Here is a 72,089-nt window from a genome sequence, read left to right as displayed (position 1 = left end):
GGTCTGAGCCGCGCACGTTTATCGAAAGCTATTAAACTCCGTATACAACTGCGTTGCGCGCAGCGATATCGATACATTCGCAGCTACAACGGTCGCCGTACTTTCTAATGGGAGTTTATTAACTCGTTACGCTAACCGACTGAACTGTTTAACGCGATGCTGGCAAGCGATAACACGCCGCTATTGGCGAAGCGTCTCTCTCTTTTCACGATTCGCTATCGTCGCCATTTCTCGCGAACTACACACACCGCGCACGATACTATCTCTCCGATTAATTACCTCTCTCTCTCTTTCTCTCTCTCTCTCTCTCTCTCTCTTGCACCGTCGGAGGTATTATTAGCACAATTATTATTATCATAATTAGCGGCGATCGCGCGTCGATAGTCGGTTCAAACTCGCATGCATAATTTGCGGGCTGGATGATGACTTTTCGGGGCCTCGAGAGAGTTAATAATTCTCTCTCCCCCTTCTCCCATTAAATGCAAGCGAAAAGGTGTCAAAGATGTGCATACCATATATATGTATACATATATATTTTTTCCGCGTATAAAATTTATATAAATCTCACATAACAGACACATATTGCTCGAAGCGTTAATTAGTTAACATTTAAAAGTCAAAGTTTATCTCTCCTTAGGTATAAATTTGAATTATATATTCTAAAGCGAAACAATTGAGGGTCGGATTGAATTAGTTTTCGTACAAGAGGGTCCGCGAATATTCTGATAAAATGGCCGATATAGAGAAAGCGTATCGCCAGAGGAATGGAGGAAAAGGGCTCGGATCTACTCGTATAGCGCGGGAGATGGCAAGACGATGGTGAAGCTCGTGCTGGGAAGGTGAGGGGAGAGAGGAAGGAGCCCTCGCGCCCGGTGAAGGGAGACGGGCGAGGCAGAAGACGGTAGAGAAGTGACTCCCACCAGGCGCGGGTAGGCGCAACATCAAAGGGAACCGACTTCTCGTTCGCGAGGTGAAGAACCGGCCATCTCCGGGCCACACACGAATTGCTTTTATATACTTACTTTACGTTCTGTACCACCGAAGTGTAATACCTTTTCGACGCGCCGCGTGGCGTGGCGGTGAAAACGCGCACGCGGGATATTTGCGCGCGGAATCCCGCCCGTCATCAGCGCAAGTTCGCGCGATCCGAATATGTGATTTGTAATTTTTTTTTTTTTTTTTTTTGACTGAAAGTTTGCAGTCTTTATATCGGGATGATAATTTTTATATCGTCCGATTGCGATAGAATTCTTCTCAATTCGCGATGACCGGGAGAGTGGTGTGTCCCTCTCTCCCGCATCTCACACGTTAACTTTGTTCATCAACTATAAAAATGGCAGATCATCTTCCGCCAGTCTTCTGGACGTGATCATCTCACTATAAAAAGCGACAAGCGCGTACAAAGCGGCGCGATGCGGCGCCACGGACTCGTCGTTCCGGCTTCCATCGTTCGCATGCCGAGTATCAAGTCATCAGCGACTATTCAGACACGTCCGACGACGAATCGCGCTCTACGGGCGTGACGAATCCGCGAGGGTCCTTCGTTCCTCTCACTCTCTCTCTCTCTTCGGTCGAGTTTTAAGAGGTCTCCCGTATACGCTTCACACGTACACACGCAAGTCGGACACACGGTGTGTCCCGAGTGTGTCACTATATACATGTGCGTATACGATCGGCGAACAGCCCGAGATCCCGAGGTGTGTCAAATCGTACGAAACGGGGCGATGTAGGCGCGAGCGGGAACGGAAAATTGATGGAACCGTAACAGTCGCTCTTCAAAGAGATCATTTTTATACGCGCGCTTTTATACACACACATTGTATATATATATATATGTAATATACATACGCGCTCGCGCGTGTGCACCAGTCAAAAGCGTTTCACGAAAATCCACAATATGTCGCCTGGCTGTTGAATGCTCGAGGCAACCCTCGAGTTTTTCCCCTTCGAGCCGAGATTGGGGGAAGATGGTTAGTGAAACTGATTCGAGTTAAATGGAGCCTAAATGGCATTCGAATTGACTGCTAGAGTATCCGCCGCACTTTTGTGCGGCGCGACATCGAGCGATGTTTTGTAACCCACCTTCGATCAGTCATCAAGGAAGAGAGCGCGACCGGGTCTCTCTCTTTCAAGGTGAAAGTTTCGACTTGGGAAAATCCCAGGAGGACCGGAAAAACTTCTGATCGAGAGCAGAATGTTATTTAATTTATTTGCATATACGCGTGTTTGCTTCTTCTCGCGCAAATTAAATTAAGTAACATTGCACGTTTCTTTTGTGCGCACGTACGTACGTGTGTGTGTGCGCGCGCGAGAACAAAAGACCAAACTGAAACTTTTGAATCGTCAACGCTTTTTATCGCTTTTTAGTCAGCGGGGAAACAAAGTGCAGCGCAATTAAATTCAAGTTCGAAGGTCGAGGACCGTTCTGAGCGTGCGTGCGAGACGCTATCGAGGTTAGTGTTTTCGACATGCACGGCAATGACAATAGGCAATTCGAATAGGCTGTAATAAAACCCTTCTTCCTACGGCTCTCGGCATTATGCTGAGCAAAAATAGACTCGCGAAGCGCGCTTGGAAGCAGCTTTAAAAGTTTCTTATCGGTTGACCCCACAAAGTGCAGACACGATGGCAATTTGTTCGATTCTGCGCGCGACGTTATCGCCGTATGACTTCAAATAACATAAATATGACCGCGTTTAACGCGGTCATTACGCAAAGCTGTCACCAACGTTATTGACTCGCTCGAAAAATTGCGTTTATGAAATATATTTAAACGTTAAACAAACAAAAAAGAAAAATAAAAGAGTTATGATTGTACGAAACTTTTCTTGACGAATTTCAACAGATTTTTTATCAAAACTTGTTCTATTATCGGTCACATTGATATTATAATTAATATTATAATTATCTTGACGAAACGAGATAGATTAAAAAATTATTCGAGCAACAAACGCGCACATAAAAAGACGCGATAGTTATCTTTTATATTTCACAAAGTGAAATGTATGCCGAGAGGCGCATATACGATGTAGCGTTCTATTGTCGAAGGGATTGCCAGTCAAGAATATAGATCCGGGAGTGCTATTCTTTTCTCATATATTATGGAAAATATGTCAAGTCGCGGGGAAGCTAAGCTTACCTGATGCTTGGAATGGTGCAGCAAAAGCGCTTTTCGATAGCCAACCGCGGTTCACCGCGCGTTCGATGCACGGTTGCCATACGACGTCATAAATTCCTTATGTATTTCCTGTCGCGGTTACCGCGGCGCATTTTCAGGCGAGGCCATTGAAACCGAGCCAACGCGCGTGTGGTGATCTCGCTAATCGATCCCGAGACGCATAGGATATGCGAAATTACCCTTTCAACGGAGGATGCTCGTAAAGACAAGCGATAAAGATGTTTTTTTGTTCGGAGTACCAGCTGCGAGAGTCTCTCTTTATATTGAAAACTTGCGTCGCGAGGTAACGACCGCAGCGCTACTTTATTCCGCCGCAACATTTAATTAATCTCGCTCGTATCAACGGATTACACAATTCGGGCCGAACCAGTGCGACAAAATCAACTTTACAAGTGGAGTTTCTTTCGAGCTTTAGATGTCGGGCTAGAAAATTGCGTGTGGTTGCACACGTGTTTCGCATAAATTTTCATCGAGTTGAATCTTCTGAAGAAGAATTGAACGAAACGTTACAGACATTTTTCGAACAGAGTTTTTTTTAGATTTAATCGATCGACAATATAAATCTATTTTCTCGCAGACAATTTTACAGAAGTAAGTAACTTCCGTTCTCATGCAGATCGAGAACAGTTTTTCGACGAGGAAGAACCACACTCCACGAGAGTTAACCCCGCACTCCCACCTAAAACTCTCCTTCCTGAAACAACTTACCGGCCTGCGGAGATCTGTCGTGCGGTCGTATGGATGTGATAAATAAATTATTGCCTCTGTGGTTTGTGTTGAGCCTCTCCCCTTCTCTCTCGACACGAACGGAATAAGATATTCTATCATGATGATGAGTTACATAAATCTTCTCATTGAATGGGCCTAATTACTGCCAGAGGGTCGCTTAGATCCGGGTTGAGAGGGGAAGCGGATCGCTCGCTCTCTTCCGGGGACTTATTGTCAGTCTAGTTTAGGGCAGGTCCGATCTTGAAGGGCGTGTATATATATATATATATACCCTTCAGGCCTCTCTCCTCTCTCGTTCTCCGATGCTCATCGTAACGACGCGCGTTCCTTCGGCAATGACCGTTCGGAAAGAGAATCGAGGTAGCTCTCTCGCGCACGCCCCTAATCGAGAACATTATCATGCTAATACGTCGCTGCGAGCGTCCTTGCGTAACGCGTAATGGCTTTTCGTATACGGAGTTCTTTTTTTTTATTTTCATCGACGCACGTCGTCGCCGCGTTGACACTGAGAGAACAAAGCCGCGCAAACAATTTTCTTCATTCGTCCCAATTTATATTCATCGTACAATTATTAAATTTATACACTCGTGATAAAAATATAATTTAGTACGATACGTCGCGTGTCTCGATTTTCAATAAAACAAACACGAAAATGATTGAAGATTCGCTGATGATTCGATAATGCACTTGTGATGACGAGGACTAAATCGTAAACGCGATTGTATCGCAACAAGATCGCGACAAGATGGCAACGCTCCGAGTGCGAAATCGCCTACATCACGGGCGTCTCGGGATTCGTGAAAGAATATAAGAAACTCCTTGTCGCTCGGAGTATCGCGAATCGATCGGACTCAGAGTTACGCTCGCAAATAAACGTCTCTCGAGGGCCGAAAGAAGCCCTCGTCGCCGCCAAGGTGGGCAATATCGAACACGCTCGTTCCGTTCTCTCTCTCTCTCGTCTGCGCTTCCCGTCGAGCCCACCCATAGATATCGCCCGAAGTAGGCAAGCGTGTCCAACGTCCATCGAGTCTATAACAGACGAAGCGGGGCGTATAGGATACTTATGGGATTTTCGATTCGAGAGATTTACACACGAGCGATTTGTCGCGCACAAGCAGAGAACGCGCCCGTGTGAGTTTTCGAAAACCGGGGAAAATCGTTCATAGAAAAGTTCTTTGTGTGACGTTTGATGGACTTCGGTGATGTGAAATAACGCTGATTGCCGTGCGAACGACCAGATTGTGATGACTATGTACGTATCTATATTAGCGTCCCTTTGTAACGTGTGCGCGCGATCATAAAATTTACGATATTTTAATTTGCATTAATTTATGTAGGGCGAGACACACACACACACACCCACAATGATTGGCACTTTGAGAAAGGCCAGACAACTTTTTTTTTTCAAGAGCACCAGTTGGTAACTAGAAAAAACTTCAACGTTTCCATCAAAAATTCAAATCAATTCTTCTAAAATGTCAAGTAAAAAAATAAACCGTGGACAAAATATTGTTAACACAACTGGAAAAAAATTAATAAGTGCCGATCATTAAAGGATCATGGCTATAGATCAATTACCTTATATTTAATCGTTTCGGCACAAAAATAAGCTTTAATCTGAACAGAGAATTTAAAGAGATTTTAAATCAGAGAATTTAAAGAGATTTGACTTTGGCGGCGTGTGACATTATTTTTGAAAAGTTTATGTCGTATTTCAAGATTAAACTCGTAAACGGAGAGAGAAAGTATCGATCCTGCGTTGCCGGCAGATAGAATTTTGCACTGTATATCCTGTGACGAAGAGCGGCGACATTCAATTTGTCACCTCCCTAGGCGTTCTTCCATCAAACGCTCTATATCGAATCACTTCCGGACAATAAAGCACGACATGTCCACCGTCTCTCTTCTCAAAGAACCAAGTAATTCGCAGGAGCTAAAGGGTTTCGGTTCACTTTTTGACATTAGATCTCTCTTATTAATTTAGATTGAAAAAGTTGTGCGAGTTATACATTACGCGGTGCCGGTTGACCGCACCAGGCAAATGTATTTTTACTTTCGAGCTTTTATCAACATTACACGGAAAAGAAAAGTTTTGCTATTATATGGTTAGCAAGAAAAATGGTTGACTCTACGAAATTTTTTGTTTCATCAACAAAATGTTTTGTTGGCGAAACAAAAATTTTAATAAACTTAACAAATGTTTTTTTGCTGGCCATGTAGTAACTTAATTTCTTGCTATTCTAGCAGATCTTTTTTTTTTCGTGTAGCAACAAAAGACTTTGAAATTTATTTACACGCGTATTTTTTCTCACTGTCGCTTATTCTTATTATCACACAAATACGTAATGTTTTTCGTAATTACTAGATAAAACTGCTCGTGAAATTGTCAGTAATAAGTAAAGAGCCTACACACGAGCCAATATACGGAATGTACGAAGATATAATTTTAATATAAAATACGATCAGACGTTTCTTGAATTTCTTCTTTAGCGAATAACTGAGTGTAAAAAAATTCTTTTGTAAATGTAAACGTTTTGTTTGAAACATTTTTTGAATTATCTGAAATTAAAGAGAACAACAGTATGAAACTCCAGACGCATATCGATAACATGTAAAATCTCATATATTACAGCAAGTAATTTTTCAGTATGAAATATCACCTTCTTCTTCTCTAACAAATTTGCCTTTGCTCTGGCTACTAAGAAAAAAGGGTATAGTTATAAAATTCGACAGTTTTATGGCTGACTCTTTATGACACTCTCAAGGCAAGCTATTCATTCGTTCGAGTCGTTCGCTCTTCATTTTGACCATAACATTTTCTTCAAGGAATTAATTTTTTTTGAATCAGATATTTACACGAGAGACATTACTGGCGCATTTTGACCCATTCCTCACAGTGGCGCCATATTTCTATAAACGTTTCGTTAGAATAGTAAATATATTACAGTCTTTGAATAAGAAATATTTTCTAACTTTGATGATATAATTCATAATATGAACAACACGTTGATTTATTTTTATTAAAAGCGTTGAATATTAATTTGTTGTAAACAAAATGTAAATAAGAGTTTTCGTAATCAATTTTTCTCCACATTTGTTATATTCGAAAGCTATCGTTGGGAGACGCTTATTCACGTTCTGACAAACGTATTTGCCAAACTTGAAATCAGTTTCGCACACACCAGGTGTTCCGAACTGTATAGGGATTAAAAAATAACGGGTTATTATATACTTGTTCATAATTCACACAAAGTATATTCTTTCGTCGGAAATAAATCTTTTGTACGAGAGTGCCGATCGGAAATCGTCAAGAATATTGTTTTTCTATTCGATTTACAGCCGTGTCGCGGCCATCTTTCGTTTCTACGAGGATCGCGTGCCTATTAAGTGATGCTTTGGAGGCTCCGTCACCTTCGCGAAGGTTAACAAAGCCGAGTCGTTTGTTCGATTAGTCGCGGCCACTCACCCGTATTGTTCGGCCGTTTCAAAGACCGCTGGTCATCTGCAGGTATTTACCTCGACGAACCAGAAAACTGTCATCGCGCGTACAACTCAGTTTCTGCTTAATTTGAGTTTTCTCTGCAGGCGGTCTTCGGTCATTCAGTGAAAAAAAAAAAAAAGGAAACTGTTTTTAAATCTACGAAGTTTACGCCAATAATCTCAAATTACGAAACAATATAAATGTACCTCTATAAAATTTCAAGTTTAATTTTAATGGTAATTGTCGACATATAAATTTTTGCCCTCATTTCGCTGTCATTACAGCGAAGTATTTTTTATATTTTTAAAAGAGAAACGCGCGGCTGTAACAAAACTATAAATTCGGAAAAATTCTTTCTTAAAAAAAAAAAATTAAATATATGAAACATTTATGTTTCGCACACTAAAACAAAATAAATGACGAAGTATGAAAGCAATGACGTTTTCTTTCGCTCGATGAAAAGCTCAAGCTTGGAACACCTTACGCAACGAGAGCGTGAAAATTTTGGTGCTTTTATCGCATCGCCGGCGCGGCCGTTCGCTCGCGCAAAGGTGGCGACGTGAGGAGAGAAGGAGCAAAAATCCCTCACGATATAAATCGATTCGCGGGGCAAGCGTCAAAGGACCGCTCGACCAATCGGCTGGCAGACGAGGCGGTGCTTAAGCACAACGAGCTCTCGTAGCGGGAGTGAAGATACCAGATCGCGTGAGGACGCGACAAGGAGGGCAGATGTCACGGACTGGTTCGAGTGGGGCGAGCGTGGCGGGTATGGGCGAACGATGGGCTGCACCGGTGGGGACTCGTGGGACTGCAACGGGGTTGCACACACGCGTTGTGCATGTGCATCGGGCGCGAAGAGTGGGGAAGCCGCCCATGCGCCGCGCCGCGCGTTCCGCGCCTTCGTGACCTGTCCCGAACTCTCGTCAATTACGACTAAATACACGTATCGCGTCTAATATGGACGACACTGCGACAAGAACGGGTACCGATAACGGTAGAGACTTTAGGCGTCTGTGAGAGGGAGCGATCGAATGCGAACTGGAAATAGTGCGTTGCACCGATTGTTAGACTAACATTTCTTAAATGATATTTAATTGTTGTTACGATACCATATGTAATCTATTTTTCATATAATATAGAATTAAAAAAATTGAAAGAAAAAAGGAATTACGATGATTTAAATTGACGACAAGTGCGCGTTGTTATCTCGATACGAAAAGAAAAACTATACTACTTGTTATAATTTTTCAAAAATTTATATCCACATGTCGTTACAGACTTTAAAGTTTACTTTGAAAATAGATAGGCATAAATATCTAGACAAACACGCAACTTCAGGTAGCTCTAGGCAAGTTAGCGGTGTATTTATATAGGACACGTGTTTATACCTCTTTTCTTAATGACGCATTTGATGTTAAGTGTGCCTATTTAAATATTACTCTTTCTTTCTCTCTCTCTCTCTTTCTTTCTTACAAACATATATCTCAAAACTCAACACATGTACCTAATAAGGAAATGGTCCAAAACAACATGTGAAATCTTAAAACACGTTTTTTTTAGATTCAAAATCTATTTTGAAGTCGGAACAACGAAAAAAAAGATTGCGATTAAAAGGAATTATGATACAAACAGACAAGTGATAGACAAAACATAAGCTCTGTTATTTATATATTTGATATTTGTCCAACATTGTATCAATACATCCGTGTAAGCGAGAGAATTAGTCTGAAAAGGATGGTAGATTCACATCCTGATTTCAATAATGTGTGCGATGGCCTTTTGACATTCTGACAAATGTCACACATCTTTACGGAGAAAGTGAAGTCGTTTTACAAAGGGGGAGTTTTGCGATCATGTACGCATTTGATGCGACACTCGATGCGATTAACACGTTGTAAGTGTTGTATTTATACGCAATTTGAGAAATTTTTTTCGCACAACTATTATAAATGAGAAATAATATAAAATGAATTAGTTATAAGAGATATAACACGTGACATAAACAAAGTTCTATTATGTGTGTGCAAAAAAAAGAAGTAAACACACAAATTTTTACAACTTTCGCGCGACTTAATTTCTAAAAACCGAAAATAAAAAAAAGACAAGGAAAGAATCTTACACGATCATCTCGTTACCGTGTAAAAGGCAGCCGATTTTTTATCGCTTCAAGCACATCCCCACAGGGGAATGCAGCGCGAGGAGAAAAAAAGAATTATCAATCAAAGACCTAGTCTTTCTTACTTCGTAAAAAATGTCTTAATGTAATCCGCGTTCGCGTGTGGCCCCGAGAATGAACGATGAAACTGGTGGCCATTGGAGGCGATCAAGCGAGACGGAGAAAAGAAACGAGAACGCGGACAGAATGAGAAGCAGACAGAGACAGGCGAAAAATTTTTTGAACAAAAATCCTCATTGATGGATAGTTTATCGCGTCCCTGTTCCACCAACTGATTCCTTCTCCCCTAAATTCTTCCCCTCTCGTTCCCTCTCTCGTCTATAGACGCGCACGCACGCACACACACATACACACACACACACACGCGTGAATCTCTCCTCTTCTACCGCACGACGGTGTCCCCTTCCAAGCTCTGCCGGACAACAGAGCCTACCTAAATATCGGGGGATCATGCTAAACGGCGGCAGATCAAAGGGACCGACAGAATCCGGTGGCGAGCTATCATAATAATTAGGCTCGCTCGCGCCTCTTTGTATCGGGATAGAAAAGCCGACGTGGAGAGAAGGTCGGGAAGAGAAGAAGCGAAGACGCGCAGAAGAAGAGGAAGAAAAAGGGCCACGAACGGACGGACGATTCGGTTGGCCGGGAAGAACGGTCGGCATCGCTCCAGCCCGCTAAATTGAACCTAAAGGGGGACTCTAAAAAGATTTTACTGATTTCGGTGAATGAAAGACGCGAGCTTCAGTCGCGCGCTTCTCGCAATCAACCGACTCTCGCTGCCGCGCGTTTTACATCGCCGCTAGATTGATTCAATAAATGTTTATCCACGCGATTCTCTCTCTCTCTCTCTCTCTCTTTAATTGCCAAAGCGAAATTTTATCGCGCGTGTGTGTGACGTCCGTATACATTGCACGTTAAATACAGGGTAGTCGTGAAACAAATGGGCAGTTTGAACGCTCTTTGATCTCGCTCGGAGTCTAGTCTTCTTTAGCGGCGAAGTGTCAGGGATATGTGTCGGTTGTTTTCGCGCCATGAGTGATTGACAACCCGCCTGTCCGCGAGGAGTAAAATCTTATTCTTCGCGCACCTTCCAGGTGCTCCCACTGTAAAAAAAACTTTTCAAGTTGAATCGTCAAATATCTAGTATCAAAGCGTCTGTGAAAGGTGTCCAATCAAATATAGCCGATGAAGTAAATCATCTCATGAAAAGAACACTATCATCAACTATCTGTCTCAAAAGCGCGGAGAGCGAGAGAAATAGAAGGAGAGAGAGAGAGAGAGAAGAAGAAAGAAAGCGAATTACACGTTTGCTTATTTTACATTGTAATTTGATGTATTATGCAATTTTTTGCATATTACACGAAAAGCAACTCGTCTCGCAGAGATTGGAATTCATTTTTCGTCGCTCCGCCGCGACGAAATGTTAATTTGCGAATTTCAAAAACGGCGTTACGAGATAGTCGCATCGATTCCTTTATACACAATATATGCATCGGGACAATTGTTCCTCATATATACATCGCGTTTACGCGGCATGTATTTTTCAGTTATGCTACTTACGCGAAATAACAACTATTAATCCACGGCAATCTAGATAGGCAGGATGTCGGTAGGATTAGATTACACGTTGCATGCAATCGCGCACAATTTAGTATCGTCGTGTACGCTAAGCGCGGTAAATTGGTTAGCGCGATTTATTACAATTATCGGTGTTCGCATTACAGGCTCGTGAAATCCGCTTCTGTGAAATTTCGAAGGCACGAAAGCGACGAGTCGCGCGGTGAAAGCAAATTGTTTGTCGCTCGCTGTTATATAAAATCACATTTGCATCACAAATCGGCGAGTAATATCGATTCAACGTTATAAAGAAAATAACAAAAGTATATATATATATATATATGCGGTGTAATATGTAAACTACGTGCATAAAAAACACGTGACTCGAATTTTCACGTTACAACTTTTGTTACATTTTTGTTGTTGCGTACTAACGACAAACAATCTTTCTTTAATTTCTTACACATATCCGCTGGTGATATACATATAGGTAATAAGTAAAGTTTTATTTATAACGTTTTCTATATATATAAATTAAATAGAAAATTAATTTCGTAGTGCGATGTTTCATTGTTATGACAACTGAAAAGAAATCATAATCGATTGTGCGAGTATTACCGCACAAAAAACAGTCCGTCGGATACGTCCGGTGTGCAGTGCCATTGGCTTAAAAGCCACGTGAAAAAAGAAGAAAAATGATACATATCACAGGATTCAACAGTCTCTTTTCGAGCCTATTTCTTTTAAATTGATTCTTAAATACATATATGTGCTATTTTTTTTTAGTTATTAATTTATACATTAATTCAAAAATAAGTATCGTCACGACAATAAATAACAGTCTGATTTGATGAGAATTTTGGCCACAAACAGCGTATATATGTGATTCCAATTAAAACTTTAAATTATGCTTTCTTAAAATCGTCCGGTTAATTTAAGAAAATAATTGTAGAAGATAAATCAGTGTTTTAGATCGGAATAGAGCTAAAAGAAATGTTTGTTTGTGTGTGTGTGTGTGTGACGAGAGAATCTTGATTTTATATATGCAAGACTAAACTCTATGTAAATGTATTTACATAATTCGAAATCAAGTAAAGACGACAATTAAAATAAAAAAAAAAAAAAAAAAACGTGAAATTTATACTTGCTCCTTTCGCGTGTGAAAGTTCTTTAAATCAAGCAATTTAAAGATGTCGGAAGAGTAAAATCGAGCGATGTCAAGACACTGACTGCTAGTTGTCGACAAGATTGCCGCAATTACATGGCTAAATCGACTCTCAAATCGGACTGTAGATAATGATCTGTATGTAATAGTATCGCGATACTCTCTTCTAATGTTGCCGTTATACTGGGAGGGGGCTGCCAATATCCCCGCGACATTATATCGGAAGCGATTGTCATCCTCTTTCATGTTTCTTTGACATTCGAACTGTTCTCTTGAGCGATCGTTGATACGCTCAAGATTTTGCTCGTTTCGAATTGACTTGATTCCAATAAATTGGCGATCCTTTTGAAGAGAGTAAATGTCTTTATTACAAAGTAATTTTATCTTCTTTTATGATTTAATAGAATATAAAGTAACAGTATTCTCTTCATTGAGTTGTCAGACGCACAACAGTATATAAGAAATATAAAATATATATATGTGTACGTACATAAATATATACATGAACGTATATCAGTCAAATAATATGAAGAAGTTGCAACTTTGACACAGAAAGGCTACGGCACGCAGGTCAACACACAGGAAGTTCCTTACAATACAAATAGACATTAAAATTGTTTAATTTATGAACACATAAAGATGTAAATTAATCGGATACGTATTTTATTATAGTTTAAAATAATAATTATGAGCTAGAGAGAAAGAAGATTTTCGTGTTCTGCAAATGGCAAATATAATTTACCCGTTGATACTGCTGTTATATCAATATTTCCGCACGATCACGAAATATATAAAACAAATCGTGATAATAAAAGTGATAATTTGTTTACAGTTTATTTTATATGTTTATTTTTTTATATTTAGAGACTTTATTATGTTTAAAGAACTGCGACAACAGACACTGTACGAAGCAAAAATACCGTGAGAATAATCGTAAAGGAAGTAAGTGACAAACGCTAATTATAGAGACATTGTGTGTAATATTGTACTCTGCAGAAGACACGTTCTCAGTTTTTTTTGTGGAGGATATAACGCTATCGGACGTCTGTTTAGCTAGCCGCGCCGCAAAGTCGTTCATTCCGGTATCAGAGGGGTATATACGCGGCCGTTAACTTTCCGTCCGATAATCCGTTCCCAAGCTCCGCTCGCGGCGGAGGCCGAAATCCACGCTCCGGGTGGGACGAAATCACGGTGGGCCCTCGTTAGTCGCCTTCTGCGTCGTGGAGGGTCAGTCCCACGTCATTGGAGAGTGAGAGGGCACGATTTGCGGCAGTACGCGAGAGAGGAGCTACTCTTTGGGGAGAATAGAGAGAAAGAAAGAGAGAGAGAGAGAGAAGGAGAGGAGGAGAGAGTAGGGCGAAAGGAAGAAAGGACGATGGTCGCGACGCTGTGGGACGTTAAGTACGTCTCGTAAAAATTCCATCCTGTAGCAGCGGCGGCGGCGGCGGCGACGGCAACGGCGTCATTTTGCTAGGTTAGGTATCATAGGCGGGTCCTGATCTGGCCCAGCCTCCGGATCCGCCAAAGGGGCGCGGCTTTGCGACGGAGGTGGTACCCAGTGCCGGTGGCAGCGACCCAGCAGTATACTCGAGCGGTTCCACCACTCGTTCACGCGTGCGCCAAGGCGGCCGTGAGGAAAGCGCCTGCCCAACACCAGCGCCGGGGTATCCCCGTACCATTTCGCGTCACCGGCTTCGACTGGGCTGAGAGGAGGCACCCGGTTGCCTTCTTAGCTCCGAACTCGTTAAACGCCGACGTATTGACGTTTCGCGTGCGTATCTCGCTCGCACAGCAGCATATCTCAGCGAACGCTCGGCGTGCGGACGCGTCGCTGTGTTCTTTCTTGGTGTTAAGTGAGAATAGCGAAAGGCCGATCGATCGAGAAAGAGGACTGACGAGAGGTCCGAGGCGTTCGAGCGCATCTGTGCAGTTCAGAAACAGGTTGTCGCGAACACTCGAGAACGAGCTCGCTCACGGAAATTCGCTCGCAATGAAGTTTCCGTGCGATATCTTGGTGTTTAAAACGAACAGTGACAGTGCATTGGAGTGAAAGAGAGAAATTACATTTACACATCGCGATTGTTCGCCAGCTGACGTTTGACGGAAGTTTTAAAAAAACTCGAGAAAAAATGTTTCACCAATAGAAACAAGAGACGCACGCAAGAGCCAATGATGTGACAGATGTGTTAATCTAAGCGCGATGACGGAGAATCCGAGCGCGTCAAAAAAACGGATCATCGATAGCAACAGTGTGACAAGTTTGGTGATCGTGTTCGAAATAAAAGGCTCGGACATGTTAGGTCAGTGATCGAGACTCGATACGACTGTGTGGCGAGCTGGCAAAACAATTTTGAAACGTAGAAGTGAGATTTTTCCTCAAAAGAATGCACAGTATTTAAAGAGTTGATTCAGTCGCGACCTCGACTGGCTGCCAAGAGTCACCAGACGAGTGTCCTGAGTAATTTTGCATTTTAGATTATCTCTTTTTCCTTCCCGTCCACGATATGTGCACCACGGAGATGACAGAGTCATACTCGATGTCGCCGTCGACGACAGTATCTTCCAGCGCCGCGACGCCCGGTTGCATGAGCAGCTCGCCGGCGCACCGACGGACGTCGTGCAGAAGCTCGCCGGGTCGGGGAGACGTTCAGGATGACGAGGACGAAATCTCCGTGGGTTGTCCCAGTCCGTTACCTCTGGTGGTTGTTACGCCCAACACGGAGGACGAGTCCAGGGAGGATTACACCGATCGTCTGAGTCCTAGGAGAACTTATCAACGGGACTCGATGACGGAGGATGAGGAAAGAGACTATTCCCGCAACGGAGACTACAGAATGAATGGTAGAGTCAGCAAGAGGACTCGCGATAGCGGTGATTCGGTTACGACGTTCAGAGACGACGAAGACGACGATGAGGAAGAGGAGGAGGTAAACAGCAGGACCAGTAGCAACGGAGCAACAAACGCTGCCACCACTGACGATTATTTCAAACCGCTCAAGCGTCTGAAAATGGTGCAGATGCAGCACTCGGATGAAGAGGACGAAAGGGAGCGAGAGTCAAACGAACGCGGAGTCACGTCCTTCAGCATTCTCGATATCCTGTCACACCGGCCGAAGGCGAAGATAGTCCGTCCGTGGGACACAGTGGACTCCAGTCTAAGCCACCAGCACCGTCATCACCTGCAGCAGCAGCAACAGCATCATCAACATCATCAGCATCCTTTGCACCATCTTCATCACCATAGTAGTCACCCGGCTCACGCAACCGGGCCGCGGGATCTCTCGCTGATGGGTATGTCACTCGCGTCCATGTCCGGCTCAATCAGCGAACCGCCCCTCAGTAGCTCCTCGTCGTCCGGAAGGAGTTCCGTGTCAGATTCCGGTAGCCCGGATCCGCTTACCCATCATCATCATCATCATCATCATCACACGGCGCTCCATCATCACGCGGGCATTCATTCCGGCTTGCATCATCCGGCGCTGCAGCAGTCGCAACAACAGCAGCAGCAGTTCAAGAGAAAAACGCCGCAGCAGCACGGTTCACACACGGGCCAGAACGGCAAGAGGACCACCGGACAGGGCAGTCCCTTGGACGCTTTATTCCAGATGACCAGCAAGACGTTCGACGCGGGCGAGCATAGTCAGGGTAAGCTCAATCTTAATATTAGAGATTCTCATTTATGTTCTTGTGAAAATCTATATACTCTCTTCGATTTGTTTCTCTCGTCTGTTTCGTGCGTTTTGAAAATGCATCTGATGTTACGCCGATAAATATTGGAGTGACAATATTGAAAAGTTTGCTGTGTTCACATTTTACATCAGATATATTATTACTACATAGTAACTATATATAATAATGATTTCTGTAACGCATTATGCAAAACGATACGAACCTACAATAGACGACAATGATGTTACCTACTCTATCTACCTAATTAGTATAAAACAGTTTTATACGAAATGCAATTAACGTATTTATCTTCCATATACTGTGATGTTTTTATCGCGATCGATTATGAATTCAACAGCGATTGGTATAAAAGTCAATTTTTTAAAAATAATTAACATCAGCGTAAAATAATATATATAATTAATATTAATCTTAATAATATTTAACCGCGTAAGAAAGAGAGAGAGAGAGAGGGAGAGAGAAAGATGCAAATTTAAAGTGTGGTTTTGTAATGTGCTTTAAATATTAGACTGTGAGACTTGAGATTGCTCAGGATTTCTCATCGTTTGCATTCTAACGAACAGGATGGAAGAAGAACGCGCGCGAGGAACGTGCGTTCGCTTCTAATTGGCGAGCTTAAATATCGACGATGAATACAGGCTTTAATTTTGATTGATGTTCCCCGCGAGCGCGTTAGGAAGCGCTTGCCGCGGCGCGCAATCCTTTCCTTCGAAAAGCCGCGCGCTTTTATTTTACTCTTTTCGAGACGCGCGCGGAACGTTTCAAATTTCGTGGCGCGTTAGGTGTGGCAGGTGCCAAAACCTACGAGTCAGCAAATACTAATCTGAGTTCACGCGGATGTTTTGGATTCTGCGATCTTTTTTCGGTCGGTGTGTGTTACCTCTTACGGAAATAAACGCGGCGGACTAATCGCGATGTAATATCAATCTTTCAACATGGTGTGTGAGTCAAATAATCAATAAATATTAATACAACTTTACGCGCAAAATGGGCAGTAAAACGGTGATGAATATATGTGACTGCGTCGTCGAAAAAAAAATTTATAAAAACGCGACTTCTGGTATTAAAAGCAATTTAACATGATTATGCGCGTAAATTATTTGTCATAAGTTGCTTTTGGTATTATATGGTTTTTTTTTTGTTTTGTTATATATCGCCTTATTTTGCGTGTGTGTATATTTGCATACAGGGTGTCCCAGAAACTGGTTAAACAAACCGGAATCAATGTTTCAATTTTTTTTTTAAATCGACTTTCTCTCGCGCGAAATAATTTTGTTTATTTTCTTGCTTGCTTTTTGCATAAAGAATATCACTCCTTTCCGATTGTATCGCCACTTCTGTCGTATTCTGTTATATAATAACATTGTATCGCGCGCTAAGTTGCTCTGACGTTACAATTAACACTTGACATTATTTTAATCACACGTGATCCGACATTAATTGTAAAATGAAATTAGTCTTTCTGTCGTCGCTTTAAATTGACATCAAATTATCGGTTTCAATCACTTTTCTCAAGTCCTTGAATTTTGAACGCGACTTTCGCGGCGTAATGTAAATTATATTACTTGACCGTACAAATTGCTTGTTTATCTAACAGAAAGACATGTAATTAATTATCGTTAATGCATAATGCATGTTGATTTAGCGTGCCGATTGCAATGTTACATTCGCGGGTCAGGAGGCGTGCGTAATACTATTCGTTAACCGTAAGTGATAAATTCCTCATTTGTCCGTTATCCGTGAAATGGTTCCAATGATAGTGACAGGCGTCATGCGCACGTATAAGATATGGAAAGGAATATTTTTCTTTCACCGTTTCTCTCCTTCGAGTTTTCGCATGACAGAAATGTCGAGCAATAAGTGTCAGTCGAGATCACGGCTAAAGACCTGGATCCACGTGTGTGTGTGTATGTGTGTATTATGACGATCTTTAACTTTCTATTGATTCCTCGCTCCCGGGATCACGCGTCCCGCGATATCCCGAAGCGACACATGAAAGATTGCCACGGCGAACAGCCAGCCAGTTTGTTCCAATCTGCTCTTTGAGGACTTTGTGACGCATGACACGCTTTTGTGTGCGTCGATGATAATCATCGACAATCGGAGAGAGATAATCGGAAATATATCTTATTATTATTAACCGCGTTTCTGTGTTTCAGACAGACTCCGCCGAGTAAAAAAAAAACATATAATGTATCGTTGACATTTTGTTATATTAAAAAAGATTTGCGTTTATTACATTTCGCACACACAGACACACACGCGCACATTATTTGCGGCAATAATAATATGTTAAATTTTAGAATGTTGGACGAAACTTTTTAACATTGCCCAGCTATGTTTCATCAAGAGAGAATCTATTAGTGAATCTTATTAGTAATAAAGAAATAAAAATATTATCTCATCTCATTTATTTCTCGACGCGGAGATATTATATTTTTGTCTTTCTTTTTTTTTTTTACATAAAAAAGCAATGAAATTATTATACGATTCAAGGCGACGCGAAACCGGACATAACAAACGAGTGGCGTGCATTGTGTTAATCGCTTTTCAGAAACATGTTTCTACGAACGGTCCTAATATTAGCGGCGGCCTCGCTACGAGCACTACGCGCTCTAGATGCTCGGTAATTAAATGACGAGACTTTTTTTCTTATTTTCGCCCCGCGCGTTCGATCCCAAATGTTTCGAAATATTTATTATCAGATTCGCGTTTTCTCGACGTTAATATTGAGAAATATTAGCTTCAAAGAAAGGTGTCACAAGTTTGTACCTCGACGATTGATGCGACGTACAGTAGACACAATTACGCGACCGGCTTAATAGATAAATTTATTGGCCAGTCAAGAGCGTTGTGCATTTATCATTACGCAGATAGCGATCGACATTTATTCGATTTTGTATCGAATATTTTATCGAAAAAATACCATCATCTCACGATATTAAGTGACGAAGTCGCATTATTTGATAGGTACGAAGTGTGATGTTGTTTAATTTGATGGTTGATTGGGTAAAGTACGGTGGTTTTTAATTTATATTATGTTTTCTCTCTCTTTCTCTCTCTTTTTTTCTCTCTCGCTTGATTTTATGTTTAGTAAAACCAATAAACAATAAATTACTACATTGACTAAAACTTCACTGATATTGAAATTTATTGAAATTGCTCTAAGCTAAGCAATGTGCGTATAGAGTTTTGAAACTTTCACGATTATAAAACCTGTTACGTCCCCTCTTAGAAAAACTCACACATCCTTAACGTATATGTGAGTTTTTAATGTGCGCGTCAGTTTTTCTCTTAACCTTCCGACAAAAAGGAAAGACATTTTGTCGGCAGGTTTGCGGAAGAGTGTTATAAAACAATTTATGGAAACTATAGTAAACATCGAAAAGGATTACAAGGATAGTTCTCTTTGAAAGGATTTTTTTGCCGCCTTTGGACCTGACCGATATTATAACAGAGACGTGTATCGTCTTGCTTTGCGCCTGTCCACTCACACAGACCGTTTTAATTTTACGATGATTATTGCAAAATTTATCTCTGTGATATTAATGCCGTAAGTTATGGCAACTTTTGAATGTGTGCGCGCGAGGGTTTTTATATTTCAAAAAAACCCTATTTTTTTACGGGAAACGAAGTTTTACGCAAATCTTTTTACAGAAAACTGCCGACGCGCCGTCTCGTCGCGTTTATTTTCATTTTACGAGCATAAAAATATAAAAACAGACTTCTATTCTGTAAAGATCTTTGTGTTCGAATTTTCCTTTTCAACGTTCAGGTAAATGGATTAAAAGAAACACACGTTTTTCAGAAACCCATAGAAAAGTTGATTGATGTTTGTACACGTTTGCGCGGAGATACTTCTAATTATCACCAACAAATCCAATCTCTCTTTCTTGAGAGAGAGAGAGAGAGAGAGAGAGAAAGAAAGAAAGAGAGGGAAGGGAGAATAAAAGAAAAAGAAAGAAAAGGTTCGCATTGACCGTTCACCTCGCACTTCAATAAACGTGTTTGCAACGCAGTCGCATGTTGCCAAGTCGGAAGCCGAAGGGAAAAAAATACGATAAACATTTTTTGTTGTTGCTTCAAAAAACCGCATATACAATTAGACATTTATTTCAAATGTCTTTTGTTATAATTTTTGGTTTTACTTAAAATTCACGTTATCTTGCAAAAGCGCTCGTTGTTCTTGACAGTGTCTCTTTGTTTTTTGTCACAGAAATATTTTACATTATTTTTACCGAAATCGTCAGATAATAAATCGTGGTAGAAAAAATTTATCCGACCGCGTGCCGCGGCGTTTCTTTGTTTTTTTTTTTTTTTAGTCTATCGTAATTCCGAGAGAACAAGGACGTGCGCACACGACAATCGGTCGGTTCTCTCTCTCTCTCTCTGGAAACAGGCGCAACAGACGAAAGGACAGTTTGCCATCGGCCCGCGTTTCCGTCTGAAAACCACCACATCTCGGAAGACGAGCGAGAGAGACACGCCAGATCGACGATACAAGCAATGCACACGCCCCCGACACACGTTACATGCGGAAACCGTACCGCACGCATGGGGCAAGGGATACGTAATTTTAGGCCCACCTATATATGAGTAACTTATTACGTGTGCTCGGCGAGAGCACATGTCTCATTTGCATGTAGCGTGATATAGAAAACGAAACGGATCCGATTTCCGACGGCGCGAGCAATATGCGAAAAATTTCAACAAAATCGAGCCCCTACCTGTGCCGCCGAGTCGCTTCTTCTTTTCTGCTTTCTTCCCCCGTGACCTTGTTCCTTTTTATCTCTGTCGCGTTCTTCGAAAAGAAAAGAGAGAGGAAGACACTCCTCTCGGGCGATCGACAGTTTTGCACGAAGCACCTTGCGAAGGGGAATACGTTCCGATATTTATCTTATTTCTGAAAATTTGAATTGTCATAGAGGTTTGCGGAACAGCTACATTGGTTTTGCCAAAGTCACTTTAGTTGTATACAAAAATTGCAAAAACGTTATAAAAATCGTGAGTTTTATATCATAAATATAATATAATCCAACAAGCGTGAGACATTGCTTTCTCTCGAGATGCAACACGCGTTGATTTTGCGGGAAAACACGTTTATTTTAAAATTTATGTTAATACAATCTTGAAAAAAAAAAGTAAATTCGTATAATTGTCCGCATTTTTTTTTCCGTTCGACAATGAGACAGAAAAAATAAATGTGCGCGAAACACAAAAACTGCAATATATCATCGTTCAATTTCCTCTAATTTAGCATTGTCAGTTAACAAGAGGTATTAGTAAATAATCGTGGATAGAGTGAACGCGCGTGTATAATTTATCTCATTTTCTAATGGCAGACTATACACACAGCTGTTGGAATTATGCTCCCAATTATGGAGATTGTTTTTTTTTTTTTTTCTTTCACTCGCGTCTCGTCGTCGAAAGCGTTACGAGCGCGAACTGACCGTTAACACATGAAGTTAAGAAAACCGCGTGAGATCGTCGAGGTTCTCTAGAAATTAACTCGGCGACACTGATTGCTACATTTCGATGTGACTGGTTAACTGATTAGCTAACTGTGACTGCAAGCATAGGCTGCGAAAGCTGACACACACGCAAACGAGTGTGACAAAAAAGATAATGTTCTGTTTGCTTCAGAAACATGTACTTCTTTCGACATAATCATTTTTTATCACACAACATCTAGTCCATACGTATACATACGGAGAAACTTTTTTTTATACTCTGTTGAGTAAAACTATGTTCGTGAAAAGAAATGGATATAATTGTATAAATTTACTTTACTTTTTTTTTCACGAGAGTATATTTATAAACTAAAATAAACGTCAAACTGGAGAAGAAAAATAAATTGCGTTTATATCTTGCAAAACATTTTTTTTTACAGCGGAAGTGCAAAAGTCAAACGCAATATATCGAAGCGCTTTGTTTTGTATTTTATCGGAGACACGTTTGCGCGCTCCCGCGCGCGCAAAGGGTAGCCACATTTTTTATTTTTGCATCTTCGATGATTTTCACGTGATCTCTGAAATTTTCTCCAGAAAACGGCCGCAGGATCTTTCATCTCCGCGCGCACCGATCACGCTCCAACGCGAGGTCTCCCAAAGTCTCTCGCCGAGAGAGACGTCCATTCTCTCACCTTCTTGCGTGTCTTTCTCGCGGTATATTTCGTCCGAGAGAAACGCGCGATATAAAATGAGTTGTTCACACGACGCGACTCCGGCCTCCTCCGTGGACCCGCCGCGGTCTCCCGGCTTCGGAATTACAAATGATATCGAATCGAATCGCTTGTAATATTATTCGATACGTGTTCCATTACCTGACCGAAGCCTCGAGATTCAAATTAGATTACCGGTAGGTTAGGCGCTCGTGTGGTTCGTGTACACGAACACACGCACGCGCGCGCGCGGCGAGTTTTACTCGAAGGGGACGTTATACGAAGGGAACGATGGGGCCCCCTCTCCTTATGGCGGGTACGACGGAGGCCGCGGATATATCTCGGGATCCCTACAATACGGTAGCCTCACGTATTCGCAATTTACTTCTGATTATTATGCTCTCTATACTTACGCGGCATTCTTATCTTTCTCCCTTCTTCTATCTCTCACTCTCTTTCTCCCTTCGTCTCCCGCGTTCCGTACAACTCTCGGTCTGACGATACCTCGAACCGCGGCGCATCATCGATTTACGGGGGGGGTTCGATCGTTACGATCCTGACAATCCAACCAGACCCATCGGTCAGTTCTGCGTGCGACTTGATTTTTTGATATTTGAATACAATATTTATTACAGCTATGTGTACTTTGTCATTTTCACACTGTGAGAGAACGTGAAGAGAAGCGTCTGCTTCCAGAAATAGACGATCTCTCTTCCTTTCTCATTTGCGTAATTTAATCGTCAAAATTCTGACGCTAAGTTCTCTTGATGACCCCTTCCCGAGGCGATTACCGTTTCGCGAATGTAATTTCACGCTTAAACGTTATTTTATTTCACCTTCGTACGCGAAACATTTGTTATTTTACAATATTGCCGCAAATCGCGCGAACGAATAAAAGTTTTGTGTTACGCGCGTATATATATATATATATAAAGTTTTTATTTCCCATCGCGCGCACATTCAGAGCAGACACACAAGGTGATTCTCTTCTAGAGATAGTTCCTATCTTCCGAGAATTGACATTATTTCCTCGCGTGACACGTTTCGAGACTTTATTGTGCCTTGTATATAAGACGGCAATAAAAATAGTATATATAAATTGATACACGCCGCCACAATGTGAATAGCCCCGGCCATAGCAACAAGAAGATGGAGTGATATAGAACAACTTATGTTGCGGTCTCTTCTTTGATTTCTTACACTGACCGTGATATCAATCCAATAGAAACGTGATCAAAGACAATCGATCTATTGAACGATCTCTAAATCGTGTGCGGAGTCGAGATATATGAAAAAGTGACTACAAGAGCAGCAAATCTCGCTTATATCTCTGTGTTTTGAGAGATTTTCTTACTTTAAATCTTGGATTTTTAATATCCAAGCGTATATATATATATATATATATATATATACAATGCAGTTGCAAAAACTTTTCCGTAGTTGCAAGAACATGCAATAGCATAAGCACGGACGTAACACGGACAAATATTTTTCAATGCAATCTATTCGAGTCAGAGTAAGCTTTTATCTACTTGTCCGAGTTTACCGCACAACTTAGGTAGGTGCTTACTGCGAATAATATCTATGTAAGTCGTAGAGAGAGAAAAATAGAGGAGAAAAAAAGAACTACAAAGTTGAGCGCGCCGACTACCGCGCGCATCGTAAACAGCTAGCCCCGCTCGGCGCCGCTCGTTTCTGTGTTGTTAATACGCGCCCCAGGAACGAGATTGCGAGAAAAATCGAACCGATGCGCGCCGAGAAACCAGACGAGCACACACACACACACACACACTCGTCGATCGTCGCTGATTTTTCACCGAGAGCCTGTTGGAGATTACCCGAGCTCCTTTTGCTTACCGACATGTATTTTTTGCTCCGATTCCGACGACCAGACACACCTTTCCTTAGTAGTAAAAAAAAAAAACTCAGGTGATCTGAAATTCGAGCAGTTTGCAGAAAAAATGACAGGCTGTGTGTGTAATTTATTGAAAAAAAAAAAACTTAAACAAGTACAGCATAGTTCTGGTGATTTAATTCGGTATTCAATTAATCTTGTGTTACAAGCATCTGAAGAGGCGTGTGTCTATGTGCGATATTAAAAGCGATTTGTTTTCAGTTTTTGTACCGCGATATATATTTTTCTTCTTTTTTTTTTTTTTTTAATGGGACTTTCTCAATTCGAAGTTTCTAACAAGTTTAAAACAAGATAAATACGGAATTTAAAACAAGATAAACTTTTGTGAAGACGAGATCGGATAGCAAACTGTTATAAAAACACAAATAGTTATTTTAATATTTTAAACGGCACAGTTTTGAGAAAGATTAATGACTTCGGCAATATTGGCTGTTTCCGGAGAGTCGTCTTCGTATTTTTTTTCCGAACGAAACATTAATCACATTCGAATTCACGACGACACGAGTCGGCGCAGCGAGATTCGAGTTTCCAGCTCTCGAGAAAACGAGACGCGACGATATGGCCCGGAGAGAGGGTGGGTTCTGTTGCTCCGAGAGTTGTTGTGACAGTTTACCGAACAAACAAAACACGAGCTCTACATCCCCTCCTTGATTTCCTCCGACTTCGGATAACGGGAGGAGGTTTTTCCTTTTTTTTTTTTTTTTACTCAAACGGAAAGAGGAAAGACATCCCGCTGCGCTAAGTGACCATTCGGTCACCGTTTCGGATAAGTGCGTTTTTTTTTTTCCCCCAAAACACTCGAAGTGTCTAACGAGGAGTGGCAGAACGGTGCCCTCGACGATTTTCTCTGTTTCCAGACCGAACAAGAGTCCAATTACGTCGCGCTCATTTTCACAGAGCTGCCACTTCGTAAAACCGTGATATTTATGTAATGGTTGTCTCGTGTTGCTACTCTCACTTTCTCTCTCTCTCTCTTTTCAAGCGCACGAAATAAATAATTGTCCATATTTCGCAGTAAACTGTTGAAAACTTGGAAATGAAATGTTTCATTCAAACGTCAATTGTAATTGGAGTGCGAGTTTAATATCGCGCGAGATATTAAACGCGAGAGAGAATATAAAACAATTTATTTGCGTACGACGTGTGCGCGAAAAAGCGTGCGCGAAAAAGCGTGCGCGAGAATAGACCGGCGGGAAAATAAAAAACGACGACTGACGCGCGCGTTTAAGTAGCTTTCCTTTGATATAAATTACCATTTCATTCCAGTCTAAGGCGCGTCACGCGCAATACTTCCCTCGTGAATTGAATCGAAGCGCGTCGGTTTCAATTGGGTTTCCTTCCCTCCCTCCCTCCCCTTTCCGCTTTCGCGTAACTCGCGGGAAAATTAGCCGGGGATAGCTGGCTTCGTGTGTACGTGGCGGGATCCGCGCATTTGCTCTCTCTATCGCGGGGAAATAATTCTCAATTAGCCGCTGGAGATCGCGCGCGGCCTGCTAAGTCGTATTTATGTACGCCGGTGGCGTCGACGCGCTTTTGCCTTCGGATTTATATTGGACCGAGGCCGGAGATTTATGCGACCGATCCGTCTCAGTTTGTCCCGTAGATCTCTCCCGCGTCGTCCTTGGGCGTCAATTCTCCGACGACCCTCCACCTCAATTTTCCACCCTTACGCTGCGAACGCGCACCGCGTCTTTTCCGCTCCTCGGTTTTTCGCTCGCTTGCGTGCGTGCGGTTTGCGCGGCGTGCGAAATTCGCGTGAAAATTTGGCGTTTGTAAATTTACACGTCCGCTACGCGAAAAGAGACTCCCTCGAACCTCTCGGAGTTGAAGGACAACACTCACGGTATATATTATTTTTAACATAATAATACAATATATTTCAATTCATATTTGTTGCATCTCAACTTTATCGTTAAATCTATCAAGATCGAAATTTTCGATGAGACAAAAGATTTTCTTAATTCGTCGCTCAAACGAGCGCAAAGTAATAAGACATGAGCGAGATCACTCCCTTGTGGGACGTTGAAAAGATTTTTCACTACCGTGGGCGAATCATCGCCGACCCTCGAGACCAAATAGAAATAAATTCGAGGCAGATTACACGCTCGAGGAACGGTGGTGCAAGTCGGGGGACGCGCGACGACAAGCACGTGTGCCCTACGCGTAAATCTCCCTGGTCTTTATTGACACATTCGGCATTAATGTTCCTTTCGAGACTTCGAACCGGCGTTACGCGCGATAAGACGATGAAGATACATTAATTAAATTCGAAACTGCTACAAACGAATCTCTTAATTAAACAACAATCCACGTGTTATATCGCACACGGAAGAAAAAAAGCGCGATTGTTTCTCTTTCTCTTTACAACATTCTACGAAGTAATAATAAAAATTAAAAAAATGAAAAAAAATATTAATACGCGACTCTTGTGACGAAACGAGAAGGTGTGACGCGTCGTTATATGCAGCGCGAATTTCTACGAAACGGTTTCAGTCGGTTTTTGTGTTCTGACAAACAACGGGGGATGCGCGACGTCGTTGTTCGTCGTTTTAGAAATCGACGAGAGCGAGTTCGTCATTGGCGTAGTAATTTCGTTTCGAAGGACCGTCCGGTCGCATTGCCGAAAAGCCGCAAATCGTCGCATAAAACATCGTTTAACACCCAATCCGCAGCCACAGGAAATTCGCACGCTCGACAGAATTGCATATACAGCGAGCGCGCGCTGTGCCCTCTCGAAGTCGTCCTCTCGCGCGGCTCAAGAAGAAAGGACGATGTCCGTCTCTCTTTCTCTCTCTCTCTCTCTCTCTTTCGGACTCTGTCTCGCAATGCGGCACCGATACAATGGCTTTTACGGCTAACCCCGTCCGAGCCAACCGCCGTTGAAATTGATTTTCGCGTGTCACGTATTTTTCGGCAGCCCCGTCTGATTGTGAGAGATGCCCGCGGGAGCGGCATCCTTTTTGCCGGATCTCGCCGACTGGACACACCGACGCACCGACACAATCGGCGAGAATCCGACACGAAGATGCAACGGGTGAGAAAAGGGAGAGAGAGAGAGAGAGAGGAAAGTAAGCGGCGCGAACGAAGAAGCACGAGAGAGAGAGAGTCGCGCGGAAAAAAAAAAATACCGAGCGGAAAGAAAAAGAACAGGAGGAAGAGGAGAAAGAGCCATCTGTGTTATTATCCTTCATCATTTGATCTCGGCGATTGCTTCGCATGACAATATTTTTGCTCCTAATTTTATTTTCGCGATTATTATTCCATAGGGTTACATACACGTGTGTGTAAATAATATACGTTGTTGTTTGTCAGCAAAAACTCGATCCGTTTTCTCAGTTTCTTTTTTTCCACGCCGTGTCTTTTCAACTTATACATTTAAATCACGCAATTGGAATAAGCGTTGTTTGTCATAGTCTCTTACCTCGTGTTGTTAACATTTGTATATAAATTATGGTCGAAGTTGCGAACAACTTTGACTCAGCGCATAGAGCACCACATTTCGCGGAACAAATAAGCAAGTCCAAGTCTAGAACTACGTCGTGTTATAATAAAAAAAAAAAAAAGAAAAAAAGGGTCAGGGATTTGCTGGAAGAGTTTTCCGCTAGAGAAAAATAATCGCTTTATAATCAATTTCGTCAAATGAGCATAATCACGTGTACGTTTGTTTTATACTTTCTTTCCGAGTCCTCAGATATAGAAATGCATGTGTGCGTGTGATAAAAACTAACTTTCTACACTGTTATCATACCTAAATATTATTCGGAGTCACCTGTGCTGACATTTTTTTTTTACGATTATACAAAGATCGAGTTAGTTTTTTTTTTTTTTTTTTTTTATCGAGTTCTTTTTTTTTCTGTGTAACACATTCCTAGTTAACTTCACATTTTATGAAGCGACGATTAGCATCTACACGTACGTTATCGAGCGTGAATAGAGCGTTTCGTCAGGTGCGAAATTCGCCTTTATAATTCTTTAAGCGGAAAGTCAAGGAAGCAAGCCAGGAAGTCGCCGTAGATGACGACGAGCGATACGAAACGAACGGGAAGAAAAATCGGTCGTTTCTTTCTCGATCTCTGAAGTGACCTTTTGCGATTCAACTCGGACCTTTTGTTTCACTTAGCACCTCTCTCTCTCTCTCTCTCTCTCGTCCGCACCCCAAACTAATTAGCGGCGTAATAAAGCTTCGCGCGGAGGCGCGCGATGCTATCAAGCGAAAAGATGGCTACCCGCCGAATTGATTTACATACGAAAGCGAACGAAGATCGCGGTGTTCGTATCGAGTTTTCGTGTGTTAATGCGTGTTGGCAGATTAATTTCAATTCAAAAAGATTTCACTCTGCATCCGCATGTTTGCCGTTTCCTTCTTCAGATGTGCTCAGGAATACATTAGTGAAGTGTTAATATTTTTCTTTTTTTTTTCCGTGTAAAAGAACGTATTCCAAGCAAAATTACATCTTTTTTTTTTTTTTGTAGAACAAAAAGCAAGATTTCGAAAAGCGCGCGTGCATCTCATCATCGATGTGTATAGCGGAATTTAAAATATTTTTATTGTACGCCTCTCTCTCTCTGTGCCGCTTTCGAGGCGAGACCCCAAGTGGCGTAAAATAGGATACACGCCAGGATGTCATTATTTTATTATGCTGATGCGTGCGATGCATCGTAAAAAGGTAAAACAAAAAAAAAAAAAACAAAAAAACAAGAGGAAGCGAGATGGACGAACTAATTTACGCCAGCGGCGTCGGGGCAATTTATCTCATAATAAAGACAAAAATTTTTGTTTTCAAATAGCCCACAAATTTCCCCGAAGCATCGGCCATTCAAGTCTCGACAGCCGTTTATAAGTGCGCGCGGCGGCGGCGCGCGGTGTGTCTTTCTCTCCACGTCTCTCCCGCGAGCATCCATCGTTCGCACTCGCGTGTATCTTCTTCAGTTAATAGGCGGGGATCTGGTCGGAGGTGCCCCGACCGAACGGAAGTCTCGAATTCGAAACAATGAGCCTCGCGAGCCGCGCGGTCTGACGCGAGCAGTAAAACCTTTATGGCTCTATTCCGCGCCTCCGTTTCTCTTTTCATTCGTATTGGCGACTCTTCTTTACCCTTTTTTCTTCTTCTCCATACACATGTGCATCTCTTCGTACACATGCGCATCTCTCATTCCTCTTCATCGCCGCGCTTCTCGGGGTCTGCGCGCGTCTCGGGTTTCCTCTTCCCCACAAAGTATCGCAATTATTCCACGCGATGTGTCACGATAGCGTTAATTCCAGGAGAGATGCATTAACGCGGTTCGTTGAAATTAATATTTGCATGACGGTGTGATATGTATGTAAAAAAAAAAAAAAAAAAAATGCGAATCTTCGCAAAACACGCGAGTTTGTTTCGAGAAGTGTTCGAATATTCCCATGTAGGAATTGCCGACAGACTTCCAGTAATACTACTAGGCCAACAATGGCCCAACCTTTATAGCCGATACTCGATATTGACAATTGGTCCAGTATTGTCCCATTTTTATATTTTATAACAGCCCAATATTGGCCCGTTTGTTCACCAGTGTTCGGCATTCATATTGGGCCAGTATTGGCAAGAAGACAGGACCAATATTGGCCCGTTTGTTCACCAGTGTTCGGCATTTATATTGGGCCAGTATTGGCAAGAAGACAGGACCAATATTGAAACTGTTGTCTTGCCAAGAGTCGTTCATGTACCGGCGAAACGACTGGCCCGATATTGGCACCACGGATGAGCCAATGTTCAAACTTTAATTTTATCGAAAATCATTCCTGCGATCAACATATTGGCGCCACAATGTTGGCGTCATATAAGTTACTGATCTTAGGCCTATCTGACCACTAAGAATATTTAGCCAGTGTTGGCTAAGATTGTCTTGTTAGTATAAAATTGCAACATTGTGCCAATACTTGAAATCCATATCTGACCAATCTCGGAAGTAAGTATCGTGCCGAGCTTAAGAGCCAGCGTTGGCTCGATCTAATCATTAAGCATATTCGCCCAGTACTGGCTACTACTGTCGTACCAATATCGAGCCTCGTTTGCCGATATTGACCCAATACTGGGCCGTTCGTCAATTCCTACAAGGGTTGTTAAACCGCGTTTGAAAAAAAAAAAAAAAAATTACACAACTCGCGGAGACATAAGTAATGAAATAATGTTGCTTCGGAAGTCGCGCGAAATAATTTTCCGTAAATAAAGCTGATGATGATGCTAATGAATTTTCTCGGGCGGCGACTTGCGCGCGCGGTAGCCCCGCTATAAAGACCGGCTGTATAAAAGCGAAGAGTTAGTACCGGAAAGGACTCCCGACGACATACGTAGCGCAACCTGGCAATCTGGCAATATTCGTAATTGATAGACATTAATTACATCCGCCGTTCCCTGTGATTGTGAAAAAAAAAGAGAGAGACACTTAACGTCACTCGCGCGGCTTGTGTGTGTGTGTGTGTACGTTGACTCGACAACAGATGTCCGTTTGAAAATCATCTCGTTTGATATTACCCGCAAGCATTTTATAATGACTAATATTACGCGCGACCTTAAACTCCGGCAACATGTGCTGTTAATGTTATTGATAGTTACGCTCGCGCGCGCGCACACAGTCACACATTGAAATCATATATATACGCTGAGAATTCGAATCTATCTTGCATTCCCGCATGCGCGAATTCGCAATTACACATTTGAATCTCACCGACAATAATTTTTGCAACGAAGTTCTTACTCTCTTGATTGCCGAAAATTATATTTAATAAACCGATTGCGAGTCCAATTTTGTCAGGACTCGGTCATCACTCTCTCTCTCTCTCTTTCTCGTTCTTCGCCGCGCCGAACTTTTGAGACTCGCTGTGTCGAAAAAAGCAACGGGAGGGAGATCCGAGAGATTAACGCACTTCGCGTCCGTCGGCACGGTGTGTGACTTGCGGCGAACTTCCTGACCTGTCTAATTAAAGAATGTGAAACGTGCGCGGTTCATGTCCGTAAGACATTAATCTAGCGCAAACATGGCCGTTCTTTGGCCACGCCGCGCGTATCGAGCAAGCGCCTATCGTGTCCGATGTGCTAATGACTCGTCGGATCGATTTATATTCCTACGCTTTCCTCCGTTCCATCTGTTTGTTCTATTGTATATCTGTAAAAGATTGTGACGCACACAAAAGTGACTATAATGTTTGAGAGAGTGTATTATAGCACCTTTAAATAATATAAGTGACAGAGTGAGTATATAGGAATCGCGCCCGGCGATCACATGTCAAAGTAGGAGCTTCACAGGCGCGGTAGAAACGTGCGAAAGACTTCACTTGAGATTTTCACGTCTCTGCGAGTGAGTTCTTTGAAACTTTTCTCATTTTAAAAACATTTATTTATCGCAGATTGAATTTTTAATTCAGCGGAAAACTTTTTTTTTCTCAGATCAAGAAAAAAAATGTCGTTGTCAATATTTCGCAACAGGTGCGCGACGAAATCGCGGATAAACAAATCAATGCTACAATTTCGCATCTTTGTGAAAAATTCACTTTTTTTTTCTTTTTTTTTTTTACAGGCTTGTACGTCTTTATAGTCTCGTGACTGTATAAGTTCGCGCTTAACGTTAACTAGTCCACTTACTGGTTGCGTATGTTTAATTCAGAAATCGAGCGAAACCTTCCCTTCCCCACTCTCTCTCTCGACCGCTCGGAGTGGTATGAAATAAATAAAACCTTGCTTCGTGCAAGTTACGTGTGTGTTATGCAACTATGAATATACTTTATCCTAGTTATATCATATAGTTATATCAGATATGTCGTATGAAGTGCGACGGTTCTAGTCGAGGGGTGTGCGTGTTAGTTTCGAATATAACACACTGTGTCAAGAAATTGAGAATTTTCTCGGAAAAGTTGTCGATGTAATTTATACCGATTAATCGTTTCGCATTTTTCACGGTTTTTTTCATTTTCAAACAAAGTGACCACAGACGCGTTTGAGACGCGGTTCGTGAACGTCATTCGACGTTGCTTTTGTCACACATTCAAGAAAGAGAGAGAGAGAGAGAGAGAGAGAGAGACGTGACACAATGTCACTTCGGTCTATTTATTTTTACACACACTCTCTCGCTCTTTTTCTTCTTTCAAGAGAGACGAGACAAGGTAGTGAAATAAATAATGCATAATTCGAGAGACGTATATATGCAACCGCAATATGCGCATACGTAGCTTGCGCTCACTCTAGCTCTTGGTAGCTTCATCATCGCGTCGGCTGACGATATAGCCGGCAAAAGAAACGATTTATGATGTTGCAGTTTAGTGTGACGCGTCTTAAGGAGCGACGTCGTACAAAATTCAATTCATAATTTGACATGATTTATGGGTTATATTTATGGTAGCGAAGAAGCGTCGCGCGCGAGAGAGTTTCCCCCGTAATTAAAATAGCTTATGTACATTTGAATGTCTATTAAGCTATAATGTTCACGTAATGTGTGAAAATGCGACTGTGAACGTTCGTTTCGCGAACTTGTACGTGGTACAAGCGCGCGCTTAATCTCACGTTTTAACGTTTTGCTTTTTTGAATGCGAGAAACATCACGAGAATTTTTAGCTTGCAGCTTCACGGTGTTAAAAAAACACAACAAAAATATGAGTAAGACGGAACGCGGTCCGGGTTCGATCGTCTCTCTCGCAATAAATTGTTTAAATTTCATAGACGGATCTCTTGGACGAATTTTCGAATTGAAAAATCAATGTCCAAATTGATTAATTTACACGTATAAAAAATATATCCGGCATATTGTTAACTCGTGTTAACTTTGAACTATCTGCTAATTAAAAAAAAGAACAATGTCACGAGGGTAAATATGTATATTGATGAAGGGGTGGAACGTAAGAAACAAATTATTTCATTTAGCTGTACAGATGTGTTACAAAAAAAAAACACACGATGTGTTACAAATACTCTTCTCAGTTGAGAGATTGCACGCGAACGCATCTTTAAATCATCGGATACAATAATTAAATGCTAAAGAGAAACAATATATCGCGTGCATCCTTGTAACGCGATTCGAATTGCGAAGTACGAAAACAGCAACGAACGAAAACTCGTCGGTTAACTCGGAGAGTTGGGGATACTGTTACCGGCGCGAACTAGAGTTCTCCCCCGTAAAGGTTAACGAGCGTTAGCCACATTATAATAACGAGGTATCGAACGAGCGGCGAGATATCGCGTTTCACCCTTAAAGAGCAAAATGTTTCAAGATATTACCGAAGAGTATTGAAAGGGAGGGAGGGAGGGAGGGAAGAAGAAAAGGGTGGCGACTGAAGAAAAACATTCCGCCGGGACATTCGAGTATCTAACCTCCATAAAGGGCACACGCGATCCTCATTATGCGAGTAGCGCGTCACGATCGTTATCAGAGAGCCTCTTCCGGGATATTATATCATCATGCCGGATAATAGCCCCGCGTTCATTATACGTTTTGTTGAGCAAAATCCGAGAGTTTCGAGACCATTCCACGCACGTAACAGAACATGATGTACAGCGCGCGAGATTTTGTTATTTTTCGATGTGTCAAAACAAATATTAATCAGCGTCGGACGTATCAAATATATGTCGGCTCTTAACGCCGACGATCAAATGTATAAAAAAGTAGTTAATATAATTTAAAAAACAATATATATATATATATATATAATATAAATACGTCTGGATAATTTTTTCTTTTCTATAATTTTTATACTCAATCAGATTTATGTTGACGAAACTTCTTCTTCATTCAGATTTCCCCAGATTTTCTTTTTCGTTACGTTGACAAAAAAACGGTTCTTCACGGGTCTATACACCCTCTTTACTCGTCGATAGACTCGGTATCGATTTCCCGCCCGGTATACGATGACAATGGCGTTGGCGCGGAAAACAAACGAGCGTCCAGGCGCGCCGGTGCTAACAGCGAAAATGAGCTTTTCCCCAATAGCGTCGCCTGCGAACGTCGACAACGCCTCTCCCACCACAAAGTAACGTCTGGGGTATCTTCAACGGATAACGCGCGGGTGGTTTCACACACCACCGCGTGCACGCTGGTAATCGTCGGAGAGACCGCTTAGGGCTGTTGTCGCGCGCGCGCGCGCGCGCGAGAGGTGTGCTTTTATTTGTGCAGATCGCTATCTTTTCAAAACGCTAATGATACTTCACGATTAAGAAAAGAGATCCCCAATTAAAAACATTCCAACTAAATTAAACGAGAAAATAACGAGGAAACGCAGAAAATCTTATTTGCAAAATTTTTGTACAAATACTTTTTTATGTCAAATTTCTTTTTCTCTGTAAGTTCGAATGTATTTTAACTTTGCGCGATAACAAAGTTTTACATTTACTTCGTTTTTTTTTCGAATTATAATTCGGATTTTGCGTCTGCTAACAACGACGTCGGAGTACAGCTTGCTGGTGCTCGCTTCTCGCTGCGGCAACGATACGTTGATACGGCGTAGTAGTCACCACCTTCCTTGTTCTTCCTCGCCGCGATGCGACGAGGGTAGGAAGCGGACGATGTAGGAAGGAGGACTTCACACAGAGGGGGGATATCACTGTCGTTGCCGGGAAATCGGGCGGAAAATGGGAAATCCAGCGGCCTGGTGACAAATGGTTGATCACCGCGGGAGAGAGAGAGAGCTGCTCTGCTCGCTCCGCCCGCTCCGGCATTACGAGGGCGACGACAAGGGATGGGGCGAATACGCCGCGGTCATTGGGCAGGAACGCGAGACTATATGGATGCGAAACTTGGGACGGTGATGTACGTCTCGGGGGTGCGGAATCGCGCGCTGCGATCTCTCGCTAACTTCGCAATTGCGTTCGACAATGTGCGCTGTGCAAACTAAAATTTCCTTTTTTTTTTTTTGTTTTTGTTTTACAAAAGAGCTAACGCGCGTGCGATTCGCTTCGAATTCGTTGTCGAAACAAAAATTCGCACACACGGCGGGACGAGTTTTTTATTTTACAAATATGACACAAAGAGAAAGCTTTTTTAAATAATAACAAAAAAGATCTTTCGATCAATTTTGACGTTTTAATAAAATTGTCTTCCTGTTTATAAATACAATTTTTTTCTGGACAAGGAACACGATTCCTGAACGGAACACGATCCCTGTCACGTCGCACATATTTCATAGCGTAAATTAAATATTGCGCGAAGACGTCCATTGAAATTTTATTTGGCTCAAGACTTCTGCCGCGCGTGGCTCGTAAATCGGTCCATTTATTTTACGCGGCCGAGGGAAGTTCTTTTGTCACCTCTGATGGGAAAACGTTTTTTTTTTCTTTACGGCGAATGGGGCGACGCGCGGGTACTCCTACGAGCGGAAGATAGGCGAAGAAATAGGCACTTGTAAGTTACGACGAGAGTAATGCGGATCAGTCTTCAAGTCTACGGCCGCCATGCAGTACAAGAGCTTAGGGTGAGGAACCCTCTTCTGCGCCGGGGAGTTGTGAAAAGTGAGAGAGAAAGAGAAGAGCGATAAAACGGAAAATTGCTGAATTCCCGGGGAATAATTAAACGTCGTGCACGCGTTTTTGCGTGCAAACGCGACGAGACTCGACAATAGCTTGCTCATCTTTTCTTTTGAATTTTTTATCGGCCGAAATAATATTTCCGTTTTTTTACAGCACGTTGAAAATAAAAAAAAAGTTAATGTACAAACAATTTTTCTACGTAACAAAATTAAAATAAATGCATTTAAAAACATATTTATGATAATGATGTATAAAATTTGTTTGTTTACAAAACTCGATTGATATTTAAATGTCAGAAGACACGCTCATTCTTAAAAATTTGGTCATTAAATAGTCAAAATTCTTTTGAATAAAATCATTGATCTAAAAAAAAAAAAAAAATGATAAAAAACAATTCTTCTGAAAAGATACGAGGAAAAGTTTTTTTGACGCCTAACATGGTCTATCCAGAGAACAAGTGACTAGCCGGTGTGTGCGCGGCAAAACGGAAAATTGCTGAATTCTCAGAGAATAATTAAATGCCACCCTCTCACGCGCTTGTTTCTCCTTTCCTTTCTCTCTTCCCTTCTCCTCTTTCTCTCTCTCTCTTTCTCTAAGTCGAACTCTCTGGTCTTTCCGAACTCACATCGTGAATCCCGCGAGCATTACAAATCGGTTACACCTCTCTCTGTACCAATATCTCGTCCCTCGTCGAAGAACCTCTCATTTCCCGCGAGCGGGTGAGGGGAAAGCTCGGGGGAACGTGATACCGGGATACGCGCGGGAGAGGAAAGGAGACAATGCGCCCGGATAATCGCGCGAAACGATTTGCTCTTTTCACGGCCGATTAAGTCCGCAATCTGTTGACGGAGCGAGAGAGCGGTTGGGGTTGGTAGACGCTGAAATAACAGGCTTTCGGCCTGTCGCCATCGACGATCCGCTTGCATTCGTGCCGTTGATCCGCCAAACTTCGCATGATGATGATGATGATTATAGTCTGAATATTTTATTGTTATTTTTGTTCGCGCCGAGAATTTAGAGTGTTAGGCGCAAAAAAATTTGTCAAGTGTATAAATTATCACTCGCCGATTGTTTTGTAAGAAATAAAGAAAGGAGAGAGAGAGAGACCAGGTGTGTGCCGAGTTCTCATTTCTTATCGAGTCAGAAGTTTTATTGCTTCCGCCATATAACCTCGATGTCTATTTATTATTGTTTAATAAAGACCGGCGTGCCTCAAAGCCAACCGCACTGTGACTGGCTTTTCCTTGGGTTTGGCACCTAACTTGAACGAGGGACGATGAGAAGCTTCCGAAGGCGGAAATTCTTCATGGAAAATCTCTGCGGCCATTTTTGTTCGTGGCGACGTAGCCGTGCAGATAAGCAGAAGCGTCTCCTGTGGCGAGCGAGGCTTCTGCTTCGAATCACGGACAGATACTCGTACGGGGCGGCACGTTTGAGGGCTTATCTCGAGCTCTGGTCTCGTGTTGCTTCTCTTATAGGTCCGCCGATGCCGTTAGCCCGCTCGCCGCGGGCGACCTCCATTCACGCGTCCAATTTAGACGTCAATGATGCAAATAAAGTACCGCGATAAAGCCGACCGATCGAACGATCTAGCCAACGAGACACAAGGTGTACGCGCGCGCGCGCGCGATCATTAACGATCTATCACGGCCATTTTGATTTTTTTCTTTTTAACGCTAACGAGATTCAACGCGCACAAAGTGCGACCGCGCGCGGTTTCTTAATTACGAAAGCGCTACAGCGCGCGAATATATTTCACAGACGGGAGTATATTTTAGCAATTCCCATGAGCGAGAATATATACGTGTGAATTATTAGAAAGACACAGGTTTTACGTTTTACACGGAAGCTATAAATATATCACCTCCGAACTCCGGCAAAAAATTTGTTCTTTCTTTATTGCTCGTTTGTGGAAAAAAAAAAAAAAAACTGTAATTATTACGTTCACGCGTGGATCCGGATCTCGCGATTTAACGTAATCGCGGTAATAATTTCGGTGAGTTTCTGCTTCTCTCTCTTTCTCTCTCTCTTTCTTTCTCTGTTCTTCTTCTCATGTTCGCTTTTCTTTTGTTCGCCGATGTGTTTGCCAATTTACTCGTACGTGGCACTACATCATTGTAATCGCTCCGTCATATCTCTGTAGTTCGAGAATTATGTAAACTAGTAGGCGCACATACACGTCATATTAATAGCAACCTTAATGAAGACACGTGTTACGCTTAATAACGATCGCGATCAAATTGAGGCGAAATATATTGTGCGGGAAAAAATTCTTGGGCTCCACCGCCGAAGATCGCGTATCGGCGATGTCGGTTCGCCTAAACGCTGGACGTACTCCAAAACATTAAACGTGTCATCTCCTCGTTACTCGACAACAAAGTTGAGCGCGCGCGCGCACCGGTTATTTGCTTAATATCGTCGCGCGCGTCGCTTCGTGACAAATCTAATTAGACGCGAGAGAGACGCGGCAACGCAATTCCGCCGAAACGTGTTAAGCACTAACGAACGCGCGCCGCGCTGCAAAAAAACAGCTCCTCCTCTTTCTCTCTCTCTCTCTCTCGGTAGTTTGTAATTTTTTTACGTCGCTCATTTTCGCGACGGACGCGTTGCGCGGCGGCGCGCGTAGATAACGGGTTAAAAACTGCGACCCAAATGACGCGGAATCACGCACCACGACGGCGTTGATTGCCGGAATGGTTTTCGGTAATGAGGATTCGCGCGCGCGTAACAAACTTGCAAAAGCAAATGCCGCGCGGCAAAGGAACAAGGAAATCTTTTATCGGCGTGTCGTTAGTGTCGTCGGTGTCTCGTGTCGGGATGTGTGTTGGCGGTGTTCCAGTGCTAAAGGAGTCATTACCTAATCACCCGTGCTGCTTTATACATACTTACACGTCGGATTCTGTCATCCGCCTCTTCGCGGCTAACGCGGGAGGAGAAATAGAGAAAGATAAATGCGCGCACCACGCGCGAAATAGAACGTTGGGCGAGGTGTAGAAATAGACCAGCAAAAGAGAGTTTTCTCTCTCCCCCGGCTCGCTCGTCGCGCGCGCCCCGGCCGCGTAATGAATTCCGCGTGTGTCTGAATAGATGCTTATCTACACTGGAAATATTACTTCTACGGATAGCTGGGCAACACAGATAGCATCGCGACCTCCGTTCAAAATATAGTTAATTAAACAAAAATTTTCAGCAGATTTTTATATAAATTATATTTATGTGTGTTTGTGTGCGGCGTGTGTATATTATAATTTTTCCCAAATGAGATGGATAATTATATTATTTGTGTTAATAACGCATATGCTCTAGTTTTAACGTTTTAGTAGTACGTCATTACATTTGCAATTCAAAATGATTTGGATAAATCTCGAGAAATGATATTAAATGCTCGTTGGCAACATTAATTTTACTCGCAGCAACGCGTCTAAAACACATGTTTCACACACAGGTTTTTACGAATTAATGGCTTCGCACGCTCCGTTTACTTCGCTTTACGTATAAGAATGCCTCGAATTCTCGAGTTTAACGCACGCACGTGGGCGCAAAGCCGGGCGCCATTAACGCGCTGGGTCTAAATTAAAACCGCTGAAAACAAACTGAAAATTGTTGAAGGGTGGCTCTCTACACACGATGCGGCCCGCAAATTGGAGCTTTACGAGCGAAAGAGATCGCGCGCGCGCGCGCGCGCTACGCTTCTGACGGGAAAAGGGGGACATCCGCAAGAGAGTCGCGTTTTACGGTTTTCCGCACGCGTGTATTTCACACGGCCACGTTTCAACTAACATTCCACGCAAGCCCCGGAGGAATGAAGTCGTTCGCACCCTTCTGGCGCTATTCCGCCACGACGAGAGATTTGTAGAACCGACCGCGGAAAATATTCTCGTCTTACCCCGGTAGCGACGAAAAATATGAAACGTCATCTCTTACAAGTTGCCGCGCGCCGCGGAAAAATAACTCTCTTAATGACAAACTCTCTTTTTATTTTAGTTGTTTTTTTTTCTCGAGAGAGAGACTCGCATTCCTTCCTCTCTTGGAGGGAAGTTTCTTTTGTTTTCTTCCCTCTCGTGAAACGAGTTATCGTGACGCCGATGACTTCGAGTACATTCGAATTGGACACGCGCGCCTGGTGCATGACACAGTCGTACCACGGTCGTTCTGGCGGAAACAGACACCTGCTAATGTCCATTAATAGATTCTCTTCGGTGCGTGTTTTTGAAGGCGTGAATGGGGCTCAATCGGACGGAAAGAGAGTCGCTGGAATCGAACGTCGTGGATCGTTGTCATTTCGACGCACTTTCGCTCGGTTAGGTCCCGCAGTCGTTCGTAATGAGATTTCGCACGCTTTCCATAATTAGCCCCGAGCAAATTGCGAGGAATCGATTTCTTTCGATTTCGGAGGAAAAAGGAGGGACGCGTTCTTCCCCGAAGAGATTGTACAAGGTCGCGAGAGATCCCGACGTGATTTCGACTAATCGCTAATGTGTTCCAATCGTGACCACTATCGCATATGTAATTTGACGTCGTTTTTCCGCAAGACGTTGTGTTTTTTACGTCCGTACTTGCGTGTGTTCTACACACACTTGAGCTATAAAATTTAATTGTATTAGTTTACACGTTTAAAAAAAAAATACATTTGCAAAAAAATATATTTGCACGTACATCCAGCATGCAGACTCGTATTGAATTTAAGTTGCAGATAAATAAAAACAAGTTTCCACACAAGAACGACAATTTGTTTGTTTCGAGACAGCAAACTTTTTCGAACATCGACGCGTTAATTGAATTTTTGCGTTCTTGTATTTAAAAAGTTTGAGTACCTGAACGCACAATTACGATGCGCGCACAAAACAACAAAGTTCTTTGTATTAACATTTTTTTTTTTTTTGGAATAAATTATAGATATAAACGCGCTCCGGGCGTGTTAAAGAAAACAAAAAAAAAAAGAGGTATGGTGCGCGCGCGCGCTCGTAATGTATACTCTGTCGCGATGATTAGACACGGGTGATATTGTTATAGAGGCGCAGCGTTCTCGCAGCGCGCGCGGACATCTGCTTCCTCGTTGTCGAACATCCAATTACAGGATCGGGATTTAATCTACTGGAAAGCTCGGGAAGCGGGAGTCGAAGGCAAAATCGGTTTAGCCACGGTATGCACAGGTGGTGGCTGCGGCGTTTGACACAGCGCGGTACCGAGTCTTCACGCGGCGCGTGCGATTATCCTCTTTATAATCGGCGGAATTGATTGATCTCGCGAAGGATTCCCCGTGCGCGCTCGCGCACACACACACATATGCGTTCCTAATACGGTGATTCAGGTGGCGCGATGATCCCGCGAGCTTTTCCCGCCATCGCAGCCCTTTGATTGGCGTGGAATACTTTGGCGAGTTAGATCGCCGTTTCACGAAGTTAGTTATCGGTGTCTGTCTCAAAGTTATAATCTCCTGTTTCGGAGATTTTGAAGACTAAACCGAAGAATTTTTCAGAATCAGTCTTTGTTTTGTTCTTTTGTATTTAAAAAAAAAAACAAATCCACACACGGTGAATCCAATATAATAATATAAATTCGGCGAGAACGAGATGCAGAATATTATGCAAATTAATAATGTGATAAATTTCCACGTATCGAGTGTTTCGGAACATTTTGGCTTTTTATTTTAAGTCTTCGTCGGTTGACGCGGCTATAAAATATTATGCAGCATAAACAGTAGGATTCCGAAAAGATCGTGACCAAAGTGCAAAAAAAAAAAACAAAAAAAAAAACAAACGCATTAAAACCTCACCTTGAATTAACTAACAAGACAAATGTATTCGATGACAAAGCAAAAAAAATGGTAATTCATTTTTTGTTAAATATAACATTACATCGGTGACATCAATTTTTTTTTCCCAAGTTTGCTGACGGGTTGTTTAAGCGAGATAAAAATAAATAGCTTTGTATTGTTGCTTCATTAATATCTGCTCAACGAAGATTGTTTTCGCACGTTTCGAAATTAATTTAAAAAAACACACACACGAACGCGTCGGAGCAATAACAACAACGAAGAGATGCCCGACAATGCGGCTCCGATTTAACGTGACGTTGATGCGATGATGCAACACGCTCAGACGCGTGTGTATATTCGCATCCTCGTGTGCATCCCTGCAGAATCGATCGACTTAGATGATTCTGCAGCGCGCATCGTGATATCATCGCGCCGGGGTATTGTGCGGCGAGAGAGATGCGTGTATAAGGTACCGCCGTTAATACGCTCACGCGCCTATTTTCCACGCAGAAGGGAGGAGAGAGATAGATAGATAGAGAAACGCGAAGAGAGAGATGCTCGCAAAATTGCAGACTCGATGCTTGATGCAAATCCAAGTTAAACCTTAAACGAATTTCTGCCCCGTCTCTAAGAAATCAGCAGACGCATACTTGCGATGCCATCGCGATGTCAATCTGAGTGTCGGTCCGTGATTGCGACATTCAGAAACGTTGTAAACGTTTAGTGCCAACGGTTAGGCCAGCTTCTACGCTTATACACGACTGTGAGAAAGATTGGACGTCTGCTAATTAGACTTGCACCGTTTGTCGCGCATCGTCGAGCGCGCTTCCATGCGCCGACGAAACTAAATAGAGGATCCGGTCCAAGTGAGAGGAGCAAAAAGATTTCAAAGAGAGGAGGAGAGAGGCCTCGTCGGCGCAATGTGTCGCGGATTCCCTCCCTTTCTCTCTTCTACGAAATGAAAAAACAAAAAAAAAACAATCTCCTTCTATTCACAGAAACATGACTCGTAAGAATATTCACAAAATATGTAACTTGGCATTTCGTTCGATTGGATAATCTCTCGAGTTGTTCTATTGTTTTTTTTTTTTGGTTAATTAAATATTTTGTTTTTCATTAATTTTAAATATCCTGGTACTTGTACAATTGAAATTTTTTTGTCAAGGTTTCTTTAATTTCCGATGTCAGTAAGAAAATAAGATTCTCTCTCTCTCTCTTTCTTTCTTTCTCTCGCATCTTTCTTAAATTATTAACGGGACACCGGTTGAATAAATATCGGCGTAATCTCTCCGCGTTCTCGAACACACAGTAGGAGACAGGTTTTTTACCTGAAAATTCTGCCGCGCCGATACAACTGCTTTTTTTTTTTTGGTTTTTTCGACGCTAGGTGTGAACGGGCACGCGGTTTTTACTTGGTCTAACCTAATTAATTCGAGGTGGTCCCCGGACGAGAGAGAGAGCGCGGTGTCGGTTTCGGCATCGCGCACAAAAGCGGCGCAGGCGGCCGATTGGCAACAATCGGACAGGAAATTAAGAACGCGATCAAGAGACGCCGCCTCCTCCTCCCCCCCGTCTTCCATTGTTTCTCTTTTTCTTTTCTGCCGAGACGAAGCGCGACGAACGTTCTCTTCGGAGAGAACGAAGTCTCACGAAGAGCTTGTCTTTAGCCATTAACTTCTTCTCTTTCCGTGTTTCACCGCCCTTTTCCCATCATTTTCCTCGCTTTGATGATTTTCAAAGGAGTAAAGATTAAGTGCTACAAGACAAGGTAAAACTGTTACCAACAGAAAATGAACGTTTTTATCTCACTCGCGGGCCACGATAAACTCTAATTGAATTTTAATTTAACGTTTTGTTTTAGAGAAGAAGTTGACGTGTCTCTTCTTCTTCTTCTTCTTCTCTTTTTTTTTTTTCGTTGCACGTCGTTTCGCGCGCGTATAATCAACGTGTAATGGAATTGATATTGATGAGAAAGTGGTGTGTGTGTCATCGTGCCGGTGTCTCATTAATTTCTCCATATTTTAAACCGTTCTCTTCTCCGAGGTAAATAATCACGAGCTCTCTTCTGTATCTGGCAACGTTAACGACGAATGTACTACTATGATGATTACGAGCAATCGCGTTTTGCGGGAGTGGCGGTGAAAGGAAAAATCTCGACGTATATTTCTCGCGTGGAGATGTCGCGCCCGCGTTACTCATCCACCGCACACGTAGTTAAACGTAGGTAGTTAAAACGTAGGTAGTTAATATGGTAAACGTCGTTTCACATTAAATAACGTATGAGAAATGACAAGTCCGCGAGAGATCGGTCTAACGGGATAGATCTTTACAAGAGATTTTTTAATAAGAGGAAGAATCTTCTCTCTCTCTCTCTCTCTCTGATACTTTTAAGCAAGATTAACGACACACGACGAAGTAGTTTCGTATACACACTTTTTTTTTTTTTTTTTTGGTATATCGGATACTCAATGTGTTTAACTCAATGTGTTTAAATCACATTGACGAAAGAATTTCTTTCATACGAGGAGGCTTCGTAAAACATATCTCAAACGAAATTGATTAGAGTTCCGAGATTAATGGCGTTTAAGGCGACGGGTTATTTGGGGAGTTTTGTGTGTTGCAAGAGAAAGAGAAAGAGAGAAACAGCGATTCTCTCGAAAGAAGTGCGTACCGACTTCGAAGTCACCTTATATGTCATAACGCGCGTGTTATCCGCCTACGCGTTCCGATAGAACGAGTATAGAAGTTCAAACGCTAATCATCTCGTCGAGCAGGTTTCGAGAGACCTTTTCCTCTCTCTCTCTCTCTCTCTCTCTCTCGCTTGTCTATATCGATATATCCCTCATCCCTTTCTTTTTTTTTTTCGCACAGTAGAAAATAATTCTCTCGCGCTGTGTTACGGCAGTTAACGGTGTAATAACTTCCGTAAACGTTTTTCCGCAAATTACAAAGAACGAGAAGAGGGTGGTAAGGATAATAACTCGATAACTCGAGGTCGATGCAACTTCTCTGTGTGTGTTTCTCTCTTTTACATATTTTTTCGGAAATCGTATAAAGTATGTGGAAGGATATTTAAAAAAAAAAAAAACGAACAAACGAAGAAATGTCATATTTGATGTATCACACGCACACGCCTCTCGCTTTCGAATCGGCCTGATGAAACGGCTGTCATCGATATGTGTTATTAACGGCACGTAACAGTGAAATCGATAAAATTCTTTTTTTTTTCCTCCCCCTCCCCTCGCTCTTCCCGCGTTTGCAAGTCCGTCTTTTAATGCGGCTTGTCCGTACCTGCTTATCGCCGGTACTACTAGGAAGGCTACCGCGTGCGCATTATATACTTCTCTTACGCACACCACCGCGACTTCTCTTCGGACACTGCTCGGTTATTTCACGGTGATCGGACACAGAATTCAGGCCTGCTGTTCCGGCAGCTTCTTGCGGAGCCATTAAAGCGAAGAAGCCGGCAAAAGCAACCCTCCCCCTTCCCACCACCCCGCGCGCGACCGCGTTCTGCCATTAACGCTAATCATTAATATTTTATAGATAAATGAGACGCGTTGTCGGAACAGAAAAAAATTCTCTTTTCCGAGCCGCTCGGATTTTGTCCGACATCTCGCGACGGCCGATCAGAATCGCGCTTGATATCGCGCCGCGCGCGATAACTAATGAAACGAATTCTCCTTCTCGGCGAGAAAAAGATCTTTTGCGAATCTCCAATTGCCGACGACAATTTGATTTTGCAAGATAGGCGTGATGTTCAATAAAAACGAAATTTTGATCGCGCGTTAATTTTCTCAGTTTTTGAATCTTGTATTACTGGTCCGCTGAGCGGATTATCCGAGTCTTTGAAAAGATCGAAAAGATTGAAATTCCGAAAGTCGACACCACCGTGCTGCGTCCGACTCTGTTTTTTTGTTTTGTTTTTTTTCTTTTCTGTCTCGCGTCTATTTTATTCACATTCGGACGTTGCGTAATAATTATTACTCATCCTTAAATAAGAATTCAGCTGAAGCGTGGGAACGTTTATATATTACATACTACAGTAACGTTCTTTGGAGCGACCTGTAGATTCAGTTGGTTCGTGCTTGATTCGGAACTCAGTTAAACCGAGAGATCTCTTTGATTCGAATCCTCGGCCAAAATGTATTTGGATTTTTTCACGGGCCGCTCTAAATAGGAGAAGCGGTCATGTGTACTTCAGTGGTGGTTCGGAGGCCCACCTAAAATCGTGTAGGTCCTTTGTGCAATTCGCACGAGAAAGTGCAACAGAGAGATAAAAAGTCATATCTTCTCTTAGCTGGTGATGACTTTTAATTAGACGATGAAAATTATGACAATAAAATGTGTCTGGGTAATTTTTTTTTTTTTTTGATTCTCTCTGTCTCTCTTCATCAATGACGCAAAAGTCAACAACGTTGCGGAATAAATCGCGGCAAATTCCGTTCTCTCCGTCAGGATTTACGGTCGACAACGCGTTAACAAGGACGGCATGTACAAATTAGAGAAACGAGAAAACTCCGGCTCATTAATCGGCAACAGTCTCGAAGTCTGATTAGAGTCGAGTTCGATATATTGGCGCTTTAATTTTCTTCCTCAACCGCGTAAAAAAGTCGGAACATTTTTGTTGTAATTAGTCTTCGAAGTGCGTAAAATTCCTCGATTCTACTTCTCAAATTAAATAATATATGTAAGTAAATATTATTATTTCGATACATTATTTACAAAAAAAAATTGTTAGCCATCGCTTTCTCCCTTTTTTTAATTTTCCAACAACTTTTCCGACGCATGTAGACGTTAATAACTCGGTAATTGCTCAGAAAAAGAACGAAACGGCGTTATCGACGTAACCGGTGATTCCCTCGTACAATTCGGGATTATTCACATCTTATTTCGCTGTGACGTTTAAACGTCGCGCGTCCAAGCGCGTTTCTCCGTAGCGGCGACCCGCGCAAAAAACCTTCGGATTTTACACTCAACGCAAAAAGTCCATTCACCGTGTGATTATTCAGCATCATCAGTTTCATCGCGCGTCAGCCGGCGCGAGCACGCGCGTCGCAACAATAACTTCGCACTACGCCATTACCACGTTATAAATGCTAATTGTGCGCTGCGCGAGCGCGCGACTTGCCTTTTTCATTGCCCCGCGACGTTTTTCATCCGGCGGCTGAGCGACATTTACGCGTGCCGGAAACGGCAGGCCAGAAAAGAGAAAAAAAGAAAGAGAGAGAGAGAGAGAGAGGAAGAGAAGAATAATAACCTGATCGGTTTACGACCAATGCGACACGTTAATGTCTCGTAAAATGAGCGCTTCTCGTATCGCAAAACGACAACACGACCGCTCGCGACCTTAAACCCTGAACTTTTGAGAACCCGCGATTATATATGATTGTTGCGAGACAACTCGCAACGCGATATTGTTAAGATATCGCGTTTTCATCTCGCCACCGCGAGATGTTTTGCTTACGCGCTTCATTAATTTTATACATCACGGATCCCTAATGACTTCCCGCCTGAACGACGAATGCGACTGACGGCGCGGTTTGTCGTCGCGTGGACGACGAACTGCGCCGAAACATTCCTACGTACTAATTGCGGAATGGCGTTCGAGAAGGAAGAGGAGGAAATTTTATTTTTCCAAAAAAAAAAAAAACAACACTATCTCGTTCACAGCAAGCGTGACATTCGACACGCTCCTAAACTCCCTCGCAATATTACACCCGAGGGGATTTGACGCTGTTTCCGGACGGACATATGTGGTCTCCGCGAAAAGACTAAATATTCGAAAATGTGTCGACACACATACGCAAACGTACGAAACTGTAAGGACCGGTCAAGAATCCGAAGATAAGGATTCGAACTCTACGGAAACCTCTAACTCGCAGACCCGATGCCTGAGCTGCGAACTTCCAGACCGATTATTAATTATAGGAGGCCCCCGATTTAGTTCGCCGATCACAACCGATAAACTCGGTTAAAGAGGACTAGGCCCGGAAAAAATCCTTACTATCTTCCTGGTGGTGAGCGGATTCGCAGCCCCTGCACTCAGGCCGCGAGATCACTGGACCGGTCTTGACTTTAATTGAAACAACTTCATTTTTTCCGTGTGTTGAATCGTTTTCGAAGAATGCGTCAAACACGTGAGAAAGAGAGAGAGAGAGAGAAAACTTGTCGCTTATAAGAAAGTCAAACAAATTCAGAAAATTAATCCTTTGCTCTCCGAAGTGGAGGAGACTCGACACGGTGTGTGTTGCTTGTGTATTTAATTATTCACATAACATTTCCAAACAAAATTACCTTTTAATACTTAATCTAAACAACATATCAGTTTTTTTTTTTTTAATTAAATTCTCCTCAACGAAAGGAGCGTGTTTATTTAATGTGTCAAGGCTAAACGTAATTAAAAACACGTCAAAAGTTGTACAAATAAATGTGAGTCGCAAAAGGGGTGAAATTCTCGTACGTCGATCTCCGACACTGCCGACATCCATTTTGTAAAGCGACGTGTCTCATCGCCACGTCGACCTTTAGACTGTATAAATATATGACGCAAACTCGGGATATATCCGGATGATTATTCGCAATAGTTCATCCGGATCGAAGGCACCTCTATGATTTTTCACCGAGGAGTCGTTTATTTCCGTGCTACCGTGTAACACGATAGATACGTGCGATCGATAACCAGACAACGTCAATCCCAACATTATTGTCTCGCGCAAAGCGTATTATATCACTGTATGCGCGCGCGTCTCTCAAGCTTACACATGTACTATGCAGAAAGGACTTTTTGTCGTATGTAATTACGAAAAACTTTGCTACGTGCAATTTTCCGCCAGCATCGATTAATGATGGTCGAACTTTTTTTTCTTCACAAAGAAACTTTTTTCTCTGTCTTTTCTTTGTTGTAAAAATCAGATGTTTTAATCATTTTTACGAATTTGGTTTCTTTCCTTCGTGCACAAAAATTCGTCGTATGTTTTTAATCGTCGATTTTTCTTCTATATTTTTTTCTGCAATAGATTGTACAATAAATTAAATTTTTTACATCGAATAAGGAGAGATAATGCGTACGGGAGAATATTTTTATTGGTGTAAACACTTTGTCGTCGCTGAGCCAACAAATTTGAAGATACGCGAACAATCGCACGCGCGCGATCAAATTAATTTTTATACGAGAAAAATTCCAAACAAATTCGACAAATTTCTTTACACTTTGTGAAAACGCCCGTGTGAACAACACGTTTACCGCAGTTTACGATGTGCAAGCGCGCGATTGTAAGATTCCTCGATCGATTAGAAGACGGGTTTCGCGTTTTTCAATTCGCGTCTCTCTTCTTATCCCCTCATGCGTATGCGATAGGAAAATGTAAAAATGCCGCTGCCAAATTGATTCGCGCGGGAGAAAGGGAAGGCAACAATGGGAAGAGACAGACGAAGAGGGATAGACGGAGAGAGAAAGAGGCGGAGCAGGAAATAAGTTCGGCCGCCATTTTGGGTGAGATTTGTCTTCATTAGGACTTCCTGCGGCGCCACTAACGTCCCACCTGGCGTTATAAGGTGTTGAACCACTCGAAGCGGTGATATTAGCGGCTGATGAAACGATATTGCTCCTGATGGGTGGTCCCCCACCTCGGTGTCGTTGATGAAGACGCGAACAGTTGGCTCTCCTTCGTCTTCCTCGCTCGGACTTACGAGCCGCGCGCTGACTTATTCGCCCCTGATGTGGATATATACCGAGGCGACTCTTTACCGCGCATGTACAGGGTGTGCCTGAAACACTTTCGCTTAACGTACGTTTCTATTGCGATTTATTTTAGACCCGTTGTACTCGCAATATTTGTCGTTCGGTTCGGAATTTGCTCTACGTAAGTTGCGTACCGGAGTCTTCGTTTTTTTCCTAGTTTTTTCCTCCGACGTGCGACGATATATTTCTTCGCGATTTCGAGTTACGACAGAGATACACCCTGTAATATTCAGCGCGCGCGTGCCTCTAGCTGTCTGATTAAAACAGCGCTTATCGTTTATTGCGAAAGTACCGGACATGTCGTTGCCTATACCCTGACTCACCTTAACATAACTTTGCCCGTACTTTGTCGTGACACTCTCTCCGACCGTTCGAAGAAACGGGCCCGAAACACGCGATCTCCCATCAGGAGTTTGGCACTCCTTTTTTGGCGGCATCTTTCGACCGTGTTAATCCGCATTTTTCAGGATACGCTCTTAATTTTTTCGCAAAAAAATCCACGCGAAAATTACTTATTGTGTGTGATATTTTTTTATTAAATAATAAAGAATTAAACTGTTAGTTGATACAAAATTAAATCAGGTTTAACACAAAAGCTGAATTTTTTTTTGTACTATTTAAGTTTGCGGACGCGCGAGTATAGATATAATTATCTTTAATAAGGCTTTTTTGTGATGATAGATGCGCGCGCAGCTATATATTCATTACATACGTATTTAGATACACACCCATGTGTGCAGCAACATGATTTTTTTTAAAGATAAAGCAGTTGCGGGAAAGCGCATTGAGCGTGAAACGTACGACAAGAAAATAGATCATTGTGCTCGTAACGATAATAATGCTAATGCGGCGGAAGACCTCGAACGTTAGTCTTGAGGAAAAAAAAGAGAAGGGGGGTGGCGCGACAATCTGGCGAAAGAATTTCTCTCGTAATTACGCTAATCAGCGGCACGTGAATCGATTGCTTGTTTTGTTTTTTTTTTATTTTTTTTTATTTTGACGATTTTGAAGCCCGAGCTCTAAAGGCGTTTTTAAGATCCGGCGTCGTAAATAGACGCGAGAAAGGCCGAAGGGGGAGATTGTGAACGGGACGTGAGCGCGAAAGAAGGAAAAGAAAGAGCGGAGAAAGTGAGAGAGAGAGAGATGAAAATCTGAGAAAGAAGTCTGAGTTAAATAGGATCAGAGAGCCGCGGTCAAACGATCCTTGAAGCCGCTTGCTGTGTTATTTCAAGAGATGCGAAGAAGGAGACACATCCCCCCTCAGGGATGCAACGACGTTACGTCGCGTATTACGTCGTCGTTCTCGAAATTCGGAGAATCGCTTCTCGCGAACGCGCGTCGCTTCGCGCAAATCGCATTAAACTTACTTACAGTGCTGGTATTTTCAATCTAAACTGATCCTCTCTCTAAGAGCGAACACACTATAAACAATTATGTGCGGGGTATTTAAAGTATTCGCGGTTATATTCAAGTTATAAGTACGTGACGGTGCGGCGAACGGAAAATACGACACATTGATTCTTACATACTGTTTGTCCTACTGTTGTTCGCGCAATAATAAATATTTTCCCAAAAAATTATTAATACGACAAAATTTTTTCTCCGTTTTTTTTTTCTCTCACGACAGTACGTATTGATTACCGCAGTGATAGAGACGTTTCTTGAGACGTTTTTCGCGCTAAAAGAAAAATCGGTTCCCGAGTTTCTGTTTTGACTTCTGCGATAAACGGAAAGAAAAAAAAAAAAACTATCTCGCCGAGGAAGCGGAGATCTTTCCTTTCAAAATATTTCAACGCGACTCTCGTGGAAAAGGACGAGCGTCTCGTCGCGACGACTCTACTGACAAAGGACGTCATCTCCCCGGTCATTAGTCACGACGTCGTCACTTCTGCAATTAGAAGCCGCTGAGTATGTTTTTTTTTTCACTCCACGCCCTAATATCTCTCTCTCTCTCTCTCTCTCTTCTCTTCTCTTCCGTGCGTATCTTTACGGGTTTTAGCCGCGACATGAGCCGCGACACGGCCACGACGACGTGTTCCCATGGGGGATGCTTTTATATGTATCGGTCGAGTTTTACGGTATTTTACGCGCTGAGCCTATCTCGCACTTCATCCTTCGTTAAACGAACGATCCCGACGCGCGGTGTGTAGCTTCGATAGCTTCTCGGTCGAGGCGCGTTTGAATTGCTCCGGAAGCGATTAACTCCGGGGAATGGATGCGGTTTCGCCGGGAACGAGGAAGACAACGAACGGCGCTGCCTACGTGATCCATTTTAACATCTTGTTTGGAAAAGCAATTTTCTTTAATATCTGCGTGGAAAGAGAGAGAGAGGGAGTATCTCTCTCTCTCTCTTTCTCTCTCGTCGAATCTGTGGAATTAACGCGCGTTCTCTCGCGAGAAATAAAGAAATGATCGAGATGAACGGCGCTCGTAATTTTGTCGCTCGCTCTTGCGCGCGCTCGGGGTGCAAGAGACATAATAAGTTTGGAAAGAAAAGAGCAAGAGAGCGAGAGAGAGAGAGAGAGAGAGAGAGAGAGAGAGAGAGAGAGAGACAGAAAGTGGGAGGTCGCGCTTACAAACCGGCGAAAAATCAAACGATAAATCTCGAACTCTCGGGGCTGCGGTTATGCCCTTGGGTCTAAACGACTAAATAAGTGTTCCAATTTCAAAATTACCCGCTAAACGATTTGTGGGCCGGCAGAAAATATATCGTTGACATGTGGGCAAAGCCCCTCGGGTTAAGAGCCGGGGTAGTAAGTCGAGAAACGGAGAAAGAGAACGAGAAAGCGAGAGAGAGAAAGAGAGAGAGAGAGAGAGAAAGCGAGAGAAAGAGAGAAAGAGGCTGGAATCGGGGAAGACAGGCAACAGGCGAGGGAGAGGAGAGAACTCCCGGAGACGCTGTCGGGAGACAAATGACCGTCGACCGGCGGAAGACACTTCCAAATTGCTCCACGGTGTCGCAGTCCCGCCTCTTTTTGCGTGTCTCTTCGTATATATATATTCTTCGAAGCCGCTCTCTCTCTCTTGTAGCGGGCGGACGACTTATTAGCAAAGTACCGCGGGACGTGTGGCACGAGCGAATGTTGTTTCGCCGTTTATACATTCGCGATCCGATCTCTCCCCACACAATCACGCAAGATACCGTATATCCGCCAATTTATTTCCCGACTAACCGGCACTGCGCGAGATTCGATTTCCATTTTTCTTTCTAAGGATATGTACGATGTGCGAAAGATAAAGAATATTACATAACTACGCGCTTCTTTCTTGCCTAATTAACGTACTGACAAAATTTATGATATATCGCGCAAACGTAGCAGGAGAACCACTGCGATCTCATCGAGTTTTTTTTCTCAAAAGCTTGTTTTTTTTTTTTTTTTCCACAACGTATAAAACTTGCGCAATTTCTGTCGCCCGCGGGTTTGCTAATTGCTGAAAACTGATTAAATTTTCTTTGGCCTCCGCAAATGACCGCGGCGATTGCGCTCCGAAAAAATCCAGGCCAATGCGTTTTACCGGACGTTTGGGCGTTTTAACCACTTTGGTTAATCGATGTATGTACACGACATCTGCGCGCGCTCGACAACGCCAATCTCTTCTCTCCGTGCACCGACATTTTTATTGATTGATTTATGCGATAAAAATCAGACTTTTAAATCAGAGGTTGCAAAATAAAGATATTCAAAATGCGACGTCCAGTTTTTTACACGTAAATCGAAACGACGAGGAAGTACGATAATATTCTTATTTTTACTCAACATCGAGAAAAATAAATGTTCAATAATTAATCCGATAAATAATATTACGGAGAAAAGTTGCGATTCGATTTTCGCGCGAATGCTTCTCTAAAGATAACGTTCTCGAATAATGTCAGGACGCATTAAAAACGTAATGAAAATCACACTCTTGAGCAATAAAATCGTGTCCTATCGCGGATTTCTCTTTGACAACGATTGTCACAAAAGATCGCCGCCGTGTGGGATATTGCTTGTAAAAAACTGCGCAGTGTATAGGATTACCGTTAAAAGACAGACGACTAGAGAAACAGCGACTCGATATTTTCGACTTGTTCCTGTGCGTGTGTGCGCGGCGCGCCGATAAAGATGTCAAATATCCCGGGAGGCTGGTTATCCACAATGACAAGAAATGTGACGAAAACCTGTTACGCTACTTTGTGTGGAGAGAGAATTCGTGTGATGCACATCGGCTCGCGCGCGGTCGTTAACCCATTTCGATCTTTCTTTACCGTGATAGCGGTAATATTGCCGTGTGGATATACGTTGTACATATATATCGGTAAAAGCAAATCTGTTGCTTGGAAACTTTGTGCGATTCGACGATTTATGTTAACGTCGGATCGTTCGATCGGGTTCTTGTGTTCCGCTTGTTCAGCAATTTGCAATTAATCAGAACCGCTCGTGCGACGCCGCGTATCTTGTAACGCGACGTGGGATTAAAAAAAAAAAAAAAAAAAAAGGGGGGGGAAAAATCGCAAAAGAATATTATTTCTTCTTCGTACGGTTTCGCTGTTAATTAATATCATTCGATTACTTGGAAGTGTGACTATTAATTCATCGTGTGACATATATGTGTGTTTTTCTCTCCGTCGGTCTCTTAAACCGCGGAACGAGACGCTATGATTGCGCGTTGCTCTCATTCGCGAAAGACAAATATTGCAAATATTTTCTTTTGCAAAGAAGAAAAAAATAAAAAACTGATCCGAAAGTGAAAACTTGTTAACGGCGCAACGAGTTTCTTCGTCTCGCGCGTTGCGTCATAGAGGTCGTTTGCAGTTTGACCGTAAAATTCAGCTAACAAGAAACTGTTGTCGAATAATCTACTCTCCACGAGATGCCAGTTAGGTTGTTTCAAGATCGTCGCGCCTCTTAACTTCTCGCAGCTATTCTACTCGAGTGAGTTCTGCTCGAGCGTAACCAAGATGGCTGCGCAGCGGTTTTCTTATTCCTCGCGGGACATACCCATCACGTAGCTTTTGCCGTCCGCTGTCCGTTTCTGAGACAGTTTTCTCACTGTTTATTTTTTGTAGAAAATAACAATAAAAAATATATATATATATATACTCTGTGCGATTAAAATAAATTAATGACTCACAATTTTAATTATACGATCCGTTTTTGAAAGTTTTGGTCGTAATCCTTGATACGATAAAAAGGTCAATCTGTTGTTAATTATTTTTAATCATTATGGGAAGAATTTATTTTAAATTAAAGTTTCAGGAGAAGATAAAAGCACGGATGCGAAAGTATACCGAGCTCGCGGTAATTAAACCAAATTTTCGGCCAAGTCAGCACATTAATCAAGCGAATTTCGCCGCCATCTGTGACCCTAGTAGATGTCATATACGGATATGGTTTACGCACGGCAGGTGGTCGTGTGTCGGCTGTCTTTTATCAAGGATAGTAGAGTCCTGTAGAATTTTCTAGTGTAGCTCTCTTGTTTTCTCTCTCTTTTTCTACACACGCACGCGCGTTACAATTTTCAATTTTGTATAAATATAAATTTTATGTACAAATTGTAGCTCATATTTTTGTAACAGAAAAACTCGTGTAGTGTATAACAATTTTAACAAGTTAATATCGTGCGCTAATTTTTTATATACTACATTTTATACTTATTTTTATTTTTACGTTTTCAAAAAAAATTTCGAACAATTGCCGACAAAGGTGTGAAAAACTTTGGAAAGGAAAAGAAGTATCGGCGAGACGATTCCTTGTGACTGTTGGAAAGTTGAAGGGAAAGAGAGACCGCGAATTGCGAAAATACAGTCGAAGCGGCGAATTCGTGAACATCAAACGAATTAAATCTCTGCGGAGAGCCGACCGCAGAAACTAATATCTCCGACGTACACCGCTTCTTCCGTCCGTCTATTCGTCTGTTCGTTTACCGTTTCGTCGTTCTGTCCCCACGTCCTTGTCGCGCAAAAATCGTTCGCTTTTGTCTTCGATTATATTCGTTCAAACGCGCTTCAGAGAGAAGATAAAAAAAAAAAAAAAAACACGTATTTTTTCTCCCAATTCTTTTTATATAAATAAGTATATATGCTGCATTTTGATTGCAATGCGTATAATCGAATAACTCTATATATATATATGCACTTATCTCTATCTCGCAAAAGTCTCACCTTCGTTACAAAGTGTTTGATGTGATCTTCGACTCTTTAATTATTTTCCCGAAGTCCATAAATTGGATATTAATTTTCTCATATACGGGTTGGATATTAATATTTCCATCTACATAACATCGACTTCAGTCATAAACAGAGGTAAATTAATCGATTCGCAAATAGAATGTCAGTGTTAGACACACTAACATTCTACGCACGTCCAGTCTACTTATCATTCTCGCGCATAGAGTCGAGTGCATTTGTATTTTTTTTTTAATCGACGTAACAACCATGCGGCTTCGTTAACCGGAACGTTTTCAATATGTGAGAGAAAACCAATTAGATATACATGTACGGTGCCAGGTTTTTTTTTTTTTTTTTGTCTAAGTAATGGTACGTATTGTAAAATGATTAAGGACGCGTGAACAAATACAAATCATTTTTTTTGTCTCAAATAAGATCATCATTTCCCCGTTAAAGACGAGATGTCTGCTCGCCTTATATGTGCATCGGTTGGTGCATCGAGCCGGTGAGAGTTTTTAAAGTGGACTGTACAGTCGGGTTGCGCAGGTGTGACCGATGGCGGCGGCCTTTGATCCTGAAGCGACTCCTCGGCTACTTTGTCCACGACTCATCGCGCCCGCCTCTCTTTTTCGTCATTCAGTTCGATTATTTCCTAATGGCTAACGTCATTGCGAAGAAAGAGAGAGAGAGACGATATCGTCGTTGCATACAGCTCCGATATTTTTGTAAACATTATGCAAGACGCAAAAAAAAAAAAAGAAAGAAAAATACACGGTGTCTCGCTTTGTTTATTGACAATACAGCAACGTTAAAAATGACAATATTTTTCTCTTGTCCGCAAGGATCAACGTGAGCATAACGAAAATTGTGAAACGGACACCGGTATTACGCGGAGTCATTCACCGGCGTAAAAAATACGACGGTCGTTGATTATTTTAGGCTGTGTAAAGAAACGATTAATGCAATAAACCACCAATACAATTATTTTTCTGTCGAGCTTTGTGTTGCTAAATTTGTTTTTTTTTTGAAATTATTTAAAATATTAAAGAGCTCGATTCTCTCAACTACAATTCTCTGTTCTGTTGGTAAAATAAAAAAATCTATAATTTTTATTATTTCCTTTTGCGCAACAGTAAATCGTGATAATTAATCTACGTCCGAACCTGGTTTTGTTTAAATAATGTGTTAAAAAACCAAAGTGTTGTCTTAATGTAGAATATTGAGGACATAGACGCAAAAACAAATTTGTATAAGTTATTCGATCTTTTTTGTTAAAATCTTCACTCTTTAATAATAAATAATATACATGTGTTTAAAAAACGTGAAGTGTAATAGCTACCTGCGTTGAACGCGCGGCGATGCAGCGAAGCCTATTTAATGGCTTCTCTTAAAACTCTTGGCAATTAATTTATAATAACAGACCACTTTGAGAAAATTATGCCGCGATAACTCGCAACGAGCTCGATAAATAAGATATGCGTGATGGGGAAGTCGGAATATATTTTAAAAAATTATCATTTATTTTTTTCTCTACATGTATAACTTTACAAAAAAAAAACAAAAAAAACAAAAAAGAATATCGGTAATAATAACACGTTGAAATCTTCAATTCAATAATTTTTTACAACTTTTGTTTCTAATGACAAACACATGGTGTGGAAATGTATATTCTGAACTGCACAAGCAGCCTTCGGCTATGGAACACCGGGAACTATCAAAGTTATGGCTCTCGGAATTCCGTGGTCTGAGCACCGTGACGAATGCGTAATACTTTTATGGGGAGAACCCTTCCGTGTCTCGAAAATACGCTTAATTTGTAGCCCTTAGAAGCGATTCTCTCTAGGTACAGTTCCAACGGAAATCATTGTACAGCACGGCATTTCTCTCTACGCGCGGAGGAATATTATACAGATTGTCTTGCAATGGTATGGGAGAGGAGTCCGAGTATAAAATCGAAATACGCGCGCAAGGTGAAAGAGCACTTTTTCGAGGCTTATCCCAATTAACCTTTGTTGAGGTTTTTGAAACCTTAATTTAAATACATAAGCATATCGACGATAAAAGGTGTTATAGGGTAACATAAATTCAGCTTCACCGAAATATAACCGTTTTCTACCTAAAACCCCGTTATTTTCCATCTAGCTCTTCTACTATGTGTTTCTCGGAGCGGCATGTGTTGCCCGCTTATTGACACCATCGTCTGGAATTAATTAGTAATTAATTATGTTGTCTCGTTTTACCAAGTTCACATAAGTAACCTATAATACTTTACGGTCGGCGTTTTTCACTCTCCGCGCTATTGTGTGATATAATAAAGAAAAACCCGATACACATTTACGTGTGTGCGTCAGATCTGCATATCTATATCTCGTGTGCATCTCGCTCGATTCTCACACGTGGAATCAACCACGCGTAACGTGCGCGTTAAGTGAGTGGCGAAATAAACGTTCGCTCTCTTACGTGCTTTTATTTATTATTATTATTTTTATTTTTATTTCTTAGTATTCTTTTATTTTCTTCCGTTCGTATCTCGTGTTTTTTTTTTTTTTTACATCTACGGCGATTTTACGAGAAAAGAGAATTTTTTTCCGCCTCGTAAGTTTGTCGGCAATTATTCAGACGATGTTAGCGTGATAAAATCTTAACAGACGTATTCGGTATCGGTAGCTAATTATCGCATTGCGTTTCCAAGAGAGAGAGAGAGAGAGACAGACAGACAGAGCTCGGCAACGGGAACGGACGGTCTTGTTATCGGCAGGATTTAATTGCTGCTGAATCGACGGTTCGTTTGAGATCTTGCGCAATACGCTCTTTTGCCTTTGCTCATTCATTATCCCCGCACGTAATAACCGGTGATGCAGTTTAGTAGTAGCGTTTTGCCACACGAAAGACGACGAATCACTTTCATCACTTCTTTCGCGAGAAATCGCGTGTGTGAGTTATTAATAAAATTCTCGACACTTCGCGTCGTAAAATAATTCGAAACATTTGAATGAAATAAAATATACAAATTGAAATGTAACAAATAATATTGCCTAATTAATAATTAATTAACGATAAGATCGAATACCAAATCCAAATAAAATCGCGAAAATCATTTGAATGAAATAAAATGTACAAATTGAGATGTAACAAATAATATTGCTTAATTAATTAATGAACGATGAGATTAAATGGCTCACAAAGCCGCGAATTAAAAATCACGAAAAAAAGTCGTGGGTCAGTGTTTGGTATCGGTCCGCGGTAACTTAAAGCGGTGTTAAAAGAGGTACGCACGACTAACCGTGTCTAATTACTTGTGTTACAGAGCAAGCCAATCACTTGAACCTGTTCAACAATCGCCAACAGCCGAAGAAGAAGCGCAAGAGCCGGACCGCGTTCACGAATCAGCAGATCTTCGAGCTGGAGAAGCGGTTCTTGTACCAAAAGTACTTGAGCCCGGCCGACAGGGACGAGATCGCCGCTCAGTTGGGTCTGAGCAACGCCCAAGTGATCACATGGTTTCAAAACAGAAGAGCGAAGCTCAAGAGGGACATGGAGGAGCTTAAGAAGGACGTGCAGACTGTTAATCCACTTCTGGTCGCGCAACATCACAAGACTTTTCTGGAGAACGTGCAAGACCTGGGAATCCTGAAGAAACGACCGTTGCCAAACAACATGGATGAGAAATCGTAGAAACGTTCGACGATTGCCCTTTCGATTGACTTTCTCTGTGCAATCAAGACTCGGGACGGAGGGAATGGGAATATACACTTGCTCGCGCAACGATACTAGAACGAGTATCGGGCTGCTCTCAATCCCGACGAAGTGAACTGAAATGCTCACGACGACGTCGGTATAAAGAAATGACATACACATACACACACATACACACACACACACACACTCTACTTGGAAGCCATGCACAAGAATGTTTCTTACACCGCGAGTATATTTAACATTCTCTAACTAATGTTCTACTACCCCATCTCTTAAAATCTGTAAAATCTAACTTCACGCTAAACAAAACAACCTTAGTGGGAAAATTTCCAGTCTTTTCTAAAAGTCTGTAAAATTATTTACTATATATATATATATATATATATATACATATACATACATGTGTGTATATATATGCTAGTTCGATTCCCTCGACAGACACAAACGCTTCCTACGAGAAGAGAAGCGCGTTTTTATTCAATTCCATCAAAAATCATGAAATATTGATTTGAGAAAAAAAAAAAAATAACAAAACGTTTTCTCGGAGAGACGTTTCTTCGTTTGTGCTTGTCGGAACTAAAGGTGACATTTTTGTGTCGTAATTCAGCGGCTTTAAGTGGAAAGAAATATTTGTAATCTCTGCTGCAACTACTCTTCTGTATACGCGCGGAGCGCGGCGATGTATCATAATGTGTATTTATTATATAAAGTCGGGAAAAAAAAGAATTTATTTACGAGAGAAAACGGGTCGCGTACAGAGAGAGAGAGAGAGAGAGAGAGAGAGAGAGAGAGAGAAAGAGTGGGTGAGTGAGAGAGAAAAAGAAAGGGGGTCGGGTTGAAAGATAAGTCGGTTAAATAAGTTATTATTCAGCGCGCGCGAATATATTATTCCGGTTAAATTATAAAAAAAAAAAATAAAAAAACCACACGTTTTGTGTGGCGCCATTGTGTACATATACTTGTATATATCTATACACATCGTTCTCTTTAATAATAATTATTATGTGTAGAAAAAACAAAAACAATATGATAGAGTCGTTAATACATGATTAGATTAAAAGATCGTAAACATAGATGGGACACTGCAATATACCTGATTATGAATTTAACTAGTGAATTTTTAGGAAGAGCAAGATGTGTACATCTCTGCGTGTGGCGATTCGTAAAGATTGGGAACGCGTGTGTGTGTGAGAGAGAGAGAAAGAGAGAGAGAGAGAGAGAGAGAGAGAGAAAGAGAGAGAGAGAGAGAGAGAGTAAATTAGGAGCGCGTGTGTAAAACGACTTAGTACAGTGTATAGCGAAGAGCTAAATAAATGGAAAACATTATTGAAACTCAGTCACAACTTCTCTTTGGTTTTTCATTCTGCAGTTCCTCTTCCTTTCTGCGATCTTTGAAACGTGAAAAGGACAAGAGATTAAAAAAAAAAAAACAAATTTGTACACATAAGAAGTGCAATTTAAAGTTGACGTGAGAAAAATCGTCAATTTGTTTATAAGAAGCGTACGATCTTATTAACAAGACGCTCGTCGTCAGTTTATCGTGTTCTTATCTTTGCGATTGTTCGAATATGTTAATTGACAAATGAGCGTCCGTTTAATTCTGTTGTGTGCCGATGTGCAATCTACTTTTTTGTTTTTGTTATTTTGCCGAACAAGATCCAAATGGATCGAAAACGTCCGACTTGCTTTTTTTCAATAAAACCACATTTTTATACACCAACACATCCTGTATATTGGCCCTTTGTCTACTATTGAAGAAAGATAAGACTGTGTGTCCTATCATATAACATTTTACTTAGGAAGTGACTTTTTTTGGGTCAAAACTCGAACTCTTGCGGCATCGAAAATGATGAAAAGAAAATAACACAAAAGAATTATTTTTTATCTTCAGATCGCTTTAACGAGGGAAGATTTATATCTTATTGCGCGCGTGATAATATCGCGCGAGCGACGAAGAAAAAGCGCTCGAAACTTCCCCTCGTGCGCGAGGAGCCGAACAAACGCGCGTAAAGGAATTATTCTCCAAAAATAGCGTATACGGCTGTTCTGGGAATCTTTTTGAAGCGATTCGCGTGAGTTTACGCGGAGACGTAATTTATTAAGAGATGAAGTCATTTCCCCGTTGTATCCGCTCGGGAGTCTGGCACTCGTCATAACCGGGACACACGCTGCCCGCCGATTGATCGGTACGCGCGAGTTCTGCAAAACCTGAGAGAAGTACCGGAAGAAGAGTGTTGCATCAGTGGCGCGTGTATATACGCGCAAAAGCCGTCTCTCTCTCTGTCGGAAGAAGAAAAGTTAATCAAAATATATATATATATTAAATATCGCGTCCAAGCGCGGTCATCGCACTCGCAAAAGAGCCGAGGTCTTATTAGAAATGTCAAGAGAGCTCGCACAAAGCAAAGGATCGAGACACATAATCGGTACGTAATCTTAAACGTACGTAATCAAAATCCGTTACAAACAACATCCGTGATGCGACTCGATTAATCTATTGCGCTACCGGCGGTAGCACGCGCGTTTTATATCAGACAGTTATAATGACGACAGGATAATGATAGTCTCATTAACGAGGTCTCTCTCTCATATCAAATTCCGTTTAGCATCAGATATTCAAGTGGAACAGGAAGCAGGCCGGGTAACATCGAGCTATATATATGCTCGTATATCGCGCGAGAGATACTCGTCGCTGATACTATGTGCGATTAGCCGCGCTCTATATTTATATGCGTTTATTTTTGTTTTCAAGCTTATGTGTTTCATACAAAATATATTTTTTTTTTCGAGAGAAAGAGAGATAGATAGAGAGAGAGAGAGAGAGAGAGAGAGTTCCTGTGAGAGATCTGTATCTGCGCGGATTTGCGAAAATTCTCATGCAGCCGGCAGAAATGTGAAAAATCGGCTGTTTATTGCGCTCGTTACGACCGGACCGATCGACACATGCGATCATCGGAAAGCGATGGGTTCGAGAATCCGAAGAAGCGAATAAGATTCACTCAAAAATTGAATGCGCGTGTTGACAAACGAAAATCTTCGGAAAAATCCGAAGGATTCTGTCTGTTCAGAACCTCGAGACAAATTATCACAAATGTTTCGCGCGCAATATGTCGGTAAAAAAAAAAAAAACCTCGAAACGGAGATCGCGAGACCGAAATTGTCGCGCTTGAACGAACACGGGTCAGTTTCGTAGCCGTCGCTCGTATCGACGGGGCCCGTATATGAAGCAGTAAGCAAGGTAGCCCACGCCGCCCTGTAATTCCGACGCCGCAACGTCCAAATAAAGAATTCATAATGGCGATGATGACCACCGCCAATTTTCTCGATATATCCGATACACCAATAATTCAGCCGATCCCCGAGCGGGGATGAGCGTGCGATATCACTGTGTTGTCCCTTTTATGCGCTACTCGGGAAAGACCACGACTCTCTCTCTCTCTCTCTCTCTGTGAGAGAGTACGCGCGCGACACTAACGAATTAAAGTTTAAATCGCTGCGATCTATCTAATCGAGACATACGTTTTTCATTCGAGTTTCATTATCACTGATCGATAAACCGAGGGGATCGTGTATACGCGCGAAACCCTCGGCGTATACACGAGCGCAGTTCACTTAAGCGTCGCGTCGAGAGATCGCATCCTAATTATTTTCGATATATATCGGCGCGTACACACAAATGAGCGTTGCGAAACGGCGATGGTTAATGCGACCGGCTACGGGAAATCGAGTTTGTTCAACGTATAAGCACACGTATAAGCACCAACAGGTTGCACGCCGAATGAATGCTAATTACGTCGGATTATCGAAATATTAATTTCGCGGCAATTACATATCGCTCGATAGCGCCGCTCTCGCGGGAGATTTTCAATCGCACTCGATTAAAAAAAAAAAACAAAAAAAAAAAACTTGTCTTTTCATTTCGCTTAATTGAATCCCGCGGCGAGTCATCTCGCTTGTACGAGAGGGTACGCGGCGACGATCAATTCGCGAAACTATATAAAGTCGCTAATCGCGCGCGAACCGGTCGATCTCATGCTCTACGGAGCAGAGATTTGTGCTGCGAAAGCACACGCACACACAGGCGGGCGGTGCGTAAATTGTCGCGCGTGTCATCGACCGCGTGTCGGCTACCGCGTTCGCGTCAAGAGCCAAGTTCGTGCGAGCGCGTGCGAGCTTATTACCCGACGTTGTTTTGCATAACCTTCCCGCGCGCCAGAAGATACCTCCGCGGAGAGAGAGAGAGAGAGAGAAAGAGAGAGCGGTCGGCTCGCACAGGGCTCATTTTCCCGGCATTGACACGCCCACGTAATTCGGACTCATTTACTCGTTGACTCGCTTAACCCGCAGCCAGTCATGCGTCAGTTAAAGCCGAGCGCGGCGGCAGATCCGTAATTTCGATTCGAAGCGTTTCAGCACGCGAGAGAGAGAAAGGAGAGAGAGAGAAAGAGAGAAAAACGAGTTTCCTCTCGTATACGCGCGCGCGCGCGCGGCGTTGTAATTAGATGCGGATCTAGGAGATCAGGGACCCCGCATCAGCGCGCGGGAGGGGAGGGGAAGCCCTCGTTAATGCGATATCTCGGGATACGCGCCGATTCTAGCGCGCCGAATTACTCCCCCTCTCACACATCTTCGCCGCGCTTCTATTTCTTCGCCCCGTTGTGTGTGTCTCCCCTTATTTTTTTCTTTTCCCATTCCTAGACTGACTTCTTTCACGCGGCTGATTTCTACCTGCACGGTCTTTCATCTCGTCTTCGCCAACAAGGTCCATTTACACGGCGGGAGGACTTCTTTTCGGGAGGAAGACTTCGGCCGAGCGCTAGAGAGCTAACGAGAGCTCGTAGCCCTGACGCGATGGAAGATTAATATGTGGGAGTGTTTAGGGTGAGGGTGAGTGGGGGGATCTCTCTCTCAAGAGAGAGAGAGACAGAGACGATATATTATTCGCGCGGTTGGAGGCTCGCTCGCAAACCTCCTCCGCCTCGGTTAGATAACACAGATAATGGCCGGTGCCTTTTCGGGCTCTAATGATTTGAGAAATTGCAATTTTGACACGTCTCGCACGAGAAAACAAGAAGAAAAGAAAAAGAACATAATTAGTCTCTCTCTCTCGACATTACTGTCGGACGCGTATATCTTTACCTATCGTTCGCGTCATTCGTCATTTACAAAAATTAAATTAGTCACAGCGCGCGCGCGAGACTTGCGCGCGATAGTTGCGCGAAAAGTTATCACAAAAAGTCGCGTTAGAAAACAAAAAAAAATGATAATCTTTTTTCACACGCGCGTTTGTTTTCGGATCAAAAGTAGAAACACGCGTCTGTCGAGAAAACGACGATTCGCTCGAGAGAGCCGCGTGTTTTCTCCGAGGTTGAAGGCGATGGAATCGCGCGCAGGGTGGTGTGCGAGCCCCACGTTCGTCGTCGGCATCGTTGGCGCGAATGGGACAGCTGATGGGCTGGTGTCCCCGAAGGCGATCGGCCGAGACCAATCAGCGTTCGTTCGTCCGTCCGCACCCTAATGACACCTGCAGGCTAAAAAGCCATGATATTCAACAGCCGGACGCTAACGAACTCTGCCGCGCTTCGCGCGAATCGCGGCGCGGCAGAAAACGCAAGGACGCAATCGCGAGAATGCAAGTTGTGTGCTTTATATATTACGTTTTTTTTTACTTGTAAAATGCGCGAGTCCCCCGAAGTGTGTTTTGCACTTTTTGCGCGGTTAATATTTTCCGACGCGTTAGCCGATGCATTTCTTTTTGTCACCTCTCTTTCGTCCGCGCGGCAACTCTTTGAGTTTAAAAACGTCAAAAAAAAAGAAAAAATACACTCGTGCGACGTGGACATGTTTTCATTGCGGAATACACGCGTGGATGTTGGGGTCCTGTTAACAAGAGAAGTGACGGTGATTGGAAACGGTAAATGCAATAAGAGCCGATTGCGCGCGTGAAACAAAAAAAAAACAAAAAAAAAAAAACTGCCGGCTGTGTGCGTTAATTTCACCTTGTTTCGCGAATCACTCGCAGACGTGAACTGCGAGGTGTTCGCGAGGCGCTGTGCGTGCGTATAGAATGATCACGAATTACGATGACGTCAGGTTGACGGAACGGAACGGGGTACCGGATAGGTTAATGGTAAGGAGGCCCCGGGACCGAGGCAGGGTCTGCCAGCGGCTCGGCTCCTGATTACAGACCACCGGATACTCCTATACTCTCGCTCTCACTTCGGTTATTGTACCGCTCGCGCGAGCGGGTGCCGGGACACCACTATAGATCACCGGCCGTCCGGCAGTTTGTCCGATCAGCGGCGGCGGCGGCGGCGGCGGCGGCGGCGGCGGCCGAGAGAGGTGTTGTTGTAACTCGTAAGCGTGGAGGTGGTCCCCGGCATTCCAGTTTCACGAGAAATTTATCGGTGGCGTTTCTCCGCGCCCTCCGCGCGCTAATATGACGCCGCCGCGCTCGAAGAAGACGCTATATACGCGGGAGAGAATTCTCGCGCGCGCGCGGCCTCTGCTCGCGCGGAAGATCTCTTTCGGATCATCTCACGATCTTGAAGAGATTCGCGAGATCACGGCTCTTCAGATTCTTGGGAACGTGGTAATTGTTTTTGATACTTCGGAAGGTTTTTTTGAAGAGTTTTCATCGGAATAAGAATTTTGCAACATGGAATCTTCACACGCGAGCGCAAAGAGGTTTGTTTATGGGATATATTTGAAATTTGAGATTTTGTTTCTTTTTTTTTTTTTTCTTAGTGAAGATAAATCTTGTGTTAATTTCTCTGAAACGGCATTGCGACACTTCGTATGAATGTGTTTTTTTTTTTTTTCAGGCGGATTGTCGATACGAGTTTCACGTCGGGATGAGTAATATTTTGAATATATACGGTCGTTATATGCAAAGCCTGCCCTCCAGTTAAGAAAGATTTAGATTTAGGCATAGACCGTGCCAAGGTAACACGTCCACTAGATGCGCGCTGCGTGGCGTGTGTATGTCGGCTCAGACAGATTAGAGGCTGCGAGATAATTAAGTAGCGCCTTTCGAATAACGCCCAGCTACACAACACGCTGATATTCCGTGCCGTGGATTTCCCTTCGAGAAATTTTGCTTCATCTTCGGCAATTCTGTTTCGTAAGTGACATCTTCTTCGTCGAAACGGAATATAAGAGCGAAAGTGGGATGTTGGAGGTTTTCGCTCTCGCGAAAAGAAAAAAGTAACATTTTTATTCGTTTAATGTTAAACAACATTTTCACCGTGTAAAACTAAATCGGCGCGCGATACAAATTTCTTCATTTTTACTCCGACGACACAGATACAAAAAAAATGTAACCGTCATGGAAACGTTGTTTCCATGGAATCTTCGATGGATAAAAAAAAAAAAAAAATCGATTTCTTCTTGCGCTCGAGAGTCGACAGTAAATTAATTTTGCAACTCTTTCTCAAATTTTTACATTAATATATCTTCATAATAAATGTGATGAAGAAATCAAAATAAAAAAAAAAAAAATAATTCTCTTCATATGAGATGAAAAAATAATATTTCTTATCTCCACCTTAAAACGCGCACCTTCTTAATGTATAAAATCACTTATCTTAATTAAAGTACACCTTAAATAAAAAATAAATTACCCAGGAATAAATCAGAAACACACGTTTGAATTTATTACACTGCCAATACTCTCTCGAAAAGAAAGAGAGAGAGAGAGAGAGAAAGAGACAGAGAGAGAGAGATGTGCGCCCATGCGGCGAGCAAATCCACGTGCAAGACAACGCTCACGGCAGAGACAAAAGGCGTCCATCGTCTCTCGAAGGATTCCACGGTTCCCGAGAAAAGGACCACAGCACGAAGCTTCGGATTATTAGTGAGCGGGTAGTCGTAGAAGGTGTGATTCTGACGTGTCGGACGCCTCTTCTCCGCAGGTGAGAGATCACGAGAGACGGGAGAAGGAAGAGAGCGAGGGGGGTACAAGTCCTCCTCACGCGGAGAGGAAACGAGAGAACGGACGAAACGAGACGAGGATATCGGCCGGCGAACGTGCGGGAACGAGAGACAACGCGGGGCTCTCGCTCGCAAAGGGGAGCGGCAGGGGGTGAAGGACCGTTCCGGAGTGGGAGAAGATCAAACGAGCCGACGAGCCACGGGGTGGTCCCTACCCGCGCTCCTTCGCGTTTCTTCCTTCTCCACAGCCGCTGCCTGCTAAGAGAGTCCTCACTCCTCTCTTTTTCTCCCTCCCCGACGTCGTCGCTCTCTCGCCCGCCGCCGCCGCGTCGTCCTTCTCGCACTTATATTATTCATATTTCCACGCTCATGTTCTTCGACTATGTGGTTCGACGATCTACGTTCTCTCCGATCTTCCTCTGTTGCGTTATACCGCACGACCGACAACAGGCAGGCCGCAATGCCTCGCGCGAAATTGTTCGACGCTGGAAAGCTGCATCGACCGGACCCCGATACTTGTTGTCTCGGAACTAAAGCTCCCAATAAGCCACGGCGCGCGCAATATACCCGTGAGATTTCTCTCTTCGATTCGCAAATAAAAAATCTATATCTTTTTCCCATGGATATGTTTCATATATTTCATTGCGCTCTGTGTTAGTTTTTTTTACAAAGTCTCTTAATTTTTTCAGAATTTGTCATTCGACAATTTTACATTTTATTTCGTTTCGTTAGTCGTATATAATTCAATCTCCAATCAGCTCTCCGAAAAAAGTCAAGAGTCATTGATGATACACACGTATTTGCATTCCAATTCCGATCGGAGAATCTTATGAAGAAATCGTTTATTTGTCGCGATTCGGTGGCTTAAAAAAAAAAAAAACAAACAAACAAAAAACAAAAAAAATAAACGGGCGCGTTTGACTTGAAAAATTCAGGAGCTCGATTGAATACGCACGTGTGCCGAATTCCGGCGCGGCCCCCAAATGGTTCGAAAACGACGACGACGCGCGTTTGCGAGGTTCGATCGCCCGCGCGCTCGCGCCCGCGCGTCGCATTAATAAATTCGCAGCAAATCACTCGACGAGGAGAAGCGGCCAAGGCGCGGGCAAGGAGGGCGACGATTTTAGTTGCAAATCGCAAAGCGCCGCGAGACCCGACAAAGGCTCCATCAAAAGGACCGCTTTCCTCCCCCTTCGTGTACCACCTCTCGTTCGCCGTTCCTTTTTCCATCCGCGCTTCTCTTTCTCTTGCATCGCGCGCGCCCACTCTCTTCGTTTCCTTCTCCGTTCCTTCATGTTTCTTCGTTCTTCTTCGCGTCGTCGCTCTCTCGTCGTTCTCCCTTCTCGGGTTTACCACCGAGTTCTCGCTCGATGCCTCGCTCTCTTTCTCTCCGTCTCTCCCCGTTATCCCGTGTATCTCTCATTTCTCCACACCTTCGCCATTATCATACAAACATTAATAACGAGCCGGAAAAGTACTGCGGTCAGGAGACCGCACCATTATCCTCGCTAATCGCACGCCGGCTCTGCTTCTTTAGTTCTACGCGATAAAAGATAGAAGAAATGTTCATTGTGCGCAACCGGGACAGGTTGTCTAGGATCGCTAAGTAGAGGAGAGAGATAAAAGAGAGAAAAGCGAAAGAGAGAAAAATTATTTTTACTTTGCGTAAAACACGTAATCTCTTTTTCAAAAGAGAGTAATATCATTACGCTCTTAATTATACCTACTAAGCGTTCAACAACAAGACAAGATGCGGAAGAGAACGCGACGAATTAAGAAAGTAATAATCTCAGCGAAAAAAAAAACTATATAGGTGAATTAAAGATTGAAAAAAAAATTTTGCAGATATTACACAAATTATCCGGCTCGCGTTATAACTGTCGCAAAAGAACCGCGAAAACGCGGTCTTGAAAAAAGATTTGTGTTTTACGAACACACAATATCCTTCACACGTTTATTCGCCGCGTTCTTCGCTTCGAATGCCGCTAAAGTGTGACAAAGGGATGTTAACATCTCGTAATAGCGGTTAACGCGTCGAGCGTGTCTCATGCAAATGAGAACGTCAATTAAACGTGTGTCGGCTGTCGTCTTAATACAACGTCACCGCCGCAACATCCCTCGCTTATTATGACAACTTCTCCATTTGGGAAACGTGTCTTTGCAAGGAGGAGAAGAGGAGAGACGTGCCTCCTCAACGCGCGTCTCGACTCTCTCTCGAAAAGAATCGTGTCTGGCGTGATTGTTTGACGCGACTCCGAGGCATCGATCGCTTCACGAAACATTTCCCCTCAGACAATGGACAATCCGCCATCTGGACCGCCATTACAATCACGCGTCAAGACGAGGATGGATAATGGGTAGCGAAAGTATACGCGAAGAAGACTCCCGAAATCCGTGCGTCCCATTGCAGCGCACGACAAGCGCGTTTTGTGAATAGGAGGTTTAACCGCAGGATTTGTGACAATACCCCAATTTTGAAAGAATAAGCTTTAAAGAGAGTTTATAAGACAAATTGTCATCGCAATTTTTACTTAAGACACCGTCCTCCTTTCGGATCGGCCGTCGGAGTTAAACTGCTGTGTCGGACGAGTTTGCGCGTAGGTGGTTTTTTCTCGCGCATACACACACGCATACACGCGCGCGTGAAAAAACGAAGACACGAATTCGGCGCATCAGAGACGCGTAAATACGCGCGAAGCGGTGTGGGTGGGAACAACGAGCGAGCGAGCGAGCGAGCGGCGTTTTCTGCGAGCTCTTCTTCTGCGGCCGAGTCGAGAGATGCACGGGCTCGATCGAAGGCGTTATTGTCTCATGACCCTATGATAGATATATGTGAGCTCTCCGCTCGAGCCGCCTCGATATCTCTCGCACCCTCGCGCGCGCGCGCGCGCTCTGTCTCTTACCTCATCGTCCCGGGTCGGATCCCACTCCCTCCGCTCTGTAGATCCCGTAGGTCCCAGGGAAGGACCACCCACCCAACCTATACTTAGCGAGGTGTCGGCAAATTGAGCTATAGATGCCGAGGGGTAATGCAACGAGGCGGGGTAGCGGGAAGAAGAACTGCAGGGGTGGCGGAGCGGTGCGTCGTCAATACCATCCGGGGCTATTAGGGACCTTGAAGGTGGCGAGAACGCGCTCCACCACCTAATTTCTTGCGCCACCTGGCCCATTCTTCTCTACCGCAAATCTCCCCTCGCGCTCTCTTTCCCCTCTCTTCGCCTCCGTCCCTTTCTCCGTCCGTTTCCACACACACACAGGATTCCTACCTACCTACGGGAACGGGGGATGGAAAAGGGGATGGTCTTTCACGGCGGTGCTTCGCTTGCCGCAACCGTTGCCAGATTGGAAACGCGCGAGCTCTGTTTGGGTGGTCTCTCCCTCCGCGCTCCAGGTACGAGATAAGACGTGCAATCAAGTTGACACTGTCTTACAGCGGTTGTAGTACAGCGGCCGCTTTTTCGCCGATAAAAACGGCACGCTTTGAGAAGTCTTCTGTCGCAAGTAACACACGCACCCAAGTAACCAATCAACTCGCAACACGGCGCGATAAAATAAAATAAAAAAAAAGTTTTCTCTTTTGAGAAGTATTTTCGATGACGTATCTTTGAAAGAGAGACAGATATTGTAAAAAAAAAACTATATAATATGAATTATATGCGCGATCTATCTGTATACGCTATAGATGTAATCTATGTATCGCCAACACGCGCCGGCGGACAGCCCGGAGAATCTTTCAGATTACGAATTGATGTCGGACTTTTCCACGTAGAAAATGCGCTTCTCGTTAAGCATGCGACGTGCACGCTACTCTCTCTCTCTCTCTTTCTTTCTCTCGCGGCGCGCGCAAAGCAGGTTACCACAGCGCGAAGGGTCAAATAGCCGCGAACTTCGTCACGAGAGAAGATCGTTCGTGACAGCCCGGCTCGGGCTATTTGAAACGACGATGAAACCCGGGCTTTGCCACTCTCGTTGGTCTGCGCGTTGGCCGAGGTTGCGTTTTAGCACGCGAGCTTTTGCAACTTTACGACCGACACTATGCACACCCTCTCTCTGCCTCTTTCTCGCAACTCGACTCTCCCTCCTGCCTTCGTCACCCTCTTCCTCTCCGCCTCCGCCGCCTCTCTTTCTTCTCTCTCCCCCTCTCGCCTCACAACAACAGTCCTTCTCTTCTACGTTACCGCGTGGCTACGAAAACATGTGGGTGTTTGCGGGCATCAGGCGCTGGCTATGGTGCGCCGTGCCAAGCACCGTGTCGTGAATAGGCACGTGCATGGTTGGAGCAACAATAAACGCAACGTATCGTGATTCATTTCCCACAAAATTGATTTTTGATCCTACCGTAAAAAAAGTACACAACATCCGAAAGCGACGGATTGATTGCGATTCTCGAATGTGTCGGGCATTTAATTTCTTTTTCCTTCGAGGAGTATCAATTAATCATTAACGCGCGCAATTAATAACGGCGATTACTTTCCTCAGTCTATGCAAAAGTTTCGCGAGAACTCGACGTTGTTTTGATTTTACATATACACAGTCTTATTTATTTATAATTGAATTTAATGTAAATAGTTTCACAATTATGGGGTTTATATATTTAATTAATTCACAAAAAATAAGTTTTTCATTCTCAGATGGATCGCGAGAAAAAAAATTGAATGGTGAAAACTGTTAGACAGAGAGAAAGAGAGAGAGAGAGAAACATATTCGCACGTGTATCTTTTCTCTATATATGTACGTTTGTTGCGACGGAGGTTTGCAATATGCATTCCAATTTGCTAGAGAGACGGAATAAATCAAGAGAATTATTATGCATTACACGATGTGTGAGAGAGAGAGAGAAAGAGAGAAAGAGAGTACACGATTTCCGAGCGACGAATACTTTATCGGTGCGTATGATCGATTCGTATACAACGTAAAAACTCGGACAAGATAATTAGTCGTTTAGTCACGGTTAACGATTCGTATCAAAACGCGCACGATGCCGGCCTTCGATCCTTTCGATGCCTTCGCTTCACCGTCGTATTAATAAGCATTTACGTGTCTAATAAGCGTTAACAAGTTACTCCGATCGCGAACGATAAGTTAGGTTCATTACGCGAGCAGCAAATGTGTTCTTTATTGCTATTATAATTCTCATACTTAACGCTTAATAATCCGTACGTAGTTGTGCGAGTTACACCTTTGTGAAAAATTTCGCGCAACAGAGCGCGAATTTATTTTTCATAAAACCTCACATTGCGCGCAGAGAAAATTACGTATTACGTTAAATCGACC

The 72,089-nt window shown here is 42.8% G+C and overlaps 1 protein-coding gene across 1 annotated transcript; it reads left to right on the top strand.

The window, feature by feature from the left end:
* Nucleotides 1-13,981: 13,981 nt before the first annotated feature.
* On the top strand, nt 13,982-59,827 carry LOC109855297 (LIM domain-containing protein A-like). Its single transcript, XM_020429387.1, has 2 exons — nt 13,982-15,931; nt 58,492-59,827. Exons 1-2 carry the CDS (start codon nt 14,791-14,793, stop codon nt 58,857-58,859), a joined length of 1,509 nt encoding a protein of 502 aa, XP_020284976.1. The 5' UTR covers nt 13,982-14,790; the 3' UTR covers nt 58,860-59,827.
* Nucleotides 59,828-72,089: the final 12,262 nt, after the last annotated feature.

This window comes from Pseudomyrmex gracilis, unplaced genomic scaffold (assembly GCF_002006095.1).
Source record: "Pseudomyrmex gracilis isolate BER0280 unplaced genomic scaffold, ASM200609v1 scaffold_86, whole genome shotgun sequence".
NCBI classification, from domain to species: Eukaryota; Metazoa; Arthropoda; class Insecta; order Hymenoptera; family Formicidae; genus Pseudomyrmex; species Pseudomyrmex gracilis.
The sequence above is the reverse complement of the archived record's forward strand: the minus strand, read 5'-3'. Positions and strand labels throughout refer to the sequence as shown.

Bases quoted from the DNA above. Each gene is read 5' to 3' on its own strand.
- LOC109855297 (XM_020429387.1), top strand. From the start codon at position 14,791: ATGTGCACCACGGAGATGACAGAGTCATACTCGATGTCGCCGTCGACG. The intron at 15,932-58,491 runs GTAAGCTCAATC...CTTGTGTTACAG, and splicing joins CGCGGGCGAGCATAGTCAGG to AGCAAGCCAATCACTTGAAC.